We start from the raw sequence: 71,212 nt of genomic DNA on the forward strand, positions 1-71,212 counted from the left end.
TTGGGACTTTCTTATTAATAGTGATATTGACTACACTGTGGGCATATTACCCCATGACCTATACAGTTTTACTGGAGAAACGTGCACTCTGCTAAATATTTGAGCCAAACTGCAAGTCTTCTAATTATTGCCATTGCATGAAAATATGCAGTTACACCAGTGTATTTTGTCAGTGGTGGCAGAATTACTATACCAATTCAAAACACAGAACATAAAGACCCACATTTGCCATGGTACTGCATAAGAGCCATTTAACAACCAAACCCATCCACCGTAAATCTACCTGGGCAATGAGTAAAAGGCAGGCTGCATTCCTGGCCTACTGCAAAAAAATGTAAGAGCTGGTAAAATGCCTTATGAACGAGTTCTGTTCAACACTGAGCTGTTATGGCCTGTAGTGTGTTTTGTGCTTTTGGTTACAAGATTTGCTTCCTGATTGGATCTTATCAACATGGTCCTGTTGGCCTCCCTGTGGTCTTCTGACCACAAAAAAATCCATAAAATCCCAGGAACACAATTAAATGGCATTCCAGGACTTAGACCATTGAAAAGGGGTTAGATCAGGTATTTAGACCCTCTTGGAAGCAGTCAATCAATACCAAGCGCCTCTCTTTCTCTAAGATTATGACAACTAAACTCCTGGTATAGGTAATCGAGAAGTATGATACAAGTCAAAACGGATTCATCTGTTTTGGTAAGAAGCTGTCCAATATAAAATTCCTTATTGTGCTCAATAACTGAACCACTGCATTTCTCTCCTTTGGAATGAATCACAACCTATGTGTCTCTCAACAGCATTTTTATACAGTTTGCCCACTTGAGCAATTCCCTCAGAGAACTTAAGAGAACTATTGTTCTACATCTAAATTGGGGCTGCAGTAATTACTCTCACAATCTGAATAAAGCAACTAAAAAAAAATTCTACATCAGAAATAAAAAAATTCTGTGTTCATCTCAAGAGTGAGGCACCACGTTTCAGAAGTGTGCTGGCATTATATCCTACCATATGATTAGAAGGCAAAGCTAACTGAAGGTATTAGCATAACTACCAGTATCAGTCGTCCACTACACATATTACAACTGCTCGAAATTCATGCTCACTCTCAAATTATCAATGGTATTTTATCAATGGTAATTATCAATGGTATTTTCAAGGTGGTCATACTGGATCATTAATAAGAATAATGATAAACTAAGCACTGATCATGTTTTGGGGATGGGTGATGACGGAGCTGAATAAGAAAGCATTGCCTTAATTTCAATTTTCCTCACAAATCCCCCCAAATCATTTTAGGGAGATTTTTTTGGGGGAGTGCTGTGTGATGAATGATGAGATTTGAGATTTAAAAAAAGCAGTCAAAATGTCTCTCTGAGTGTTCACTTTTCACACTGATCTTAAAAGCCTGACAAGCTAAATAGCAAACTCTATGACCTTGTGCCTGACAAAGTGGAGCTACATCCAGAGAGAATTAAGATCTGTCCACTCAAAGCCAACAATTTGATAATGAGAGGGAGTCCAGAAATATCACATTGTTAAAGTTCACAATGTTACCCTTGAAACAGAGACTAATTGCTACCTTGCAGAGCAAAAGAGATGAGGATTGAAAGAAAAAATGACTTATCATAAGTGGGCCGAATTTAAGATTTTCAGGCTTGAGGATTAATTCTATCCTTTGCTGCTGTGCAGAGGGATCATCATTTTGCGAAGGCAATGGTTGGGGTATGTTTTCTGTACAACAGTGCAGTGGACCCTTATGTCTGTCAGTACTACACTGCCACCAAGAGGAAAACTGTGCTCAGTATTTAAGGTTAAATACAGAGACTACAGTGGAGAGGTTTGGTTGCTGTGTTGACTGCAGTGCATGGTTGATGAATATTCTTGTCATTCTTAATGACCCCACAATTGGAAATGTCTGCATCAAGTTCTCATCATCAATCCCAGACATAATTCTTGCCCTTTACAAGAGTCAGGCCTAGTACTGCTAGATATCAGATACGAGACCAAATACAAATTTTAATAATGATGAGCACACCCAGCAGAGTAAATCCAATTTCATATGCAGTTTCTTATTTTAGGAAAATTAACACTAATAGCTATTTATTCTGAAAGTATTTCTCTTACTATATTGACTGTATTGGCTTCACTTTTTCATCTCGTAAGGTGATTATGTTTATGTCATTCAGTATGTGTTTTTTCATTTACAGACAACATCACGTATCTCCTCATACTTCAGTTTTTGGTTAGATTCAGTATTAGCTAAGGAAGATTATCTTGTATATAAATTTTAGATATGGGTTTTGTTTATTAATTTGTAGACTTTATGTCCTGGAAGTCTTTAAAGCTCTGATTATTACTCATATTTCCTCATATCACTGGATCAGCCAGGGGCTGTCACAGAGCCATGTCTATTAAAAATCCAAAAGGAAACACTGCTTACTATATAATTATGACAGCAGATATAACTAGTAAGCCTTTCTCAGTCACTGTATGTAAATGTAGCCAGCTAATTACAATTACAATCAAAGATGTGTTTTTGTAACTGTCCCCAATGGTATTCACTATATCTTTTGGAAAGTCCCAATGCTGATGCTGTGAACACTGACAAGATAAACTATGCTCAATGCAATCCTCTGCCTCCTTCTACATGGATATCACAGTCTATTACCAGAGTTGTCGCATTGACAAAATCTTAAAAGCAGGCCAGAATATAATGGAGACAGGTAGACACCCAAACCCAGCCAGTTAAGGAAAAGACAGCTCCTTCAAACGCTGGCAAGGCGTCAGGTTGGAACTTGTCTGGAACTGTGTTGCAAAGCCAATATAGGACATAGAATGCCCTCGAGACAGAATCTCTGTTACTGCAGGTCCAGGACCTGCGTAATGCTACATAAAAGCCACACCAAGAAGCAAAGGGCAAGCACTGTTTGACAATCTTTATACAAACCACCAAACTTGTATAACTGTTACACAACAAATATCAGACAGTACACTCACCAAGAGGCTATGGTGGTATATCAGGCCAACTGATAATAGCACACAAAGGCAATTTAAGTAATCAATATCTGAAAGTCAGTGGACATGTTCCTTTTTCATGACACTGATGGGTGTGACTAGTACCCCAGGAGTTGTTAAGCTGCAGTGGACTAAAACAATTTGTTTTAATATAGGTGCAAATATATATGCAAATATTCATTAAAATGAATGTGAAACTGTCATATTCTAGAACATTGTACTGACTTTTGCAGTTTACTTTTTACTGACTTGTCTTTTTGTTCCAGGAATTTTGACTCAGCAGTGCTGAAAAATCACTATAAGCAGTTACCAAAGATAGGCTAAAATAAAGAACAAATGAAGGCCAAAGCTCATTTCACTTTCCTTACCTTTACTGCACATCAGCAGACAGACCAAAACAGGGGGGTGCTGATATGGCGTGATAAAAAATTATTTAAATAATTCAATGAATTACTAATGAAGCAAGTGTGAAAGCATACTCCATCCAAAGCTGTGTCACTGTAGCACCCCATTATGTTCTCACCAAAACCAAGTTATAAAGGACAGGAGAGCTAATCTGATTCTCCCGATACAATTTATACATTGCAAAATCCTGACTGCAAAAGTCAGGTCAATGTTCTAGAATATGACAGTTTCACATTCATTTTAATGAATATTTTCAGTGGAGAAAGGCTATGGTCAACATCACGGGTGGATTACTGTTACAATATGACCTAGGGGAAGACTTTAGAGCACTGAAACCTACAGCTCTGAACTCTATAGCAAAAATCTACTAATCCCGCTCCTTGTCCATTGGGATCTGTAAGCTACTGATAGTTTTACAGAAATCTGATGTAATGTCAAATATGATCTATAATTCATATTTTTCACAGTGCAAACCAAAGCAGGGGGTTCCATTTTCATATTCTTTGATATCAAGTACATGTCAATCAGTCCATTCTGGCAGCACCACTGATTCCCACATTTGACAACTTTATCTTTCCTTCTCTTCTAAGAAATCACAGACACCCATTTTGTGATAAGATTACATGGTCTCTAGAAAAAAATGTAGCCTTTACAAGGTCTTCAGATTAGCAATGTGCAGCAATCAAACACTTCCAAGAAGGGTGGGTTGTAAAGACAGAAAGGAAAGGAAATCAGAGAGACAGAGGAGGATATGGCAGACAGCAATGGAATCTTTTATACACAACCAGCACATATTATTAGTACAATATCAACTCACCAACTGAAAACAAGCCATGATACTCTTTAGCTGATGCTGTAATTACTTTACAGAGGAGCTGAAGGAAAGACATTGCAGAGTCTAGTATGTTTCCTTTTTGGCAGAGAAATCAATGCTCTATTATACCTTTGGCAAAACACATGTGTGGGACCTTGTGGCATCTCGCAATACCCAGAGCCAAAACCCAAAAACAATTCCTGCCGCTGGCAAGACAGGACCCACAGCTAAAGCATAAAAACATTAGGATCTTTCATTAGCTAGATCTTGGCCTTCCTATACTCTTTGGTGAGCAGTCACAGACATGCTGGTACAAACACACAATTAAAAAATGGCTGAAAAAATTAGATGACCCTTGGCTGCTCCCTGTTTTGGTAAATGCAACAGCAGACAACAAATTGGTACTTTAAGCCAGGATAGTGGAACTTCAATTCTTTCATTGCTTTCATCCTCCTGTTGAACAGTATTTATTATGGTCAAGTGCTGGTCAACCCAAACAAACCTTAGTTCTGTTAAAATTTCATACATCAATGCAACATTTCAGGATATTAGTGTTGGCCATCAAGTGGCTTTAGGATGTTAAGCCTAGGTATGTCTTCATTTTCTCTCATTCTGCTGTGACCTTAGTCTGTTTGAGATGATTTTACTTCTCGCTGTCATGATCTGATCTCAGAAATTGTATCTGCTCTGTATTGACTTTTATTTTTGTACTTTTCGGCTCCTGTTCATGTACAGATGAACAGAGATTGTATTTTAGATGTGTGATTGTGAGTGTTGTCCCTTTCAGTGGAGCTGAAGTGAGCGCTTTTATTTGATCAGAGTTGGTGGTAATGTGGCAATTGCTGTGGGAGGCTGAGGTAAAGGAGAAACATTCATACATGACACAAAGATCACTGTTCTTGGAGGGGCTATTAGTACATGTGGGAGAGAAAAGATCTTGATAACATTTATTAGCAAGAGTCAAGAGAATCAAGTCAAGAGAGATTTTATTGTCAGCCCATCGATATACAAGTATACAGTAGGGTTGAAATAATGTTTCCCTGGCACCCATGGTGCTACATTCAGTCACTGGATAAATACACATGACAATAAATAGACAAATAACGAGACAATAAATAGACAAAATAACAAAACAATAAATAGACAAAATAACAAAACAATAAATAGACAAAATAACAAGACATTAAATGGCAAAGTGGCATGCAGAAGAGTGCAATTAAATTTGTAAACAGATTAAACCTTTTAAAGTGGCTATGTGCATTTTATATTTTTGGGTGCTCAGTCCAGGGGAGCGGGCAGGGATATGCTGTGCTCCGGGATGTGGGTCCGTTCTTGTGCAGGTGCAGGATGGGAGGAGGGGGCAGCATGGAGCTGAGGAGCCTGACTGCCTAAGGAAAAAAGCTGTTGCATTGTCTCGCAGTGACGGTACAGATGCTCTGGTACCTTCTGCCAGATGCAAGGGGGGCGAACAGTCCATGGGGTCTGTGGCAATGCAGGTTGCACGCCAGATGCAGTGTTTGCAATGCGGTGTACTGCACTGAAATTATCATGGCATAAAGTGGGAAAACATCGTAATTATTTATGTACTGAATGCCTTGTCCCTGAAAAGTGTAATTTATCTTGTCTGAGTGTATTACATACAGATCAGAACGAACAGTCAATGCTTACCACTTCAGAAATAGTAGACGATTGATTGCAGAAAGTCCTGTCTCTTCATTTGGACTTTTGGGACATTTAAAAAATAGGGTTGAAATGTATGCATTTTACGAGTTTAGGAGCATTGATTTTAATTATTTTTAAATTTATTTTTCTTGCCTTATCTTTTGTTGACCATTCCACTACAGTAGGTGGCGGTATACATCTATAACAGATCCACGCGAAGCAAGCGGAACCACAGAGTAAGAAAAATAGCGTCTTCTTAACAAATGACGTATAAATTTCTTCGGACGTCATTGGGATCAACTGACCTGAAGCTGGCCGGTTTACAATCTTCCGGCTTGATGTTGCGATGGCGATACCGGTAATGGTTCGTTGTCAGCCGCAGAGAATCCCGTTGGTTTTTTTACTATCGTTTATCGTATGTGTCACTTCAGACGAAGTTGCCGGGGACAGGAGGCTCAAATTCGTCACTGTGGTGAGGAACTTTGGTATGCTAGCAAGCATTATCCTGTTGCTAAGATGTGTGGTGACAGAAGTTGAGTGGGGTTCTGGCTGAAAGAGGTGTACAGTCTGCGTGTCGTATTAAAGGAGCCGCGTTTTACCGTCAAACTAGTAAACGACAGCCAGAACTCTTGGCTTGCTAGATAACGTTAACTTAGTTACTGTGTGGTTAAAGGTAGGGATGCTAATGCTTTGATTGCTGACTAACAGGCTTGTTATGCTAATGTTTGTGCAACAGTTGGCTGTTTTTAAATATAATTTGTGTTCTGTCCCTTTAGCCCTCTCCTCTCAAGCAGCGTGATTTGCCGCTTGCTTTTTCTCCATGTTGTCATTCTTGATGTGTAATGTTGGTAATATAGACTAGTGATCTTCATAGTGTAGTTAAATATATAAATATCTACACTCCAAAACTTAGTCTCATATTTAGTCAGTGCTTTTGTTTAAAAGAAAAAAAAAAGTTTTCCCTCACGTGTTCAAGAGTTGCGCTTGTGTGGAAATAGTTCGAAGTTGGTTAACTGGTTTACTATAAGTATTTCAGGAACGCACTGTGCCAGAACCACCTGTACTTGCGAGGATAACGTTAGTTGTCTGTTGCTTTCATGGGTGTACGTATTCCGACACACGGTCAAATGACCGGTTTGCAAGCTAGCTAGCTTCCTGATTCTGTATTGCGTTGCGTTTTTCTCAGTCTCGTAATAGTTGCTTAATGCCTGCGTGTAAAGGGGCCAATGTTCCTCAAGTACTGAAGAAACTAAACTCTTGGCAAGAAAATTAGATGGTTGTCACTCCTCAGTTTCCCTGCCACGAACATGAGGGCGTAATGAGTACAGAGTTTAAAGTAGTGTGTACGGCCTGTACAGTATGGCCTTGTTGTACACAGCTCAGTAGCCCTGACATCTTTCCAATCATGTTTTCTGTCAGAAGTGTACACTGCTTTTATTGCCTTTTCCACTTGAAAAGAACTGTAGCAGTTGTATTTGACTGGATTATTGATCAAAAGAATAAGCCTATGTCAAAAGCCATTGGATGCAAGTTATTACAAAGTTTCATGACAGCCATTGATTTTTGAATTGAGAAGACTTTGTTCAGAGCTTCATGACAGACACACAATGAATCAGCAGAGATTTCACATGAGAAGTTTGAAGGTTGTCCTGCATCAAATTCCCCTTATAGATCTTCAGTAAATGCGGGCCAGTTTGTTCAGAATGTGTACAATGGACAATCTTTGAAAAATTTACTGTATCCAAAGTAAATGGCTGTTTTTGCTTTATTCATGGATCCAGGACACCTGTATGAACTGTGCCAGAAGTATGGTCTGACCCTTACCCTACAACTAAAAATCCAATTTTGCTTCTCTGTAGAGATGGAATGTGATAGAATTTGTGTTGTAAACATCTCATGATCTGTTTGAATCTAGGTTATATAATTAGCCATCTATCATTCTTACTGCACTACAGCTCACACATGCAAGCAGTAAACAAACCTTGCCCTCAATTAAAATGTTCACAGAGCAATGGTGCCTATGCCTTAGTTTAGACCATGTAAATGTTTTATGGAGTACTGTGGATAGTGTTAAGCTGATAAACCTGAGGCACATATATCGCTCTGCTATTTTGATTTGGGTTTTTTGTTTTTTGGGTTTTTTTTTGCTCATAGTTCTGTCCTCATATTCTTTGAACACTTTGACAGAGTTAGATGGCATTTAGAGCATGATGTTTCTTAAATATTTATGTAAACATTGTAATGAATGTAATCACTTACCTAGTAAAATGTTTTTCTTACTTAAAGTCAGTTGTTGACTTACAGCATTTAGTGCTACAATGTCATAAATCTGTGAGTTTATCAGTGTATGTCTTCTGATACTATTAAAGACCCTGACACTTTTTGCATCTAGCTATATCGCCATGGGGACCGATCTCCAATCAAAGCATACCCCAATGATCCTTACCATGAGAGCATGTGGCCTCAGGGCTTTGGGCAACTCTCACAGGTACTGCCTGCACACCCCACTCTACACAGCTGAATCTTTTCTGAAGGGCTTCATTAAGGGTTTAGAGTTTAACACAGCATTTCTTATGTGTGCATATTGTACAGCAGTGTGTTTTTAAGAGGGGTGAATTAGATATGTGTGAAGACAACAAGATTGCCATGTCATTTAGGCCATGTACCTCAGCTGCCTACCTCGTATGTACAGAATTGCATCAGTCGTATCACTTGCCTGCAGTAGACTTGATTTTAGATTATAGATTACTTGTCATTATTCTTCTAATGAGCAGATGCACACATAACTGAATTTATATGCACATCAGGGCCAAGGCAGTATTGTACTGAAGTGAGTGCCATAAATCCAGACAGAGTCTAAGTGGAAACCAATGGTGCACTTGGCCTTGCACTGTGAAAGTTATTACCATATGATAAGGAAATAGGCCCACATAACAAGCCTTGTCACCACCTGGTCTAGAACCTCAATCCACTGTAGTGTATTGGGGAATGTCTTCTCCTATGTCATGTTTCAAGAGTAATTTTAAACTTCTTTATGAATGACAAATGCTCAGAACACTATTTGTGATTGAACCAAACTGTTAAGCAATTGGAGAGCTAATTCTAGGTTAGTTCTGATATTGTTTACACAGGATTTAGGTTAAACAGGTTTGGTGTAAGTCCTACCCCTTATGTTTCCAGGAAGGGATGAGACAGCATTTTGAGCTGGGGCAGATGCTGCGGCAGCGCTACAGAGGCTTTATCAATGGCTCCTACAACAGACACGAGGTGATTTCTGACTCTCTACTTCCCTCTCTTCATTACAAGAAAAGAGACTTACATTTTGTTGACACTAAAATGATATACAGTTTTTTTCATATGGTAGTATTTATTGTTAGAAGACTATAGAAAAGTTAAGAAAACAATAAAAACATTTTTGGCTGCAGCTTGATATGCTTTCCTATCATTGGGTATTTGCATTTTAGTTTCGGATTTCAACTTTTTTTGTATGGTGGGCCTTTTTTCAACTTTTAGTAAGTGTAGCAAAGGGCGAGAGCAGTCACCCCACCCAGCCTCGAACCCGGGTCTACAGGGTACCAACCATGGCTCGTTGGTATGGCAGTCAGAGTGCATACTCAACGGTAGTGACGGCACTCCGTCACACTGCCCTCCCCTTCGGGAAGCGCGCCCATGCGCTTCACACACCATGGCGTCCCTCACGCATTCTCTTGCTGTACTTCTCCCATCCCAGGGTGCCCCACTCACCAGTGCTTCACCCATCTCTGGGGTCCCTCACACTGTTCTTCACCCATCTCTGGGGTCCCTCACACTGTTCTTCACCCATCTCTGGGGGCCCTCACACACCGGGGTCAACTGAACGTGGGGGTCCCTCACACAGCTCACACACCGGGCACGCCACCGATGGCCTCGCAGCAAGCCATCCCACTTCTAACACCATTTGTAGCGAAGGGCGAGAGCAGTCACCCCACCCGGCCTCAAACCCGGGTAGTGACGGCACTCCGTCACAGTAAGTTTGTCATGAAGAACCTTTACTCACATCACTCACCTCGATGTGACAGTTTTGCAAACAGGTAGTAATATGTAAGTATTAAAAGGAGGATTTCTATCGACTACGGTATATCTTTGTGAAGTAATTCAGCCATTGAAAGGAATGTGATGTTCTCTTACCTGGTCTTCAGATTTTTGTGCGTAGTACAGACTATGACCGGACCCTGATGAGCGCCGAAGCAAACCTGGCTGGAATGTACCCTCCTAATGGTTCACAGGTGTTTAACCCCAACCTCAGCTGGCAACCCATTCCTGTGCACACAGTACCCATGGCTGAGGAGAGGGTAAGCACTGCATTGTGTTGGAGTGATTTTATTTCTGGGCTTATGAACAATGTTACAGATCCCAAATGGGGCAGGTGATATTGCCAGTATCACTCTACCTCTGTCAATGTGTTTTTGAATATGTAATGGCACAGTTTTTTAAATGAAAAAAAAATGAATGGATACATAGATAGCTGACTATGTAAAGGTCTGATGTTATCCAGGAATTTTCCTTGAAGGCATGCATACAGCATACATAGGCACCATTTCATAATATTGCCCCTTTGAAAAGAAGCTTGTTCAATTTTATTTCCATTTCCTTTTTGCAGCTTTTGTCATTCCCTCGATCCAAGTGTCCTCGTTACGAGAATCTCATCAAGGAAACTAAGCAGACAGAGGTGTTCCTCAATGTGACCAGAGCCTACAAAGTATGTTTCCTACTTATATGAGCTCTTATATGACTCTTTTCACTGAACATCTGGTTCTTAGGTAGCTCTGCTTTCCCTCACAGGATTTTGTGGATATGGTGAGCAAGAATGCAGGCCTGAAGGACAACAACATCGAATCAGTATGGAGCATCCACGACACCTTGTTCTGTGAGGTGAGCAGCACCATCATATTCAGTAACAGACAGTTGATGACACAGGGCCTCATTGGCTCATGGTTTTATTTGGAGGCACACTGCTTAAGTGCTGCTTAAGTATGGCTCTCCAAATTCCAGCTTTTTGACCTAAAGTGCAGCACTATCCTTTGTCTCTCTAAATCCTAGCAACATCAACCAAGTGCCAGATGGCTGCCATGTCTGCAGATTGTTTTTGTTCAGTTCAAACAGCACCAGAATCAATCTTGATGGAGTCAGTTTAATGGAGGCCCTAATGCTGTGATCATTAGTCATTGGAAAGAGTGGGAAAACCTGTTTTTTTTGCCTGTAGGTGGTTATAGACCCTGGCCGAGTATCACCTTTTGGACAAATTGTTGTGAACTCTGTCTACAGCAGACTGTAGCAGTGAAAGCAGAACTGTGATTGGGAAAGCGTATACTGCCTGTGTTTATAGTTCCCGATTTGTGTAATGCTGCATGTGACTCGTTTTCCACCTCAATGCTTAATGATTCAGCTCTGATATTGAAACAGATACAAACATCTTTAAAGGTACAAATGTTAATATGTCAAAGAATGTCAAAGAAAAACAAAGGCAACTAATGAGTGAAGAAACTCTACCCCTACATTCTTTCATTATTTAGATGATAGAACTGAAAATTCATGTTTGTTTTTGATGGAGTTTTGATGTTTTTGAGGGCTCTCATTTCATGCTAAACTTGTTTTACTCCATATATTTCCATCCTCCAGCAGCAAAAGGCTTGTATAGCCTCAGTTTCAAGCCACTTGTTCAAGAATTATCACATTGCAGTACCTTAGTCAGCTCAGTTAATAATTTAATTCCCACAAATTAAGTGCATGAGCATGAATTTGACAGCTCCTCAAGTTATTATGGGTTTTCTGGAGTCTGACATTATTTAAACATTTAATGATACCATCTGCCAATTTATATCAACCAGGAAAACTCTTAACTCACTTGTAATTTATTATCATTAATTAGCAAAAATCATTAAATAATAAAACAAAATATGATTGATACATACTGATTGATTGTTATGGAAAACAGAAACAGTGTCAGATGTTTTGATCAGTTATTCAGTTGTGATTCCATGCAAGTCAGCAGTCCACAGCAATTCCAGAGTTGACGGTGTTGCCCCGCCATTTATTATGTGCTTGTTAGAAATGCATAAAATGCTGGCTGATTGACCTTTTGCACAGGTGAGCATATCTATCAAATCACAAATGACATCCGTCTTTTTCCTCTGTTTTTGACAGAAGATTCCCCTCCACTCACATCAGGCTCAGACTTGTTTTTTGTGTTTTTTGACTTTAAATGCCAGTCTGTTGTTACCTCGTGTGCGTGGTTGAATGATATTATGCAAGTTATGCAAAACACATCCATCATTATACTGTACACCCGGTGGATATAGATCTGCGTGCATCCATGCATTTTTGTTCCTCCCTGACCACTTAATTTTTTTTTTTTTGTTCTCCTGGTGATTCTAATTACGTTACAATATTGTCATTTAACAGATGTTCTTATCCAGAATGCCTTACATAGGTTACCATTTATACATGTTACTCAGTTATACACATGGATGTTTACTGAGCCAGTTATGGGTTTTGTACCTTCCCCAAGAGTACAGCATTTGTGCCCCAGTGAGGAATCAAACCTGCAGCCTTTTGGTTACAAGCCCTGATCCTTACCACTGTGCTACACTACCATAATTATCCAATTGAGGATTTTATAATGATTCACATGCCAGTGCTATTGTCTGACATTAGAGTGCCGATAAGGACACCCAGAGGGTAAAGATACAGGTTGAAAGTTCAGCAGGTCGTGTGATGAGCAAAACTCCAGGTCCTAGGAATAAGTTATTGGATGTTTATGTAATGTTTTAGGGAGCTGTTGTGAGGTCTGGATCTCTATGCCTTCTCTTCCTGAGTCATGGGTTTTGGTCTGTCACTCTGTCTCTTCAGGCAATGCATAACCTGTCGCTTCCAGCCTGGGTGACCCCTGAGGTTATGAAGAAGCTGAAGAATCTGAAAGACTTCAGTTTCCAGGTCATGTTTGAGGTCTACAAACGGGAGGAGAAATGCCGACTACAAGGAGGTGATGTTGTACAAAGAAACTTTTACCCAGTCCACATTTCCAAATGGCATATTATACAGTTAACTGTGAAATACAAGATAGGCATACTGTAAGTGTCAACTCCAGAATGGCTCAGTCAGTCAAGGCACTTGTTTCAGAGGCAGGGTGAGTCCTCTGGCAAATAAATTGACTTTGTTTATGCTGGGGTAGTGTTGTGCAAGGCTGCAGATGCAACCTCTGCTCTCTCCCTTCTTGGTGTGACTGTTTTCTGTTATTGTTTTTTAGGTATCCTTCTCAATCAAATTGTGAAAAACATCTCTGAGGCTGCAGACTCTAAATCAAATTGGCCTCTGAAGATGATGATGTACTCAGCGGTAAGGCAACACCAGGGTTCATTTACCCAAAAGTACTACATAATGATAATGTGAGATAATGTCCAATCAAAAATGTGAGGAATGTTTCTTTTTTGCCTCTTTTGAAACAGACATAAAGTTGTATGTAATGTAGCAGACATTTTTTTTTACAAATATGGAAGATGTAGTTAATGACGTGTTATTAAGTTGTTCGAGATTCACAGAGAGGGATACGTGAGTGGTAATAATTGATACATCTTTATTTATTTATCTTGATCTGTTTTTAAGATTATGTTCACCATTTCATTGTTTGACAACTATTAGCATGCTCAGTATTACTCTTTAAAAGAATTGGTAGCCCCTTGATTTGCTTAGGAGTTTTCATTACTCATGTCATTACTAAGTTTGCAGCCACTGTTTCCATTGCATTGTTTACATTTTATGTTTTACAAGGTTTGTGAGTCATGAAATTGTAGATTTCAACCACACATATACTGGATGCTACGAATATTTTAATATAGCACTTTGATTTGAGGTGTGGCACGGAGATTATCAATGAATCAGAAACAAATCATTGTGTGTTTTCCAGCATGACACTACGTTAGTGGCACTGCAGTCGGCGCTGAATGTGTTCAATGGGAAACAGCCCCCATACGCCTCTTGCCACATTTTTGAATTGTTCCAGGAAGACAATGGGTACGCTTGATTAATTGGCACACCTCTATTACTGTTTATTGTAATCAGATTTGATCTGTGTACTACTTTGGGTGAAGTATTTAGACTAAATCAGAGATTATCATTGACCATCATTGAAGGCTTGGTTGATTGATTGATGATTAAATTTATTTGAGAAATTTAAAAATACAATATTACCACAGGATAATGTAAAAATTGGAAAACAAACCAGGGATAACATAATAAAGTCACAAGACTTATTTCCATTCTGGTCCTCAGGTACCCATGTACACATGAAAGGAATTACAAATATACAAAAAAGTTATATATAATCCTGTATTACTTTGGCCATTAACCATTTCTTTAATTTTAGCCTTGAAACTCAAGGCTATACACACACACACATACACATATACAGTTTTAAGAAACATTCTGCATTTGTTTGCACCACTTTTAAGTCAGCCACATGCCAATGCAGTTCTTAGAATTGACTAAGATTTACTCAACAATGAATAATCAACACACAGTAAAAAATAATCTTTGGCCAGAATTCAGTTTTTTTTTTTTTTTAATTCACTGCAGGAGGATAATTCTAATAAGGCACACATTCAACATTTAAATTATCCTTAAAAGTAACTTCCAAAAACATTTTAATTGAACAAGATATGGCATGGTAGAGTTTCAACAGAGCTTATATTGAGAGAAGATGCGGTTGTGATCAAATTTGTCTTTGTTTTGAAATTGCACCATCTTTCAGAAGGTGAGGATGTGCCGTTGATCAGTCCAGCTAAGTAGAATACAATCCAGGAAACTCATAGGCCCTGACATGGCTCAGATGGTTCGGAGCTTGGGGCCTTCAAAATAAAAGCTGTTTGACCACTCTGGCCAGTCTGAGATAACTCAAGCCACATCTGCTGCTTCTGTCCTTAGGTCATTCTCAGTGGCCATGCATTACCGTAATGACAGCACAAAGGAGCCCTACCCTCTAAGACTGCCAGGCTGTGCCCAGTACTGCCCCCTGCAGGACTTCATCCACATTACTAAGCCTGTCATTCCTGAGAACTGGGAGAAGGAGTGCCAGGAAGCACCGGACAGGAAGGATACAGGTATGTCAGATCTAAGTAATAATCTTTTTGTTATTTTCATTTAGTGGCCTCTCCTGGTTTAAAGAGACAGATGGTGCAACTGTTATATCTGTTGTAGTTCCATTACATAAATAAAATTGTATTTATATATATTTTCAATTTCACAAGTAAGTCATTTGCAAGTTTCTTAGTGAATACCCTTTTCCAGGGTGTCCTTACATAGCAAAGATTTTAAAACATATTGCTTGATTGAGCATAAATGGTTGATTTGTCTGTTTTTTGGATCACTTTGTACCCCAGAGGTGATCATCGGGCTGACACTGTTCAGCTGCCTGCTGCTCTTTCTCATCATTCTCCTCTTCACGGTCCTGTGCCGGAAGCGGGACAGGGAGGACAACTACAGCCACCTAGTAGACCAGGGTGAAGAGCACTCATGATCATTGTTATAGCTCTTCAGGAACCATGAGCTATGGCACAGCAGGGAGGACCTGTGAACCCCCCACCTCCTGGAGCACAGGTGCTTGGGCTCTTGAACAGGGGAAAGGGTGAAGACTATTTTTATAGGGGAACCAGTACCAGTACCCCCAGTACCCTAGACACAGATATAGACATACAGTGAAACAGGTGAGGGGTCTAAGCCCCATTCTTTGTGTATTGACTTGAAGGGCATGTTTTGTGATGGTTGGTACATGAGAGAGCTCAACTCAGAAACTCTGAAAATTCTTTTTTATTTTTATTGTAGGATTTTTTTTTTGCTACAAAAAAGAACATTTTATAGATGATTGATTCAAGTGTGACATAATGAACTTTTAAGTCTATATGAAGGGATTTTATCACTGTTTTAATATGCATGGAAGTGTGCTCGAATCATGGTGTGGTTGGTTGGACTTTTCTGTTGCTTTGAAGGACATATCACATGATGTGTAGGTCATGGGATGAGTGATGGGTTCACATGAATCATGACCCAATGTTGCTGTAGTAGTCCTGGGGAGTGCTGCGTGTACTGATATTTGCAGGAGTCTTTTCCATAGATGGGAAGAAGTCTGGGGTTATTGATTAGAAATCATTTGTTAATATTTATAGTTTGGGCTGAGGTTGTTTGGTATGCAGCCCACTTTTCAAAACCGTTTTATTTTTGTTTTAGGCATGAAAGGGAATTGCACACAATGCTTGGGGCTTTTTAAGTTTGCGCTTGTCAGCTTTTATTAATCACTCTGGGTTTACATACAAATTCATTCAAAACTTGTTTCGCTATTTGGATGAAGGACATGAAATGCTGAAAATTGAACTATTTTTCCTTGTGTCTCAGATAATTAGCTTTGTCTGGTAAACACACTGCACCTTTTAAATGGCATCAGCAGAAATCATGAAAGTATGACTACTGAATGCTGAAAGAGGGTGTTATCATGATGAATAAAATGATTGGATTCACTATCACAATATAAAATACCTCTACCAAAGGTTATTACCATATGATACACAAGGGAAGACAAAATGTGTGTGTAAAGGAGTGGGTTTTTTGTCATTGAAGTACATTTTTAATTTGTTTTAAGGGCAATGCAACCAGCATTAAAAACAGGCTATTGTTTCCCTCTAACAATGTACACTGAGTTAGTATTGTTGGCCTTAATTCTTAAATGATGCCTTAATTATGTTCTGCTTTTCAGTGTAGCACTCATTTTCATGTAGAATGGGGTAATTCTTACAGGAGACTTACTTATTTTTGTAAACTTCATGTGCTGTGCATTGTTGTCAAATATTCTGTCTTTGTTTTGATGTAAAATTTAGACAGGTACCATCAGGCAAATGTGAATTACTCAAGAGCCATAACTGGAACTCACACCAGACTTCCATATCTAGTCTAGATTTCTGCTGCAGCAACAAGGCTATTCAAAGTGGCCTATTGCTGTCAGCCTTACCATTTAAATGTATCACCCCTTTGTGAGTGTAAAGTGGTAAAATGTGTTTTTGTCAAACAGACAGTGAGACCTTTTAAATTATATGTGAATTATGGCACTTAAATTGTCTACACTGCTAAAAATGGATTGTATCCACATTATTTGTTGCCAAACAGTTTTATTTCTGGATATTATTTTTGAGGTTTTATTCCTTAAAGTATGGTATTTAATTGTTTTAATACCTGGATTGAGCATTTTAAATGACTAACTCATATATAAAACAACTGTAATGTTACTTTGTGTACGAGCCCTTTTATTTGTAAATGAATGTACATTTTGAAATATTGTGATGTGATATTGTGAAAGACCTGCTGTGCACATACTGGAATGATTCATGTAAAACCAGTGTTATAAACCATGAACCACAGAAGATGCCACTTGACTGTGGTAATCCACAGTTTCTTTGTAAAAGGCCTCTTTGTGGTTTTCAGGAAAGTGTTGAGAAAAAAAAAATGTTTGTGCCTTAAGGCCAAAATGTCAGGTCATTTTGACCAAAGCAAAAGAGCAGTCACTTCTGTCCTCTGCCCTCTGAGTAGATAAGGAGTATCATATATTCTGTGACAGATATAACAGTCTATCTAAGCCTTGAGCCAAAGCAGTGTCCAGACGACTTGGCACCTTCGTAAGTCCACCAGGAAAGGCTTATTTCTCAGGATGGCAACCATTTAGAAGGGATCATACATGGGGTGCCAAGGTGCTCAAAATGAATGCAACATCTTTCATAGCGGAAATCATGACCAGCATGTACCTGTGCAGAAATATGTATGTTAGCAAAGATCAGACAAATAGTATTATCATTTTCTGGAAAATTTCTGCTTCTATCGATTATTTTTGCTGCTGATTTGCAGTGGCCTTTCAGCCTAAATGGAAGGACACACAAATCTAAAGATGAATTCACATTCATTTTTATTCAGTTTTACTCATTGCCATCAGTTCAACCTTTACACAGCCCTGTGTAGATCATGATAGAGATAGAGTTATCTGACAATAACTAGTGCGGAGCAGAAACAATGTATCCTAAGTCTCCTTCCATCCCAGCAACTTAAAAACAGAAGAGGACATCATGTAATAAGACTATTTTATCATGTTGTAAGGCTAGAAGAGCCTCCTTAAACACATGCATCACTTCAATATAAAGCTTAAAGGAGAGCAGTATCCATTTCAGTGGGAGGGGCAGATTGAAGCGAAAACCAAAGCAGAGGCTCTGTGTTTAATTATTCATCATTCAGGCAAGGACACCCAGCAAACAGGGCCTTAGTGGCTCTCTAGATCAAACTATGTGACATTATTCCTGTCACTGATCATATAACTCTCATTTATTGGTCAGAAGAGCAGCAAATTGTTAAGTCTGATACAATAACTTGCGGAGGGTGTTTTTGTGCTGACCCATTCTGTGCCCAGTTTAAGGTAAATGCTGTGCCAGCAGTGGCCAGGATGGTTGAGCTCCTTCCAGGAAATATCATTTTTCCGGGTCATGAATATTTAAAAGCTCACACATCATATCTGCTTTCATTGCATGACTTCACCTTATAGTCTGGCGGCTGTGAGAATGTGGAGATGAAGTGACTGCTGGCTGAGCAGCAGTGCATGACATGTGAACGGTGAGAAATGTTTTACAGTGCATGCATATTATAAGGATTACACAAAACACATGCTTTATAGATGAATGGTTTTGGGGGACTTATTCATCTTTGAAATTCACATAATTCACAGTGTGTCCTCCAATCAGTTCAATTAGTCCATCAGTCAGTCATTCAATCAAACACACTTATACTTGATACAAGAACCCTTTACAAAAAGAACTCACAGAGTGCATTATAAAAAGACAATACTTGATTAAAACATTGCTTATTTAAGAATTTACCTATTCATTTGCAAGTGAAAAATGGCAAATATTCTTCATATTTTTTGGTCTTAAGATGGATGGCAATGTTAAATTCCCATCATAAATGTCTCTTTTACCTACATTGTGGGAAATACAATTGGAAAGTAGTATATGCATAATTTTCATATATTCAGAGGCATCATTTTACAGCACCTGTACAGAGTCATTGGTTGAGGTTAAAGTAAAATCATTGTATTAATTCAGGTGCCTTCCAGGTACTTATGTGACATTGCTTGTCTTTAAAGACATCCATCTCTTTGTTATGTAACTTCTCTATTACAGGCAAAGCACAACAGATGGCGGTGTTGTATGACAGCAGACTGAAAAAGGGGACACTGCAACAGCTTGTCTTGTGTATTCCATTCTTTTCTTATTAGACTCTATTCCAAATGACTAACAAAACATTCATTTCTCATTGTTTGCACTTATGCAGTATTATGGATGCTATTTAGGTTGAGTGTCCTATACTTCCAAGTGTACAACACCTGAGATTCAAACCTGCAACCATCTGGTTATGAGCACTTCACTGAACACCACTTCACACTGCCAAGTATTTAGTACCATAAGCAGTATTAGACGTGATAAGCTGACACATGAACAACGACAATCAGAAGACAAAAAGTCCCCTCCTCTCCATGTGTTAACCTCATCTCTTCCAGAGGAATTTTTGCTTCTAACCTGCAGTACATTGTTTTAAATTTAATCAAATTGGGTTAACTAAAGTGATCCGAAATAACTTTCTTGCACTTCTGAACACGGCAGGGGGGTTAAGTTTGAGTTATTTTAAATTAGATGTAGCCTAGATGTCCTTATGATGTGATTTTATCATTTTGCAATAGTTCAAACGTTTCGCTTTCTGTGGAGTCAACAATTAAGTAAAATGTGATTAAATATATTCATTTAACTAGACTATGTCGAGCCAGTTGAGAACATTTACGGTATAAACGGGGCTTGCAGCGAGGCTGTAGGTGGTAAAGAGTTAACGTCAGTAATTGGATCAATGGATATTGTGCTGAGCCCCAGCATCTAATTACAACGATGAAGACCTCTCCAGACGAGGGAAGGGTTGTCTATTTACGTGCCTGTGGGGAAGTGATACAGGTTACAACAATATATTGTTTTTTAACTTCCTAAATTCAACATATGTGTGCGTTTCCAAACGAGCCTGCCCCTTTACCAATTTTAAGAAGCTGGAATTCTTGCAGTTTGGTTGCGATGACATACAGTTCTCTTTGCTCTGTCCGGCCGCCAGCAACCCACGCTACTACGTGAACTGGAAGTCAGACGTTTCGTTGCAGAAGTTTAGACTGCGTCCAACTGAAGTAGGCGGGGGAAACATCAATTCATTTATTGATAACTGCTGTTATTTATATCATTCGAGATTTACCCGGTGGAGGAGCTAATTGTTTGACAGTACTGCTGAGTGTGGAGCACCAAGGCTGCAACAGGTAAGTAGTGGAGATAAGGTAGGCTAGTAGCAATAGTGTAGCTTTTTATACGCCAGGAAACGAACTCAATTTCTGCGTTATTTTTTAGAATAGCCGAATATCTGGAAAACTGAAATCCTGCATATGCACGACACTCCATTGGAAATTATTGCTTCTTAATACCAAAATAGACAATGGCTAGCACTACACGTACAACACTCGGAGCAAATTTTTTGATCAACTTTTGAGTGCAATTATTACGTAATATTTAGTAATGGATATGGATTTGGATTTGGAATCAGGATGTGTATTTTCTTCTTTTGGCCAGTTGCTAATACGATTTAATGTGTTGTTGCCTCAAATTAGGATTTCCGCAGCCAGATCCTTGGTCTTGGAAGTGATCGAATAACAGAACTTAAGTGCAGAACAACTGTTTGTGTATCGTCAAATGTAAATTCCAGTCTTTACGAAATGGAACGACTTCTCGCCACCGAAAGCATATTTCACGAGCTCTGTTACTTGCATAAGTTGCATAAAATACATCTAGCCTAAGGTCGGAATGAACTACAGCTATCTAAACTGGAAATTTAGCGAACGCGCATCATCACAGGAAAGCATGAGAAAATTTTACTATGAAACGTTTGCAGAAGATTGGCTGTTTTCAACTCAGCTTCATTAATGCCGATTTATGATAGGATATGATATGAAGGCCCAGTCCGTGGTAAACATGTCATGTTTATTTAGTATAATTCAGGAAACGCGGTTTCATATGCTTATGAAAGTTCATGTTTCATATTAACGTTACATTTGTGTTAAACCTTAATATGTAACCTTATTCAAGATCCGGTTCATCCAACAATTTACCTATTTTGTCCTTTCAGCTAAGAAAGGGTCAGCTTTATTCATTGTCCGTAGATATTGACATTTTAGACTGTATTCATGTATCGGTCTACAGTAGGCCGAACTGTTTTAATTGTATTTGTAGCAAATTAATTGTGTTGTATCAAAAGCATGCAGTTTCATTGCGTTTGATCGTTGATAAGGGTTTGTGTGTTGAGGTGGCATTCTTTAAATTAATTTGAAAGGGTAAAATTTGTTCCCGTTGTTTGTGTCACATCCACTCCTATATCGATAGATTATGGTGACTGTAGTGATCGCTCATTCATATGCAGCTTGTATCGTTGTACCTAAATCGTTAACAGCTAAGCTTTCTGTTATGGAGATGCTTTGAAAATTACAAGACTGGTGCATTGACCTTAAATGTCGCGCTCTGTAGGGAAAATAAAGACAAACGACAGAGCCTTGCGAAATGATACTCGTTGTGTAGGCAACATGCTTCAACTGCAGCAGTGTTTTCTGATGGCTCGAAGAAGTGTAGCCCACTACAGGAAAAAGGACCTGTGTTGTTAAATGCTTGCCAGAGCAGACCAGATATGGTTTGGGGAATATACTGTTCTGTCAAAAATACATTTCCTTAAAGAAATGTTTTATCTACTTAAGTCTGCGTTGCACTAGTTGAATTGCAACCATCCTTGAGTCTTTTGCCTGGCCTTGTTTCCTCAAATCCCTTTGCATTCATTTTCTTGGCATTAGAACACTGCTCATTAGAGAACTATATCCTGGAGGTGGTTGTGAATTCAGTTTGAACAGGATATAGTAACTGAGGTGTACCACAGTGTTCTCCAAGCCACAGCATGTGATAGTGGTGTTTCTTTAGACTGCGTTGTTTGCAGTCAAAATGAAATGTCCCAATTTTTATCTGAATATATATTTATGGCCATATGGAAAAACTTGTCAGTATGGACATGGAGAACACAATCTCACTTTTGTATTGTTTTAACCCTCTTTGATCATTGCAGCATCACATATAAACATTTTAATTTTTTCAAATAAAAAAACTCATTCAGGGTAATGCAGACATTAAACAGAACTCAGAATTTAAAAAGTTTTTAAAAGAGTAAGGAAGTTATGTAATTAATGTAGAATCCAGCCTTATTTGTTCTGCCCAGAGTAAAAATCTGACAATTTATATTGTAGGCCTATTTACCTGTTTTTCAACTAACATTGTCATCTTTATCAACAAATTGTGTATGCTTTTTTGAGTAAAGCCTCTTTGAATACAGCAGTGGCTGAAAAACAGAACTCTCAATTTTATGTGTAAAACCGTATGTTTAAAAAATCCTCTTAATTGGTTATTGTGTTATTGTGTTACAGATTATAGGTAAAATCTGCGAACAGCACATTTATCCCATTATTAAATTTCTAAATGAAGTGTATTTAGAAATAGGCTAATTTGAGTTCGAGAATTAAAATCTACCTCCTCTCCTGCATTTCCCAAAATCAAAGATGTTATGCCATGTTATTATACTATGCTACTATGTACAATACCACTGTATAAGATGATATAGGCATGTCATGCCATGCCATATTAAGTCATGTGACCCAACATGTCAGTATGCATTTCATCTGATGGAGCTATACTGCTCATATGCATCAGACCTCATAATATCTAAAGTTGTACTCTCTGATATTGCAGATACCCACCCATATCATAATTGTTTGTAAACAAGCAAGATTGTTCAACAGGTGTGTTTATGTGCTAGCTAGTCTTTGAGTGAGGAAGAAGGCCTAATTACAGTTTAATCCAATTTACGAAGACTATAAGACAAATTACATCCAATAGCAAGGTTTTGTCATCCTTTCCTTTGAGGAATATAAAGATAAATCAGCTGTCATTTCCTCAGACTCTGCAGCTGGCTGTCCTGGGCACAGCCAGTCTTTTCAGCAGCATGTGAAGTGCCTTTGCCACCTTAAAAGGTAGTTTGGTCACAGTCTGTAATTATATGTGCTGTGTGTATATAAATTCACAGAGAATGATGCTTCCAAACTGTTACTGACCTGCTGTGTCTGCTGGAATGCTTGACGATACTGAAAAGGTTTTAGTTGTAATTCATACTGTACACGTGTACGTTATGAATGGTGGATGTGTCATTTCTAAATATTACTTTAAACTGATAACTTCCTGTGCTAGTGCTGACTTCTGGAAGAAAAAAAACCCTCAAGATTGTTAAAATCAGATACAGTTTTTTTTCCCTTTGTTTATCTTTTACTGTAACGCTTGTTTAAGACTGAACACTGGTCTGATAATCGGGACTTGTTTGTCAAATTTTATGCAAGTGTGTTAACATCTTCCTGAACTGCTGTAGGAATTGGTGCATACATAATCAGAATTTTGGAGCATTTTCGCACAAGCACTTGAGCTGGAAAATTAGATCTTTGCAGGAGCTGAAAAAATTTTGCTTTTTTGCCATACTGAGAGGAGGCGGGTGTGGAACAAGCATCCATTTGTTCCCAGGCCTGCCTGCAGTTTGAGAGATACAGAGCTTTAGGGAGCTGAGAAGGCCTACTGTATATTGAGCTGTACATATGCCAAACTGATGACTCCTTTAAATGAGAGATTTGCAGCATAGACAGTCTACTCCAGAATAGGGGGTTCTTCAAAGCTAAATGACTCATTGAGAACCTTGGCTCATGTGCAGATGGTAGTTATTTTTTGTTTGTTTACAGTTTTGAATTGATCAGCTTTGACATTTTTACCTCATGAGAAGCCTTTACTTCTTTAAAATTCCCTGCAGTCCTTTTTTGCCTGTAGAGAATGTGTCATTTGAACAGGTACCAAGTGGAATTGTGCTGAGATATTGAAAGATCCTCTTGGTGTGGAATCTTGTTGATTTTATTTATAGTTAGGGAAAAGAATTCATTTTATCAATGTGTCCTTTTTTGAAAACTATTCACAGTACTATTGCAGAATTTCCTTTGATTGTTTCCCATGTAAAAGATGGATTTGTGAGTCATTGCTTATGTTTATGTTGAGGCTGTCACCCCCTCGAATCAGCTGCTTTCTCAAGCAGGGGTTCTGATTTGGATAAAAGGTTCTGTCAAATTAACAAGTGAGTGAAATAATGTGTGTAAATAATGCTGTTCGTGACAAAGTCCCAGTCGGTGTGGCTGTAATACAGCCGCACCATTTGTTATACCAGTACCTTCCAGACTTTGGGAGAGGCCATATTAGCAGTGTGGCGGATGTAAGCCACATGTTTGAACCTGATGGGCTGCTGGAATGTGGGGTACACTGAAGATGACGTCACTTGCCTTGGGCAAGTAGTGTGGAGAAAACTCATGTTCAGAATAATCCCCTAATGTATGTGTCCCTCCCCAGTATAAGCATTTGCTGGACACATTCTGATCAATGTATTTTTTTCTATGAGAGAACTAGGAAAAATATATCAGAAGACAGATTGGTTGATGTACTCTTTTTCTAACACTGAGGCATTACAAAACTGGGTTGTGGAAGAAATGCCATGGCTAATGTGTGTCCTTAAATATATTTAAATGTAGCTAAGTAATTTCTGAGCAGGAATATACTTGTATTATTTACTTGATTTATATTTATAATTTGCTTTTATTTTTGGTTGTGTGAATTCCCTAAACATCTACAGCAAATCTTCACTGTGGTGGCAGGCTGCATAGTTTTCCAGCTCCCTCATGTTTTCCAGAACCCCGATCATGGGCTTTCCATGGCTTTTGTGTGTGTGGCATTTCACTTTCCAATTTGGAATCTGCCACCTTTGGGCTCCTGCAGTTATATTAACATCTTACCTCTATCAGTTAGTGTGCTTTTTAGTGGAACTGAACGTCTGCTGTGGTGTATCTTCTCTTCATCCCAATTCAGTCTCTCTATTTTTCCTTCCTCCCAGGAAATCAGGCCAAGTGAGGTTTTCCCAGAGCAACAACCCTAATTTCTTCACCTGTCACTGAAGCTAAGGTAAGACAGATCATTTCAATATTGCTACACAGAAAAGAGGGAAAGAGACACATTCTAGAGCCTTGCTAAAACATACAAATAATCTCTACTTTGAGAAAATAATGTGTCTAGGTATGATTATGCTATATATTTGTGTATACAGATATTTTTATTTGGATTTTTATTTTTATATAAAATATTTTTATTTTATTTTTATTGGACCAACTTTAAATAAAATTTTTTAAAAAGCACATTTTTACAATTGAATTGTTACAAAGCGGTGAATAGAAAAAAGCGCTCAATAGATTGTTGACCACCATGAAATAATGTGACTTTGAATGTATCTTGATTTTATCAGGCATGTTTAGTTGAGATTACTTCACCATCTATACGTATGTGATAGGCAATGGGACTCAACCTGACCACAGTCATAGATGATCAATTAAACAGATTTAGGCCCAGAAAAAATAATAAATGTACATAAAACTTTTGATGTAGTTACCAGTGTTTGGTAATTGTTGAGCTTTAGGTACATCCAAAAGACAGAACAGCTCACCATAAGCATATCAAAATTGCCTCAACTGAGCATATCATAATTGCCTCAACTGCAGCCTTAATTTATTGGTGCAAGAGCGGAAACATTTTAACTCTTTCTTATGTTCACTTTGCATGACCCATTCACTTGACCCAAGTTTATTCAAATTGTTGTTTTTTTGACATTGTTTTTTTTTGTCAAAATGTGCCATAATTGCATGGTTTCAAGCAAGAGTTGTAAAGCCATTTGAACTTAGCCTTGTATTTTTCAGGCGATAGACTGTCTCCTTGTTTTTCCATTCTTGAAGGTCATAATGAATGGATTGCTTCAGTTGTAGCTGTTGCTTTCAAATATTCTGTTGGAAGACGTTTTTGTTTAAATAAACTCATTTGCCCATGACAAGGACCTGTATAAATGTAGCTGTGGGAAAACCATACAGTCAGTGAAAATAATCACCACTGAGTTCAACAGCTTTGTGTACATCAGTCAGATTAATGCTATGGATTTCCACTGTGCCATATATAAACTCCTCCTCTTAAGGAGCAGGGTTAGAGGAAAAGGGAATGAATTCTCAGCTTGTTTTTTACTATTAATGCTGTCTGAGAAATCCAAGGTTTTCTGACACTGTTGATCACACATGGACCTGCGTAACTTCCATTAGACTCCTTGCTGGTTTGTAGTCCTGGACTTTGATTTGTCCCTCTGGAAAAGGCTGCAGGGAAGATTTTTTATTTTGTGTATGGAAGCCTTGTAAACTGATTCCACATTCCAGAGGTTTTGTTCAAGAAGCCACATAATACAGAGCCTAATACACCCCTAACAGCTTTCGTATGTGCTGCTGTTTGGTATACAGTTCCTGATGAATTGCTGCATAGTCATTCACATTAGGCTATGAGCAGGAATTTCCAATGCCTGATTAGTTGTTTCAGCTCATGTTGTGTCATCAGGGACTATAGATTTGGAAGTCCTGTCCCTATAGTTGACCCATTACAGAGGGCCCCAGTTCATATGAGCTGACCCTGTCCCAGAAGGTATTTTACTTTCAAGTGGGTTAGTTTGCAACATCTGAGGTCTGGGTGTCCAAGAAATGGTGGTTAAGAGACATAAGACGAAATATTGTAACATACAGAATAATCGTGATACGGAATACAGTTTTTTGATAAACTCCATTTCGTGAAGGGTATCATATTATTTGCAGATTCGCTTTCATTTTATGCCTAGTGGATAAATAGTCAAAGATGTCTCACTTTTTTACAAATGCACCATGTGTCTGCTTCAATGACACCAACACTTGCTTTGTTATTGATTTCTTTCAGATTAATTCAATTTATTTATCAGCAGTTCCTTATATACAGTGAAGCAGCAAAACGTGCTTTTCAGTCACAATAAAAAGAAATAAGAGAAATAGAATAGAACATTGAACAAAGATAAGTCATAAAGTGAAAATAAGCAAGATTTACATAAAATAACAGAAACTAGAGTGATGTCCAGAAATGGTAATAAATAAATAAACCAATGTTGTCCCATAAAATGTGAAGGACAATAATAAATAAGTAAAAAAAAAAATCAATGAACAATAAAATAAGTAAGGGAAGTGAAAATTAAAAATGGCTCACTGAAATTCCAACAAGTGCATTATGACTGAAGTGTAGTTGAGGGGGACTCTTAAGTGTGCTTTCTGATTTATATGGTAAAAGCATGTCCTTTAATTCTAAAACTAATGAGCCAACACAAGGATTTAAGCAGAGGGATAATATTCTCCCACCTTTATGCCTAACTGGCTGCTGCATTCTGGATAATATGACCTACCAATAAAATTAGTGTAGTTGTCCAGTCTAGATAAAATAAAGGCATGTCTAATCTCAGCATCAGGGAGGGATAAAAATGACTGCACATTAGCAACATTTCTGTGATGATATAAGCTCATTTTAGTAATATTCTTAATGTGGGATTTCATAATAAGATCTGAATCTAAGATTTCTAACCTCAGACTTCAAGTTTAGCATTATAGAGATAGGATCCTTGTAAAACAGTGCTCTCTGTCTCTAGGACTATCTAAAAGAACTTTTTTTTTGTTTTTTTATTTAATTGCAGGACGTTTTGTGAAATAATGAGTAAAATGGGAGTCTGGATCTGATCAGTGTAGCTGTTATATCTATCTCAAACTGTTTGAGCATTGTGATGCCACATAAGCTATGTCTTCTGCTGCAGTGCCTCCTCGTATATTTTCTTTTTTTTATCCTGTGTGGAATATTGAAGATTTTGCACGTTTGAAATAGCGTTGCATAATTGCCAGTTCAGAAACTATTACTGCACTAGAGATCAATTATGGTGGTGTTTAGAAGGGATTCCCCTCCGCTGTAGGCAAATTATCTGATGAGGAAATCCACACTCCTCATTTTTTTTCTGTTTTCTTGAATCCTTGTGAAACAGGGTGTGAAATTGGCAGCTGTATCTGAACTGGCACTACAGTGTGAAATGGTTGGCGGTGTAGCATTGTTTGCAGTGTCAGACTGGCCAGAGGGCTGCAGAGGCTGCTGGAAACGATCTGGCCGCTGCAGTCGCCATGGCCACTAGTCATTTCTATTAGCTGTCCAGCCAAACATTGAATTCTGTGAGCAAAAGTGAGCTCTAAATGTAGCAGCTGCAGAGCCCTGTTTGTCTGTTTGCCTGCAGCCATACCAATGCCGGTGAAGTGCGGTGCACCTATGGTGGTATTTCATTTCTGCTCATGTCTTGGCAGCTTAATCTTGTTGGAATCGCATGTGCTCTTTCAGCCCCAGGACTTTCACGCTTCCTCATTTTCATCGTCTGCTCATCATCAGAGATTTTTGCAGCTAAAGTGAAGACAGAAACACACAGAATCCATCTTCATGCCACTATGCTCTTCTATTTTTCCTGCCAGAGGTAGTACAGAGCTCATGTTACTTTGCACTGAGCTTTAATCGCTTTTTCCTCCCATCCCACTGTTGGGTATTCACTTTTCAATTAGCAGCCTGCATTCAAGTGAGCCTCTCGTAGATTCCTCTATTGTGTCACAGTTGTGGTAAATGCCTCTATCACTGGCATACTTCCCAGCAACCCTCGTGCAGGGAACGTAATGTTCGTGAAAGTGTGCCTGTGCTGTCAGCAAAATGTATGGATGATATGCCCTCCTCTCTCTCTGTCTTGGTCTGTTTTTTTTTTTTTTTTTACTCAAAATGGAAGGAGCTCAGCTTCTCAAAAACATTTCCCCAGTTCCCCACATTTTTTTGCACCAAAGCTGCTTGGTAGAGGAAGCTATATGATCTTGCAACTGTGAAAATGCAGATGGGAAGGAGGGCCAAGATTGGAGCAAGCTAAAGAGAGATGAATGAGAGAAATGACAAATGAGAAAGGAAAGACTACATGAAATGTCCATTGCCTTAAATAGGGATTCCATTTCAGCCATGGATTTATTGTATGAAAAATAATTTTGCACCATAGACAAGACTGAGTTAAAGAGTTTGTATATTGTGCATTTAGATATCTACAAGCACACTTGACAACAACAATGGGGGGGTTCACTGAAACACAAGACAGTCAAATAGGCAAGCTGTTAATGTTGCTGTACGCTCTAAGCATGCTGTGTGCGCCAAATTCCTGATAGAACATAATTATCTTTACTGCCCAGTCATATTGCCCCTCCCAAGCAAAATAAAACTCCTCTCACCTTCTGAATCTCCTCACAGACAGGCAGAGACACGGAGGTGAGACTAACTGTACTCTTCCTGGATTACTGTGCTCTTACTCATTCAGGGCAGCAGAATGAAACTTCTTTAGAAACCTGTTCAACTTTAAGTGAAAACTGAAAAAGAAGCTTAGCTGCTCATCCGCATAGTTAAATGTTTGTAATAGCTGCAAACTAAGTTCATAGAGGTCAATCTTTCACATGGTGTTTTATATTCACTACTGTATGAATTATTATTTCTTGTTAAGTACCTAATTGAATGGTGTCTTTTGTGTCTATTAAAGAAAAAATTGTGATATCGTAGGTGTTTACTCAGAATGTGTTGCTGTCTAACAACCCCTAGTTATACGGTTGACTTACGGTCAAGAAACTTTGAGTAATAAAAGTATTTTTAATATGTTGTACAGCAGTTAAGTACTATGACCTTACATGGAGGACATTTAAAGTCTTGTTTTTGTTTCTCTTTTGACAGAAATCTGCCAACATTCTGTGCTGCAAGGGTGACCCCACCATGTCTTCCAATGGGGACCTGCGAGACATAGGGACCGGTGATAGTTTTTGGGAGGTAAATATTCTTCCACAGAGAGCTCCTGTTCTGTGTGAGACAGGAACAGCAACCAAATGTAGTAGAGCAATCACAGAGTAGAAGGGCCAGGGTAACAGGGTTATATGGTCTTTAGACCCATGATGTAGCAGACAAAGCAGGGCTTATATGCAACTGCGACTTCCTGCTGATCCGAAATTTCCTTAATTTAGCTTGAATGGTATCTGTACCTGGTCCTGTTGCAGTTCAGCCTCTACACCTCTTTGAGCCTACCCTGTCTGATAGACATTCCTGTAAAGGGCTGATCATCTGGGCTAATCATTTTTACTTGAGATGTATTCTTAACCTGAGCCAAAAGTGATGATGTTGCATGATTTTATGTAGTTTGGCTTAGTTTTGGTTTAAAGCTTTGTATTAGCCATTTACCTTTCTGTTTTGGAGTCCTTTCTGATCGTCTTTCACGTATCTCAAACCAAAATTCTTCCAACTTTTCTCAGCCGGGGAACTACAAGAGAACGGTAAAGCGCATTGACGATGGCTACAAGCTGTGTAATGAGCTAGTCAGCTGCTTCCAGGAGCGAGCCAAGATTGAGAAGAGCTATTCCTTGCAGCTGGCTGACTGGGCCAAGAAATGGAGGGGTATTGTGGAGAAAGGTAAGCCCAAATGAACCAAAAACAGAATAAAGCACCCAGATCTCTTTGGCTTTTCTCAATAGTATCAGTCATGCTTTAAAACAACCAACCTGTTCCCAGAGGTGTAGGTGGTGCTCTGAATTCTCCAAATTCTGCGCAAATTTGGTTCAAATTTGGTACCCATTGAATATAAGAGACTGGAAGTTCATAGCTGAATAGATAGAAAGATTCTGTAACGTCAGTTTAACAGGTTTGTATTCTAGCATTGTGTATTTCAAGTTGTGTCATATGCCATGTGCTAGTTTTCTTCACTGATATAGTATCAGGGGACAGAGATGGATTACATGTAAAGGCTCTTTGCATGTGCATGCAGACTAAGTCTCATGACAGGCATGTGACTGCTTAAAGCTGTACAGAAAATGAGCAGCCAACAGTTTGACTGATTGCCCAGCACCATCATTGCCCAGCAAAGACCCAGGGAAATCAGGCAGTGTATTTCTGGTTTTTAAATGTCACCCTCTCTGCCTGCTATTGTGGTCACTGAGGCATTTGTTCACTACAGTCAGCCTGTTTCAGCTGTAAACGTGTAACAACATGCACTTGTTTTGCAGTTACGTTGCAATAATGAGTTTTGCTATGAATGAGAGACATTGAATGATATCTGCACAGTCAGATTGGTTTCAGTAACTTTGAAGACTTGAACACTGGTGTCTTGCAGAAATACCTTCCGTGTGCTGCCTGTTCCTATGATCTGATGTTAGAGGATCTCCCAGCAGGCAGTGGAATATAATGTGTTTGTTGAGGAACATCTTATCAGATTGGGGGTAGAGGAGGGTACTTACATGAAGGAATGTAAGATGCAGCTGATGTTCATGGATGTCCCCCAGGAGCACAGTACGGCACACTGGAGAAGGCGTGGCATGCCTTCATGAATGCGGCTGACAGGCTGAGTGAGATCCACATGGAGCTGAGGGAGCAACTGGCTGGGGAGGACAGTGAGAAGATCAAGAGCTGGCAGAAGGATGCCTTCCACAAACAGATCATCGGTGGCTTCAGGGAGACCAAGGAGGCAGAGGAAGGCTTCCGCAAGGCACAGAAATCCTGGGCCAGGAAACTGAAGGATGTGAGTCTCCCTACAGTAGAAGGTGGAGAATGTCAGGATCAAATGTGAACCTCATTTTCCATGAGCATGTAGCTAAACTGTACTGCATATGCCTACAATTTTAAATATGTACTCTGCTTAACGGTGCAACAGCAATATCCCAGCTGGGATCCAAGCTGATGACCTCCCTGCTTTGTGTACATTTATTTATATTTGCTTATTTGATATAAACAAGTGCACTTAAATTTAACAATTCAACATATTGTGTGCAATGCAGTTATGGGGTTATCAAAAATATTTTATCCATGTCTAGTTTCCAGCCCAAGGTAAAATGGATAGTTTAAACTTACCACCCATCTGTTACTGTTAACCTCTCATGAGGACTCAGTATTGTTATCCACCAAAGTAGATTATGGGGTGAGCATACAAGGGGCGCAGTGCAGGGGGTCTCAAAGCATTGGGCTTCTGGGGCTTTCACCCCAAATCTTTTTTTGAAGAGTTCTTCAAAATTTTGTCGATTTTTAAAATTTTTAATTTTGTCGATCTCTACACAATGTTTCACACCTTACCTGGTAGAACATTAGTAATATGGTTTTTAAAGTTCTATTTCCCTTTTATCTCACTGCAGGTATACTTGTCAATTTTTCTGTTTATCATGTTGTTCAGTATGCAATATATTGGGTGGTACATTTTTCTAAAAAAAAAATAAATAAAAAAACAGTAAATGTTCCAGACATTTTGGTGGTGTTTGCATTTGCTGTGACTAATGTAACTTAACAGATGAGTGTCAGTGCTTTTTTAACTGCTGCTGACTATCCAACTGTTATGATTAATACTATGAATATAACCTTGCAACTCTATGTAGCTTGCTAGTGGACAATCAATGTTTTTAGAAAAATTAAAATTTCAACCTGCAAAGAGCTCCCTCCTGAACCTCAAAGGAGCAGACAATGTACAGAAAGTGGCACAGATAGCCTCCTCCATCATTCTCTGACTGTCTGATTCATGTGACCAAGGTGGAATCCTCCAAGAAAAGCTACCACCAGGCACGGAAGGAAGAGCATGTTGCTGTGGCCCGCCAGGCCCAGGCCGAGGCCGATCCAACCAAGTCTCAGGATGAAGTCCGCAAGCTACAGAACCGTGTGGAGAAGTGCAACAAGCAGGCAGAGAAGGTACAGAGCACTGCACAGCAACATATTCAAATGTCTTGTCCAGGATTGACAGATACCTAAGCTGCTTAAGTGGTGCGAAGTCTGTTGTTGATATACATGAGAGCCAAAAAAGGTGAGAGAAGGATACACAGGTATGTTTCTGTGGTTTCCAAAAGAATGGATCGGCATATACAGAAGTTGGGAAACCGGTCCCTTTATATACTACGCATTATGGTATTTCCTGAAACGATTCCAAAGAAAGACATCACAATGCGGCAACAAGGTGCCAAGCCCCCAAGCACTATTACCAGTTTCCATTCAGTTTAAAAACAAAATTAAAAAAAAAACTTTGTTTTAAGTATTTGACCAATTTAAAGAAAATAAAAATAAATTAATTGAAACTTGATTTTTCAGATCATGAATCAATGGGGAAACCGCCTTAATGAAATTGGTCCACACTGACTTACTAAGATCTGACAGGACTGCTCCTGTCCTTTTCATTCTTCTGCATACTTGACACATTTGACTTCTCCCATAATGGAAGTGTTCATACTCTAACTTTGTCATTCAGCTGTTCAATCCTGAATGCATCTTAACTGAAAGGGTTGTTTAAATTATGTGGAGGAGGCTAATTTCTCAGTATGTAGTTACACACCCCCTGCTGGTTTAGAGTCTCCTGTGTGTAGTTGTTTGTTACCAGGTGGAGAGGGTGGGTGTCACATACCTGAGTTCACCAGAACAGGGCAGAGGCAGGATGAAGCTTGTCAGGTTTCAACATTCCAGCCTCTTAAAGGTTGTGTGCTGTTGTTTTTAAACTCTTTCAGAAAGGCACCGGCATCAGAGAGCCTGGTGAACGTGTAGGATCTGATGTGATGACGTGCATGCTAAGGAATCTGAATATCTGAATAGAACCTCTACTTAGCATAGGTGATTTTCAAGCTGCTGAAAGGTGTAGACATGTACGAGCTTTGGACTTTTGTCAATGGAAGGATAACAAGGACACTCCAGTTAATGTATACTTCCAATCTTGTATTTTAAGCATTACAGCCATTTTATCACAAGCCAATTGCATAATTGTCAAGTTGATTAAGTTATTAATTCCATGTTGTGACTAAAATGCTCTACATATACCTCGGTGTTAAGCAGTGGTCTGAGTGTGTCATGCTAAGTTGATTGGCGCGTCTGTTTTACTCAGGCTAAGGGACGCTATGAAAAGGCCCTGGAGGACCTGAACCGCTGCAACCCACGCTACATGGAGGACATGGAGCAGGTGTTCGAGATCACACAGGATGCAGAAAAAAAGAGACTGCGCTTCTTTAAGGAAGTCCTTCTAGACATCCACAATCACATGGACCTCTCCAGCAGTGACCGGTACTGCCCTCACCACACCTATGAAGACACGGGAATGTATCAGTTATGCTCCTGGCTTTCATTCCAGAACTGAATTGTAGGGCTGTTTTGCTTCCAGAAATTCAATAGCAATTGTACCTCCCCTGAAGCTAGTATTTCCTAGATAAATGATATTGTAGGGCTTGTTTTTCTCCGTTCTGTCTCCGTTTCTGTGTTGTTCTAAATAACAGATAAAACAATGAAACATTGGGTTTACCTAGAGAATCAAACAAGTGAATCTAATGCTTCATAAACTGAAGCCAACTCTAAATGAAGAGGGCTAACTGCCGCAGCATACACCAAGCTAATTATTGACAGTTTATCTGGTTATTGGAAAGCCACTATCTCTTTAAATTCCTGTAGGTCATGTTGACTGTCATGAATTTTTGGCCTGGAGAAACAATCTTGTATAGATGTGTTTTTTCTCTTTCTTTTTTGAGATATTCTTGGCTTGTTTGAAATGTGCTCTTTGTATTGTGTTCCAACAATTTAGTCCCGAGGCTGTCTTGACTTTTTCCTGTACTCAGCAAGCTGTTACAGTTAGTTAAAATATGTGAAATGTTGCTCCAGAGTCACTCTGTCAGCTTAAGATACTTGTCTTCAGTGCATGCTAAGCTCTGTAGTCTGAATCCAAAATGGCTGTAATAATTTCTGACAATGATCAGGACCCTACATCAGCAGAACTTCTTGATAGGGGTGGGTTTCCTTGTCTCAATGCTCTCAGGCACTCTGTGAGTTGTCTGATGCCTGCATGTTTGTCAGATGGCATCAGTGGAATAATCCTCAGATTGGTGCCCACCTCACTGTGGTGCACTGTGGGGCTTTCAGTATTGCGAAAAATGGCCTTATCTTTGTCTCATCTTTGAGTGTATTGGAGGATCACATTTGTTGCAGTCCTACATGACTGGAGATGTTGTTGTGGTGAATTACCCCTAATGATCACCTGGTTATTGCAAAAAGTGCTTGCACTCCAGACATCCCCTACCAGTGTTTTATCTTGGTTTAGGTTTAGCAGACTGTGTGTACTTAAGAAGTAAATGTTTAACTCCTGCTGTTTTTTCACTTTAATAAGAGGCAATGTAAATAGAGGGGGTCAGGTGACAGGTGAAGCGAGTTCTTCTGTGGAGCTCTGCTCTCCAATATGAGTAATCCCAGATACTTTGTCAGGCACTTTTATTGGTCAGACTATAGTGTTTGAGTGGACCCTAAAGCTTGTTTTATATGCACAGGCCTTTGCCTGGGATTACCTCTTTTAGAACATACCCCTTCTAGATATTCTACTCTAACTAAACTGTGTTTTCCTCTGTCTTCCATGTGCATTTAGGATGTGCACTCCAAAATCAGTGTATTCATAGCTAGATACTCATCTGAATTTTATGCAAGGTGACCTAAACCACTGTAAAGAATTAGACCCCAGGCCCAATTTAATACTGTAGTACCATACTGGGAGTATGGCTAGTCTGACTATGGTGTTAACCAATAATTAAATTATCTTCCAGTTTCAAAGCCCTTTTCCGAGACCTGAGCCAGACCATAGCAGCAGCTAGTGACACAGAAGACCTGCGATGGTGGAGGAATGCGCATGGACCAGGCATGCACATGAACTGGCCTCAGTTTGAGGTGAGGAGTAAACATGTTCACAGCAAGTGTAAAGCAGTATATGAAACTAAGGATTCATAAGATACCAGTGTGGACCTTTCAGGTTTAGTCCAAAAATTGATAGCACAATTTCACATGAAAATTTCCTGTGAAATTCTGTGTTATGAATTCAAGGAGTAAGAGTGTATAATTTGTATGAATAGTTGTGTTTGTATGAATAATTTGTATGTTAATAATAATGTTTATTATGAATACAAATACACACTATGCAGTGTGTATACACTATGTGTATTGCCACATTTAGAGTATGTTTACAGTATTTCACCTGTACTCTGCATATGAATATACCTATGAATAAAACATAAATTCTGCTTTTTCAATGGGCCAGTTCAGAGTAGTTGGCTTCAGTGTGAGTGCATTCCAGGTGCTAAGGACTGAATGGCCCCTTGTCCTGCAATGGGGCAAAGTATGTTCTGAGATTGCAGACTGCTCCTGGCAGTGCCCTGTAAGGGATGCCTCTATTCTGGCCCTGAAAGTCGCCCATAGCCAGCAGCATTAGCAGCCCCACATGGCTTGAGGTTTGGCATTTTTGACTGTCAGTGTGTCATTTAGGCCTTCTCAAGACAACAGCAAGTTGTTGTTTCTTTTTTGCTGTTGTAATGGCCATTTTTTGTGAATACATGCATCTGTCTGTTTCATGTAGGAGTGGTCTGCAGAATCCAACCCCTCCATAAGTCAGAAGGAGAGGAACAGTCAAGAGGACATGTCTGTTTCAGCAGGAGATGAGATGCCTCAAACTCCCCAGGAGTCCACAAGGTAATGGCACACCCACAGGCCCGAAAATTATCGCCATTGAGAAAACTAGCAATTGTTTGGTTCATTTCTTGGCAGATAGATTAGAAGTATGTATACAGCATGGTCCATAACATTGGTATCATTTCATCATGTTCTTTATCTTGGAGGACCCATATTATCTTAATATTATGAGTAACATGAGCGTTACAGTGTACTTTCTTTCAATGTATGAGCATCTTAAAACAGCTTCCCACCTCAGTTTTGCCTCACGAAAGTCCAAAAAGTTTACACATGGTACATTAGCACTGTAGGCAAGAATATCTTGGGATTGTTTATGATTATGCTTTCCAATTCCTTTTGTTTTTCCACTGCCAACTGTTATGTGTTTTCATTCCCTGGGTAACTGTGGTTCCCACAGGAACTGACTTTCTGTGTCCCGTGAGCAGTAGGCCTTAATTAATCCTGAGTCACAGCTGGGTCCCAGCATGTGCTGGAATGGTATGGCAATGAGGGTCAAACTGGCCTCTCTGAACCATTCCATCACAGTTTCTTTTTTTAATATATGTACCAGATGGTCATATATTGTTGAAGTAAGTAGTCTTAAGATTTTCTGTCTCATTATGAGCATTCTTGAAGGGGCATGGTCTAACACAGAACCTCCACATAAGAACCTCCACACCAGTCTTAAGAAATGGCACCACAACCTCCTGTTACCAACTGGAGAGCCTTAGATGGAAGGTGCAAGGAACACAGCAGCTGGTCATAGTAAAATGTCTGTGGTGCTTTTATTTGGAAAGATCTGTAGAAACCAATAAATTCATATGTCAGACAGATAAGATGCTCAAAGGGGGCATTTTAGATGGTACAACAAAAACAGTCGATCTATAAGGCTGTTTGGTCTAAACTTTCAGTAATGAATTTTATCAGCTTTTTATTTGTTATTATTGCAATAAAAATCTTTGAATGCCCTTAATTCGATATTGAGGCCAAGCCACTTTGTATGTAGATTGAATTGTATTATTTGGTCTGAGGAATAAACCCTGTATAAACATGTCACAGAATGGTCTGTGTTGGGTCTGCTGGCCCAGAATGCAAGTCTCTCAGTTGACCAGTGCATCTGTTTCATCAGTCCCTCATATTCAGTAGTTGTACTGTAACAGTAAAGGTCACAGTTTCCTCTGATGGAGCAGATTCTCAGTTGTTTTTTTCTGTTCAACTATGAGATTAACTAGAGATAAGGGGAAGGACAGTCCTCCTCACCAAGGCACAGTGTCTTCCTACTTTCTTGATATGTGAAATATACAGTATGTGGAAGAGCTGAATGCAGAGATACTGTATGTCAATCTCGTCAGACACTTAAAATCCTCAACAGAGCCTTCTTGTAATGGTACATAATAGGGGTGTAACGGTACTTGTATTCATACCAAACCGTCATGGTACGGACGTTACGGTTTGGTGCCTGCAGTCGTACGGAGAATACGTGGTATATATGTGCGAAGATTGATGAATGTAATGCGGAACCAAATTTTACAAGTGCGAGTTCCACCCGGAAACCTTAAGCTGTAAGCCTTTAGCAAATTTAGCTCAAGCTGATTGGCATCTGACTGAGTCAGTCACACTATGATGAGTGTAAACGACACACAGGAGCTAGAAAACCCGCCTGCTTCTTTTAAATCAGCTATGTGGGAAAATTTTAGGTTCTCAGTGAACTACGACAGCAGTGGAGAGTGAGTGGTGCATCAGATGGGGATGCTGTGTCGGTGTTGTTCGACAGTTGTAGGGTATGTGTGCGGAAACGCATTGAACATGCTAACACATATTCGACGGCATCACCCAGATGTGCCAGTTACCGGAGCTGCGAATGCAGACAGGGTCAAAAAATTACAGGAGCAACTGGCATTTACATTTCATCGGCTATGCGCCCATATGCAGCGGTAGAGGACCCCGGCTTCAAGTATTTATTAAAAGTGCTCGAGCCTTGTTACAGCGTTCCATCCCGTGCACACGGGCACAGGTTTTATTACTTTGTGTTTATTTTGTATTTTCACACCAGGAAAATTTTATTCAGTTCTGTATTGCCTTTTATTTTGCATCAGCCTTAGGCCGAAGTATTTGAAACACTCCTTATTATTTATTTTGTAGTATTTTCATAGCATAAGAGATGCTTTTCAGTTTTGGAGCCTATTGTGACCTTTTTGTTTGACATTAGCCAACATAAAATATGGCCTATGGGAGAGTGTATGTTCGCTGTTTACATTAAACTGCGTAATACAGTACAATATGAAAATGTTTGAGTTCCTTATTTTTATAATGAAGTTATAATGTACAGCCAAGTAGCAAATGCTACCTGGCTGTACCTGCTATCTCAGTCCCTCCCTACTAACAAGGGTGTTTTCCTTTGTCTTTTTTTTTTGGAAGGGGTTGGGCTTAAGTTTTGAATGTTTAAATATAGCCTAGGAACAAATTGAAACACTCCTCCTAATGCACAAGTTTTTTTTTTTTTTTATTATTCTGTTTATTTTGTACTTTTATATCACAACAGATGCTTTTCAGTTGTAGCCGATTGTGACTTATTGCCTTTTGTTTTTTATCAGCCCTACATAAAATATGACTTTTACTGCTTAATACACTACAGGCTGTACCGGCTACCTCGGGGGGGGGGGGGGGGGGGGGGGCTACAAAACACTAGGTGGAACAGATTGTAACTTGCACTACTGTCTGTTCAAAATTGATGAAAAGAAAACTAGCCTTATGCATTTGGGGTTTTTTGTTTGCTTTTTTCCTGTTGTACCGAACTCGTACCAAACCGTGATGTCCAAACCGTGGTGTGAACCAAACCGTGACTTCTGTGTACCGTTACATCCCTAGTACCTAATCATTTTTATTATGGCTGCATGTATGCAGTCTTACAATGTAAATGTACTCTTATGTTGATCACCGGGGCACAAGTCACACAGAACAGCAGCTTTTAAACAATTACTGTAAAGAAAAGCCAAAAAGAAAGAAAGAGAACTTTTTACCTTGTCAGAATGCTTCATTATGAATTAGCCTACTTGCAGTAAAATGTACAGCATTGTGTGTTTATATAGCATGATCATGCTTCACTAATTCTTTCTCTCTCCAACAGAGGTGGCAAAGACAATTCCTCAGACTGGTCTGATGAAGAGAACGGCAAAAAGTACATTGCCACCAATGGGGTGGATGAGGACGAGAAGGTAGTGGGAGTGCGAGTTAAAGCATTGTATGATTACGTCGGACAAGAGGCCGATGAGCTCAGCTTTAAAGCAGGTATTAATCCTTACTAATGCTTATTACTGCCCCTCAGACACAACTCTGCTCTGTAGCCACAGTATGACCTGGTCACACATCAGCCTCCACAGTGCCACCTTCAGGCCATTGTATGTATATGTGGGCATAGCACCTACAAAACAAAAGTCCTTTAGAAAGGCTGTAAAAAGCACCTATATTCACTCTGAAGTCAGCGGGAATCTTCTCGCTATTATAATTTAACATTGCCTTTGCCTAATTAATGCTTGACATTTATGACAGGATCATTGAAACACCCTTTGCTAAAAATGGCGAAGTGTGTACTTTGTGTTGCCCAAAATAGAAGCACAAATGCAAAATAATGTTTGTGTTGGGTAGTTCAATGTGTGAATGTTTTCCTGTCCTGAATGTTATTGGAAAATGTAGGCAAGCTTTTCAAAGCTAAGATGAACTAATTGGACATATTAAGCTCATGGATATCTTTTCCAGGGTTAGTGAACAACTTTAGATGACTTTAAGCATACGCTTTGTGATTTTTTTTGTGCTGTGGATGTCGATGATGCAAGTTAAAGATGATTGATTAATGAATTGGTATTTTTGAACTACATTCATTTTATCTGAAAATTGGCATCATTTGTTTCCCTGCCCTAAAGCATCCTCATTTTACATTTATTTGCTACATATTACATGTGATTTTTCACCATCGTTTCAGTGACTATATATAAAATTATGAGGATCAGTAAAGATGATTTGTAGCCAATAGCACAGCATATGTAGCTTGCACTATTGATATTGGTTATATTGGATAATGATTATGTGTGATATATTAGCCAAATGTTTTATAAATATAGAAATAAAAGTAAGATTTGAAATGTTCAGAATAGTTGTGCAATAACCTCTGTTAGCAATAATGGTGTTTAATGCTCTCTAAAGAATAGTGTGCTGTTTTTCTCAGCTAACTGCTGCCATAGCCTCTGTTGTAACTTATGATAAATCATACAATATTGAAAAAAATATTTGTGACATAAAGACCCCTTAACAAATTTGCTATTAATGACACTTGTGCTAAATCTACTGGCAATTGTTCTAAGGGGCCTAATATTAATTAGGGTGCTTTTTAATAAGACCTCATTTCAGGGGTCATTTAGAAAGTTTGGATGCAATGGATTTTTTAGATGAAAATCTATTGCCACTGTTTTACTGCAAATGTGTCCAAAGATTCTGAATAATCATCTTTCTCAGACATACATTTTTTGTCATTATAACATTTACATTTACATTTATTCATTTGGCAGACGCTTTTATCCAAAGCGATTTACAAGTGAGACAAAGTACAACACAAATAGTAATAATTATAAGAAACTACCTTTAGTGCCAAAAGTACCTGGAAATGTAGAAGTTGCTGGACATTCAAATCTTTTCAGATTGCCCACACCATCAAACAATGATATGATTTCCATGTGGTTTGCAGTATGGTACGCAACTCTAGCATCTAGATTTGCTGCTGATGAAAACGCTTCTGTTGAATTATAGTGTTTGCTGCTCCTGTAGGTGAATGGTTTACAAAGTTGAGCTAAATCATCTCAAACTCTAGAAGTGCTAAATCTATTTTACAGGGTGGTTTTAGGCAGTGTTATCTGCATTAAGGGAAAAAAAGCTTTGTCTGGTCTCTGATCAAGATTAGGAGATATTTTCACAGCAGGAAAGTGAAAATCTTAGTACAGGAATTCAGATATAATTGAGAGATATGGATACTGCTGATAACTAGTAGCTGGGAGAAGGACTGATATGGAATTGCCTCAGATAAAGGGAAACAGATTTGTTGTTTCTTACCTTTTCAGTAGAATCAGTATTCTTTGAGTCTCAATTGAATTTTGTAATCTGGAATAGAAGCATGCCCTCTGCCACCCAGAGAAAAAGCCTGTCCGGCCCCTGCACTAATGCACTCATCAGTGTATTACCTGGATAGGCTGAGAGGCAATTAGAACTATGGGCCTTTCAGATGGTTTTAAGATGACTGTAATCTTGACAGCATTGCCTCCTTTCTTCTTCTTTATGAAAATAGTTCAGAATTACCCTGGCTGTGCTATAGATCAACATGCTGCACACAGAGTTTTGCTTAGTCACTCATCTTTATATGCAGTGGATTGGCTAAGGTGGGCATGATTAATGGGATGTGGCAGATAGATTATTTTGAGATTAGTGGTTCTGCATGCAGTTCATCTTGGCATGAGTACTGAGAAAAGCACAGCTCCTGGATGTGTGAAATCTTGACAGTGTTGCCCTCTCTGCCCCCAGGTGAAGAGCTGATGAAGCTGGGTGAAGAGGATGAACAGGGCTGGTGCAAAGGGAGGCTAGACGATGGACAGATTGGACTATATCCCGCTAATTATGTTCAGGTCATTGGATCCTGATGACCCATCCACTGAACATTTGCAGCCAATGAAACTGAGGCTCTGCCAAGTATGGCTGATGCAGTCAGTTGTGCCGACTCAGATGCTGGTATTCCCCTGGTTGTGAACAGACAGACAACCTCTTTCTGCACAGATAAAGGAGTAAATCGTTTCCAAACACAGTGGAGGATGAATGAGACTGTTTTAAAGGTACTCCTACTCAGAGCTTGAGCCTCAGTCACTATGAGGGACATTACCAGTATGCTGCTTTTTAGAACACAAATGAAAAAACGCTGTTCTCACAGCACACCTGGAGGTGACAGCTGATGACAACAGGTTGTGGAGACTTCAGAACTATCTGACAGACACTACAGTGCAGGTCTGTAATCTTCCAGGAATGTCACTATTAACACAGAGGGGCTTCCCTTCACTTAAACTCCTGATACAGTAGTACTGTTCAATCTCCTCAATACCGATGTTACTGTTATCCAACCAGTCATTTATTTAAACAAGTATTTATTTTAAAAAGAGTGGTCAAATATAAATTGCTGCTTTTATTGATTTATTCATCACTCATTAACAAGAGTCCATATAACTATATACTGTATTCCTAGAGAGACATGTCAGGAAATGTTTTTGTTTGTTTGTTTGTATGTTTTCCCCAAATCAGAGCTGTCTCTCAGAGAGGGGGAACGAGAAATTGCTTTTGAAATTACAAATTGGTTTGAGTAACTCTGTTAGGTCCTCTGAATCCAAACATATCTACACAAAGAATAAAACAATCTGAATATACAGTAAGCTTACTCTGTGATTTTTGTTATTAGATGTTGGGAAGTTTTACCCAGACTTAAATTTTAGGTGAAATTCAGTGATTGCATGGCTCAGTTTCCTATGTCTTCTCAGTGTCAGGAGTTACTGCAGTTGGGTACTGGTTTGAGAAGTTGGGTGCATGGCTTTTATTTGGGAGAGCACTGATCGGGAGGCAGTTGATTTACTTTCTTTTCATTACTACAGTCCTATTATAGTTATTCACACAGGACTGCAGTCTCTAATATGTCTTTGTATTTTAATAAGGTTGTCAGTGTCAACAAACTGCAGATTTTTTTTTTTTTGCCTAGATGAGGTTATAGTTTTTGGATATCATATGTATAGTTACGTTTATAGTTATGTATTTGAAACGGTGCGAGTCTTCAGTGCTTTCTGGCATATTATGTCTCAGTCCGTTGCAAACGTGATTACACAGCAGTTATTCTGAGAAGAAATGCCCCACTGAATAGTTGGATCTCTGCAAATGCAAATTTGAAGCATTCAGACAAATGCTGAGGATTTGCAGTGCAAACACTTGCAACAAATTCTCATGTTGTAAATGGTCCCATTATAAATGCCATTTGCCATGTGTAGATTGGATATTTCATGATACAGAGATTGATTCGCATGGGACTCGTATCGGCTGAGGGCCTCTGAAATCCATGAAAAACATTTAGATTATTCCCAAGGTTCTCAATCAGCTCAGACACTTGGAGTTCACAAACTGCATGGGCAACAGGAAAGCTTTGGGGAGAGTCGGGACCTTTGGGAAACCTGCAACACTAATTGACACTGTTTTGTTGGGGGTAGTTGTATGGGTCCAGGAAGTCAGACAGGACAACATGCATGTCAGTGGAGGGGGCATCAGTGCATACATGGAATGACAGTATGAGGGAGTTAGGGTTCAACACCTCTGAGACTCATGTATGCCCTTTTTACTGAAGGTAAATAAAGGTTGTTTTTGACATGCATCACAGGCTATTTTAATGAACATTTAACTGCAGTGTGTTTACATGGCATTATTTTGGATTTTAGATTATTCATTAATAGACATACTTTTTTTTTTTTTTTTTTACTTAATATTATGGTGAGGTAAATTCCCTGATGGTCCAACCAATGTAGTGCCACCCAAGGTATCAAACCATTCTCTTTTAAGTCCAATTCCTCATCTACTATATCATTCTTGCCCTGAACTTCAGTGCAGCATATTCTTTGGTGTGTAAACGTCATTATTATCACTGGAAACAAGCTGTAGCTGTTGCCAAAACTTAAAAAAAAAAAAACAGCACAAAAAATTCTGTTCGGATATTGCTATAACTATACCTATAGCCATACATATTTTTTTTAGTGAACACATAGAATGTAACTTGCTGTTAGGTTCCTATTTATTGATGTACAATCATGAAATGTGATGATAATGAAGGGATTGATGGGAGATTGCTGACAGTCAGCAGAAATGTAGACTTATGGAAAGGGTACAGTTGAACACTCGTGTATTTACATACTAAGAAATAATGGGAATGCCCAAAACTATGGAAAGTATACGTGGGAGACCAAATGGTCAGGGCAGAAGTATGTAGTTAATCAGTAGGCCATTGTCTATGGCTCTGTCTCTATTTGTATTTGCCTGCCCCCTAGTGGATAAAATAAGAGTAGCAAAGTCTAGAGCCTATCATGTTGCCTTACTGTTCATTGATGTCATGTTGTAGAAAAACCTGCTATTTTGCAGACCCTTATACTAACTGTTAGAAGGTAAGCTTTAAGAAGACTGAATGTGACACACAATCTGACTTTTTGCCATTGTTCATAATAGAAACGCATCCACAGACAGATACACAGACCACCTCACAAAAACACACACACAGAAAGACCAAAACAAGACAGCCATAGGCATAACCCAAACAGAGTGGCAGAAATACAGACACAAACCCAAACGAATAGAAAGTGCACACAATAAGGAAATTCAGAGAAATGTCTTGCACTTCTGATTTTGCTATCTCTGGTGTAGTGAATTTAGCTCCACACAGTCAAAGTGATGGAGAATGTGGGGAAATAATGAAGAGCTTAATATAAAAATGAACTGAAAGTGAAAACATAAAGTAATTGTAAATGACAGCAAATCAGGTTTCCATTCCCATGAACTGATGAAAGCTATTGTTAACTACAGAGGTGTAATATAGTCTGCAAGCAACCATGAACTTTCCTAGTACATCTCATATTACATGCATTTTACCTATGCCACCTATGAGGAAATTCAGTGTCTTTGCTGTCAGTCAGTCCTGGGTCTGGAACATTCCATGCTATGTGAATATAATAGATGAGTGGTTTTGTTGATTACAGAGCTCAGTGGATTAACAGTCTATTGTATCTGTGTTGATGGTTTTGTAGGTTTATAGGTTTTTGTGCAGTTAAATGAAAATTTTGTGGGGTACTGTTGGGATGTAATATTATTATGCTAAAACAGTAGTGACTCTCAGCCTTAGCACTTGCTGACAACTAAAAGGAATACTTTCTAATTGTCATTTGAAGAGATGTATGTGAAATATTCATATCAATCGTAACATCTCTGGTAAGTAGCATCAAGAAAGGTAAAACGCCCATTTCCAACGGGGGTGTATATTTAAGGAAATCCTTTAAGGTGATTGGTTAGGTAGACCTGCAGGCAGAAATGCTCTGATACAGTTAAGAATAGGTACAAAGAACCTGTGAGGGAAGTGGTGTCTGTCCAAATGACCCACATGGTTTTTAGACAACCCTGTCAAACAGATTAGTTAAAGCACTGGTCTGGTAGCCATGTATATGGAGGCCTAGCTTCTGAAGGCTTAGTGAAGAATATTAGATATCTAAGGTGTGTTTACCACTTAGTGATAGCTAAAGAGGAAGCATTGCATGTAGTGTGAAAGTAGAGAAGTAATTCAGTAAAAACAAAGATATGGATTTGGCTGATACACCAATCTGTTATCCTGCTTTGTAGTTGCTTTATTGTTGTACAGGTAAGAGTTACACTGAAAGCACAGGTGAAGCACGATTGACTTCCTGTTCTGTGTCAATGTCTAGAGACGGAGTGAAATCAGAGGTAAAAATAATTTTAAACAGGCCCAGTTGACAGAAAAGTATTTGAATTTAGGTATAATGGAGACAATATCTTTCCTGATATTCTTCATTATAGCTTTTCTATCTCTAGCTCAAAATAATAAAACCAGTAAAACCAGAAATACCTGAAAACTGTCCCCTTATAATAGTGCACACAGTCAGCAGTGACATGTATTTATTCTGTCACATCCCTGTTAAAATGAAGAAAGAAGATGGCTGTGGTTGATTAATCTGCTCTTCTTTATGTTGTAAGCCATCACTCCAAACAGTAGCAGGATGGATATGACAAATAGCGCAGCAAAGACTGGGGTGCTCACATTCGAGCTCTGGGAATTGGAAAGGCCTTCATCTGAAGGAACAAGAGAACAAAACAGAGCCAGGTTATGCACCTATAGCTGAAGGTTAATTGTGCCCTGCCACTCACATTTGCACTCTGACAAACCTGAAGTGCGCAGACTCCGCCTCTCCAGGCGCAGTGGGCCCTGGGTGATGAAGTGGCCATGCGTCTCCATGAACAGCTGCCTTTTGCGTCGCCGTGCCTCATTCTGCACACAGCCCTCAGCACACCTGGAGCTGGGGCTGCCTGCCTCACACAAGATCACCCTGCAGCTTATGTACACCTGTGGCAGGGTTCACATGACATGAGTCAGGTAATGAGGAGAGATGTGGCAATTAAGATGCAGTAATGAACATTTTTGATTTGTTTGCTTCACATCACCTGCTCAAAATCCCCGGTGAACTTGAAAGCCTGAAGTTCAAAGTTGAACTTGGTGGAATTGCTTGGAAAAGTGACAAGGGTTTCATCCATGGAACACCTTTAGAGAGGAAAAAGATACAAAATGACATCATCAGATGAGATGAATTTCTTTGTATATTTGAATATATAAATGTGCCCATTATGGTCTGTATTTGTTTTATTTGCAGGCTGGGGTTGAAAGTAAGAGTCTGCAGCTCTATTTTGAGGATGTCCACAGCAGAGATAATGCCTGGTTTTTATAGTGATTAATGTTAGAGAGGTTTTGTCTAATGTATTTATGCATAGTTATGTATATGTAAATAAGTGAAATATTTTACAGCGCTCACCCGTTTTTGATGATGTCATAATACAGAGGGTTATTGGGGTCATCATCTGGGGTTGCCTTGCAGGACTCCACAAAGAGTTGGACCTCGGGGAGGGTGGAGTGGGCTTGGATGCCTATGTAAATCATGTCTAGCAGCTTAACATCCACTGGATATGAACTGGGGTCGATCATGCTGTTGTAAGTACTGTCAGTGTAGAACTCAAAGGAGTAGCTGAAGCTGCCAAAGCCAGTCTCAGTGAAGACGTAATCTGACTTGTGATTCTTAAAGCTGGTGGAAACATGAGCCAGTTTTGGATAACTGCATGAGAAGGGGATCCTGACAAAATTCCTCCTTGTTATGACTGAACCGGCCTCTCCAACAGAATCAATCTCATTTTTGAAGACCATGTATTCCCCAGTATCCTAGGTTTATGGAAAATAAAGAAAAAGAAGAACAAGTAAGGTCTGTTGTCACAGAGAGTTTAGTAGTCATTTACCAAAAAAGAAAAAAAAAATTCCATTACCTCCATCCTTGTTCCACAGGAGTTTAGGGACACAGTTCCCATTATGTGGGATCCATTTGATGTCAGGGAGCAGGAGGGATCCTTCAGACGCAGCTGGTTCTCCTCAACTCCCTTCATCGAAGATTTAGTCAGAGTGATGGTTATTGTATTTTCAGTGCAGGTGATGTTAGCTTGGCCTGACAGGGGTATTCATTGATAACAATTGATCATTGTTAAACATGCACTATCCATCACAATCCATATTCTTCTCTTTTTATATTGATATAACTGGAAGAAAAGAATCTTACTAACCTGACAGCACAGCTGTCCTTTCAACAATCACAACTATGCATCTCATCTCAGACTGACTACATTGTGACAAAGAGAGGAGAAAATATGAAAGACAGAAGTTAAAACAGAAGCAAACCAATTCAGAAATTGGGGAAGATGATCTACCTTTCCCTTGTCTCTGCAGTGAAACACACAGGAACACGTCTGTAAACATCAGTCTCCTGTGGGGTCCAGCTGACCTGCACCTGGGCAGTTCCAGTGTTGGACTGAAAAGTCTTACTCATGTTGTGAGGTCCACTGATCTGAAAGTCATATATCCTGAGAGGAACAAGGACAAGCAGTCAAGAACCTTAGAGGAGGATGAAGAAAAGTGCTTTTCATGTGCACAATTCTAAATTAAAGTGACTACAAATAACCATGCTATGTAAATGATAGACTGTCTTCCATGTAAATGATGAATGGGGCATTGGGCATATCGTATTTTTCACATCAAATATGTCCATCCCCAATCTAAAGAGGAAGCCATCCCTTACAGAACATTAGTCAATCACCCAGATGAAATGTCAATTTAAGCTTTTGTGATTGGTTTATCTCAAGCTGTGAGATAGGTCAGATAGGTTCTACTTATTTCTGATGTGCTCTTTGGTGCTGTACCAATGTCAACATTTGGAGAATTTTTGTATTTTTATGGCAGGTATGTGAAAGTTTGGTATAGATACATTTCCTTTTATCAGCTCAGGAATGAATTAACCATTGCTTTAACTCTTGCATGATGGGGAAGCAACATAAGCTTTCTCATATAACAGTTCCAGTATAACAGACACAGCAGTGTCAGCAATGAGTGTGTTCCTCGGTTATAAAGGAGTGAGACCTACATGGACTGGGTTGCCTTCGCTCGCAGTGTGAGCTCAAATGGAAACCCTACAGTCGTGTAGAAGACATCTCCATGTGATGGGGTTGGTGACAGGAATTGCGGTCTCACAACTCCTGGGACACAGGTCGTCAGTGGAGACTGAACTGAAATGACAGAAGTTTGTTCTTCAGTTTCCCACTGACCGCAATGAGCAAGTTACCATTATGAATGCACCATTTTGTAACTTTGATTTTTAAGGCACTGTCAGCACAAACAGCCTCCTTTTTAAAGATACCCAGTTTCCCACCCAGCCATACTACAGGACTAAAGCATACATCAATAGAGCATTAGTACAATTGACAGAACATTCAGTTGTGTAATTTAGAGAAAGTACATACTCTCAACAGCAAATTGAAAAGGCAGCTGGCTCAGTGGAGCGAGGCCATCGCTCACAGACAGATTCAGTGCATTCCTGACAGAAGAGGTCCCATCACTGTATGACAATGTGATGTCTTCGGTTGGGTAATCTTCCACCACCATTTCAAACACGTGCATACCCACACTTGGGGTATTGTTTGCATGTAGAGAACAGAAACTCTAAAAACAAGAAAAAATGAGTGTCAAATGCATAGAAGTAGTAATGGGAGAGTGAGACTTTACAAACCCCATACTGGCTGGAGTTGCTATTCGCTATCAGTCACTCAGGTGAACCAATCACAAGAGTTTGCTCTCCAAAGAAAAACACTATAATAAGTTCAGTGGGTCATTTATAGCATGCTATAGCTTCACCAGTTTGGGTTTCATGAAGCAGCACTTTCTCATCACCACATATGAAAATGATAATTGTCACAGATGTGAAATGTATAATTCTATACTGCTTGACCTCATTGAGAATGAAGTTTGGGTGTTGATGGCATGACTGGCAGTCGCCCTTGGTAGGTTGTCCAAACCTGCATCTCACTTGATCCCCATCTGGGTCATGGACCAGAAGGTGAAATTTCGAGAAGCAATTTTGGGGTATTCTTCGTATCCAACCATAAAGAGGAACAAAGAAACAAATACAAAAAATTCCTTGAGTGACAACAAAGTCATTTCCCATATGAGTAGGTGCACTGAAAATCTTCAAAATGTAATTACGGTCAATAGGAAGCAAACTGGAGATTGGTAACTGTGAAATGTGCAATCCTTTTTAAAGACTCACCTGATAGTTGGTATGATTGTCATGACGGGAGATTTGTTGAGGGTGTGGGTATCAGAGCGAGTACCAATGTCAACCTTGGTAAGTAGTGTCCAATTTCTCGCATTATTGAGATTAGAAACCCAGCAACAACCTGTGTCTCTGTTGAAAAATCAAGTCATGTTTTATGTTATTTATTAAAAATATTTACATAGTGTCTTCCATATATACCCATACAAATGAATAAATAAGAACAAAAACATAACTGAAAAATTATAAAAATATATATTTTTAATGCTGTACTTTAATCTCAATAGTATTTCACAGAGAAAAGTCACATTATTTACAAATAATGGCATTTATTCCAAAATGCAATCTGTAGCTCTTGCTCAATAAACTCAACAAGGACATTCTTAGGATAGCCAGACTCAAACCACCACATTAGGGTAAGCCCTCGGTCTTTGCATATTCTTAGGTACACTCTATATTATTATTACCAATATGTCATAAAAGAGGACATGGATACGGTGCTGGAACCACTCACAAGGTTTCAGATATGTTTTACATTATGTCTTACCGCAGGGTGAATGGCTTATCACTTGACATGTTTCTCAGAATGTGTCCCTCTGATTGACACCAGAGATGAAGGTCAGAGTTGTCTTCATCTGTGTCTGTGATCTCAGAGAATTCAACCTGTCCACAGTCTCCACTGTTACAGTTCCAGGTGAGTTGATGTGCACATTGCCCTCTGGTAGATTCTTTGTAGAGGAAGCTCACCTGTTATTTGGCCAAGTCAAAATGAGCAGTTAGTAGGTATATGGGTATGGAGATCTCACAAGATTTGTACAAATTCAGTTGTGAACTGAATATATCACTGTCAACTGACACATTGCTTTTGTAATTTTTTTCAGTTACACCAAAGTGCTTATCCATGCAGACTGTTCATCAGAGCAATAATGTATTTGGGGATGTTTGACACAATGTTAAACTAATGTTACACTAATGTATACAGATTATTCATGCACAATGGTCAGTGTATAAATGGAAATGCACAATGGAAGTTGGTCTACAAAGTGTTAATCTCTGTTCAGTAGATATGCAGGAAAGTTCCAGCTCATCCCTAAAATTGTGTACTTTGATTGGGCATCATGGAGGTATCATGATCAAAGGTGGAACTCAGATTTAACCAGACAAAATCATAACATCCAGCAAAGTAATTTCATTTTTATATGAAATTACAACAATTTTATTATTTTTTTTATTCTGTCTCCTCCTTTTGCAACCTTTTTTGGAATTACCAACTGTGCATTAAGCTCTCTTCACGAAGACAACACTAATGCAGGAGCATTCATGCATGAAACGGAACAATTGCAACCCTCCAATACACTTGCATGCAACCATCAGCTATTTCACACTGGAAGTTTCACAGTGCTCTACAGTGAACTGAACGCTAATTAGAGAATAAGTGCTATTCTACTGACATGTTGCATGAGTTGAGTGATGAGGTAACCATGGCTAACCTATGTACTCCTACCTCCTGCTCCTGATTATTTCAGGCAGCTGAAGAGTTAGTTTCGAACTCTGGTCATAAGGCTCAGCCTGCACCTAAGACAAACCCCTTGCCCGCTGAACCACTTTAAAGGCCGAGCAGCCTAATTTTAACAGTGGTATAGACCTTGAAGTAAACACAATCCAGAACACACAGATTGCTCCAAAAAGATCTCAAGCAAGGGGTTATGGTGCCATCCATGCAAGACTAAGTTCATCTCCCATTCAAGTGACACAGATAGGGAAGGTTTAGCCAAATGCTTAGCAAAATACACTCCAGAATTGTGCACCATTCTCTCTAATGTCAAAACTCTTTTTGTCAAAACGAGGAAATTCATATCAAGTTTCTCACTGTGCAGTAAGAGAAATGTGATATGTTCAGACGTTTATCCCTCTCCTGGCTTGAAAGATATTTACATTTCAGGATACAGATGCTCTGTAAACTCTACACAATTTAGCTGACTACATTAGAATATCAATAGATGGTCAGTGAGAAAATCCTTAGAGTCTTCCCTTGATTCAGTCCTTGAAAGTAATCCTCACATTCAGGAACCCTGTATGCAGTTTTCATCCAACAATTCCAATATAAACAAATAAAATGTAACAGTAATTGTTTATGTATTACTTTAATTTATTTAAAGTAAAAAAAAATCAACAATTGACATTGCCGCAGAGCCTGCAAAGACTGAGTGATTGCTTGTTACAGGCTATAATTTTATTTAATCTTTCTTACATTTCCATTGTGTGACTCTCAACATACTTGATTTAAAGTGTACATACTGTATTTGTTCCATCTTGATGTCTCTCCATGGGCCTAAAGGTCATCAACCCTCCTTGAATGTCAAAGCCAAGAGTCTGAGCAATGGCAGTGCTCAGCAGCAGTACCACGAACAAGGCCATGGCCCCTGTAGATCTCTGTTTGAGATATCTCCTCTTCGTCTGGACAGCTGCACAAGAGCACCTGCATGGCAGTGCAGGGTGTTTATAATCACCTCAAACCTGTTTTTGATCATGTGACTCCCAAGGCATTTAAAGCATTTAGTCAATTATTGTTTCTTTGTTGAGTCTCACCCCCACACAGATTGTTAATCTGTACTCATTCTTTGTTTCAAAACAAACCAGTAGGCTTCACTTTCTTTTCCCAATATGTGAATCTCATTGGAATAATTGAAATTTTTAATGATTTTTTTTTATTTGGGACAGGAGAATAAATCATCAGAACCTTAAAATTTAAGTGCATGCAACTTGGAATTGAATACATCAAACAATAGTAAACAACAGACAACAGATGATGTGTATTACATTGATTATATAAATCAATGCAGATTCCTTTTGGAAATTTTCTTTTGTACATTTTGCCTTCAATTGTTCCACCCTTTTTGTCCTGTCAACTTTTGTTGTAAGAATACTACTTTAACATTGTTTTAACTGTGATTTTGTTTCATGTCTGATTTGTTAATGAGACTTAAAATGAATAATAGACATGCAATATATTAAAGGTTATATATTAAAGCTTAATTTTATTGTCATAATGCAATGTTTTGCAGCTGATATATATGATTTAGAATCTGGATAATTTACTTAAGTATAATTTACTAAAGATTTATTAAATGATCAACCGTTGATCTGAGAAACAGATTTTGGTTTGTGCAACTGATTGTCAAGTGCTCGTTTTTTTTTTTTTCTTTCTTTCTTAATTGAGAATGTGGTCTGGTCTGTTCTCGGTTCTGGCAGATTGTCAGATTTGCATGATAGCCTGCTTGTCATGAACATATCAGCAGAACAAATTCCTCAATATTTTAAAATGTGAATACATATACTCTTCCAAATACATTGTTATTTTCTGCACAAATTACTTGGTTCTGATATACATATAAATATATGATTTTGTACAAATGTGATTGTTGTAACTGGTCCAGCTTTAATGAGTAACAAGCCCTTGAAGTAACTTTTGTGAAATTTGTGAGCGACACTTTAAATGTGTTGACAGAAGATGAAGAAGTCTGGATTCAAGGTTCACATTTAGGGTTTGACCATACACATATAAAATGATTTCCTGGAATGCTCATTCCTCGTGAAATTGATTCCACCCTGGGGAAATTGAGAGATGTATCATGCTTCTCTGTACCAAACAACTTGTTTTTAATAATTTCCACCAAACTCTGCAAACCCCCAAGTATGTTCCCATTCAGCTGTCACTCTTACATGTAAAGGAGACAATAATTTGAAAATAATTTGTCCAACATATGTTTAGCTGTGGATTACCACTAATGCGAGCCTGTTATGGTTACTCTTCTTATTATTAGCAGTAGAATGCTAGATAGACTGTGTTACTACCTACAGAATACTAGAGAGAGTATGTTACTAGCTACACAATCTTTATTTATTCAAGCACAAATGAAGAAATTCAGACCATCTCACATATATTATTTATCAAACATTCTAAATAACCACCACAAAGTTAGTTCTATCGGAAAATTGCTGAAGCACCACTCTATTAAAGATTCTTAGACTTTCAATTGACCTGTTGGCCTGAGTATAAACTGTTTGAAAGTCTCATCAACCCTTTGCTAGGCAGGGGTTTTGTACCAATAAACCTGGAAAATGTATTTTATCGTATATGGAGAAACTGGTGTACTTTTGTCAGTGACTTGTGTCAGCATATGAATGGTTGTGCTGAATCAGAGATGTCATGTGGATTCAAGAAATGCCACCCATTTAACATCCTCCAATAGCTGACAGAGGTATTTGAGACAGATACATTGGAATGTGTCATATGCAAACTGGTTGTTCAACAGAAGGTACAGTTTCCCGAAATCCACATCTATTACAGAATGTAAGTAGGTTGAATAAGTAGGTAAGTATTGCTTGCAGACCTCACATTACTTGTCATGTTTCACAAACTGAATGATTTCTGAGAATACTTGGGAATACATTTCATTGAAATCACTTATTGTTTAGTTGAAATGTACTTGCCTAGATATTGACTTTAGGTTAAGCAGAACAAGACACATGTGATCCAAAGAAAAAATATTTTGCAAATAAATTTAATTGAAAAACAACCCCCTAAGAGTTTTTAATTAATAAAAGTACCTGAATATTGCTGCCACTAAACGGTAGTTTTACCTTTAAATGGTATCCATGATTAACCTGACCTTCACACTTTGGGTGTAGATTCATACTCACAAGAGAAACATAATAAGGGACACAATATGATTTATTTCTTCCGGGTGTTTATTTATTTATTCATTTACTTTAGAATTCCTGACACTGGAACTTACTACCCACTCCCCTTGGTATTGAACAGGTGTTCAGAATGAGGCTGCTTAATGTGGACAGTACATGGTGGGGAAAGGTGCTTGGTTGACTTACTTGGTTGTTTTTGGGTTAGTAGGAGAACCTTTTAAAGAAGAATTAAAGTGAATAAATGAATTGATGAATGAAATTAAGTGTGTCAAACTTAGTTACTTTCAGCCTTTAGGGATGGCTGCTTTGCAAACGCCTTATGCAGCAGAAGTGGTTAATTGTTACAGGCCTACAAGCTGCTGACTGCATGGTTTAAACGTTAGCACTGAGCAATTCAACAGTGGCTGGAGGCTTCACATTCTAGACCTCAGGCCTTCCCAGTCCAAAATGCTAATGAATTCTCTGGTAATTGCAAATCGTACAGAGCAAGAAAAATAATAAAAACGTGATACTAAACCACTGGCAAAATTAATAAGAACATAAGTATCATTGAAAAGCCTTGGAGATCACTGACACCGCTCTTCTTTGGTTTAAATCCTACCTCTCTGGATGCTCTTTCAGAGTGTCCTGGAATGGTGGTTTGTCTGTAGGTCACATCCTGCTTATGGGTGTTCCTCAAGGCTCTGTACTCGGCCCCCTCCTCTTCTCTCTTGACATTGAATTCTCTTGGCTGTGTCATCTCCTCCCATGGCTTTTCATACCACTTCTATGCTGATGACACCGCCATCTGACACACAGGTCTCTGCGTGCATGTCAGCTTGCCTGAATGACATTTCAAAGAGGATGGTGGACTGACTGAGACAGAGATTCTTTACATCCCCTCCATGTCCTCCCCATTTCAAGACCTCTCCATCAACATAGGCTCTACAAGCCTTTTCACCAATAGCACTGCTACTGTCAAAAGCCTTGGGGTAACTCCTCAAAGGTACAATGCCTGTCTGTATTGGTCCCTCAGTGGTGGAATGAACTTCCCACGGGGTACAGGATAGCAGAATTACTGGCCATCTTCCAATGCAGTGAAGGCCCAACTCTTCAGACTGCATCTCAGTTCCACCTCAGCCCCAACCCCCTAAAACCTGATACTTGTTTTACTTGCTGTTTTTTTTTTTTTTATACATGTAGTATAGCAATTCGTTATGGTTTCTGTGATCTAGGGACTGTAGTGTATGGTAGTGCGTGTACTTGGCTTCCCTTAGTTTCTAGGGTGTCTAGTCAGGTTAGCCCAAGTTAACTTGTGCTAGGGCTTGAATAGTGTTTTGCTCACGCTCACTGGTCTGGGAGTGTGTTAGCCTGGTCTGGCACTGCGCCTTTTTCAACTTGAATGGATACACTACTGTTCTCCTGTTCTGGAGGTCGCTGTGGATGACAGCATCTACGAAATTAATGTCATTTAATGTAATTCCGCCAAATGACTGCAGGGCTCTATTCTGGTAAAAATGGATGAATCCTTCATTAAATAAACATTTCATGTAGTAAAAATATTAAAATAAAACTGATCAAAATGCATTCATAACTGAATCATCCATTTCAACAAACACGTCAGGGAGTAGCTGATGTAAGAAGAATATGTTTAATCTAAAGAATAATGTTTAGCCACACGACTGTGCGCCGTTGGTCTGCCTGACGTCGGAACATGACACGTCAGGTAGACCAGCCTCTGGGTAAAGAATGAGGAGGTGATGTTATATGCCTTTTGACCAATAGAGCTGTCCGTCGCCCGTTGTGTAGCCGTGAAAATGGCGTTGGAGCCGAATAAGACAGATATCCTGACCATTTTTAAACGATTGAGATCTATTCCAACAAACAAGGTAGGGCGAATATAATTTACAGTCGGTCTATCCAAGTGTCTGGCCTCATACCTGTGAATAAAACGTTACTGTCTCGTACAGTGGCTGTGCTAATTTTCTAAGCCGGTAAGCTAACTGCCAGAACTAAGAACTAGATTGTTAGCTAGCAATAGCCTGCGGTGGGAATATATTTCCATGCCGGCGTTACGTCAGGTAGCTAATAGGCTGGCCACGTCTGCTTTCCTATCTAATGTTAGCTAACTTTCATATGGCCAGCAATTTAATTTGCTTAGCTTTTAGTAGCGCACTTTTCTAACCTGAGAATGCGTGTAACATGCCAGCTGACTAAGAATAATGAATATGAATACATGATGAATAAACTTTGCTAGTGAGAACGTGTCACAAGTGTTAGAACTTAAATGGCTAACTTTAGCAACAATGATTTTGTGAGACAGACACCTTTAAATTAGTACGAAAGCTGTCGTTAAGTTGGATGTCTGTTTGATCCTGTGTGCTTGCTAGCTGTCGGGCTAGGCCGTCAAGATGCTCAGTTTGTAAGCGCACAAGATACGCTATAAACATATACGTGTAACATAGCTAGCCAGCTAACTTTTACCGTGTAATTTGAAGTACAAGATAGCTCAATTGGTACAGTGGTTAGCCAGCCAACTAATATGTGAAATCCACCCCAAATTGCCTACTTAAAATCTCTAGCTGTCTAGTTATCTAGTCAGCGATACCAGTGCGTTAACTTAGCTGGCCACCTTGATCGGAATAACTTTAAAAAATGGAAAAGCTTTTTCTGTGAAAGTAGTCTAATGAATGTCAAAGTTTCGAATTACTGAAGGACTGGCTATGTGATGTGAATTCAGTGCACATTAAGATGATGTTTCTGTTTTCAAGACATTTACATTAGCTACATCAGTTTTATTGGCGATCCAAATAAAGCCAATCGATGACTTTTGTGCACATATTTTTTTCTATCATTAACATGAAATTGAGAACCCTCTCCATAAAAGTCACATGTTAACAAGCCCTGTTAGTTTTTCTTGTGCCCCGATTGCCTCATACTGGAAACTCCTCGTGGAAGGGCATTTGAGATGCAGCCTTGTTTCTTGGGATTCCCCATATTGCAGTATTCTACATTGCTCATATTCTGGTCCATTAGACCTTGTAGGGCAATTGTAAATCCATATATATATATATATATATATTTTTTTTTTTTTTTTGCACAATATATATGACGCAAAAGCTGTTTCAGGCTCCAGACAAATAAAATAATATCTTAATAAATATGCCCGAAAATTCGCTCAGACACACGTTTGAAAAAATCCCTGAAACAAAATTTGACAAATGGGTGTAAACAACTCAGTCATGATTTTCAAGCTTTGTGTCTGCTCAGTCTTTGACTACTGTATGTACTTTGTTACCATAGATATCACTTCCAAAATTAACGTTTTTACAGAATAAATGAAGAGTGCATGGAATAGTAATAAAAAAAGATTTTTAGTTGTCAGTGAGAATCATTTTGTAAATGTAGTGTTACCTTTAAGAGTTTAAGAAGCTGCACATTTATCTTAATTATAATCCATATTTGCTGTGTATTCCAGGCCTGCTTTGACTGTGCTGCTAAGAACCCCAGCTGGGCCAGTATACCTTATGGAGTGTTCCTGTGTATTGACTGCTCTGGGATCCACCGCTCTCTGGGAGTGCACCTTAGTTTCATTAGGTATGTGCTGATCTGTTTATCTCTGTAGGTTGGTCACTTTATGCCTGCATATTTGCTGTCCACTTCTCCTCAGCCTGTACCTAAGAAGAAATCTGAAAGAGCTGAAGTTGATTGCCCACTTGGATTGACTTTCTAAAGAAGCAATGGCATTCTTTTCTGCAGATCGACAGAACTTGATTCCAACTGGAGCTGGTTCCAGCTGAGATGTATGCAAGTTGGCGGCAATGCCAATGCGGTAAATGGAAGAGATCTCCCTTTGTAGTTTCACTCACTAAAAGCTCACTGATTCCTCCATACACTATAACAGGAAACACTTACAGAGGCACTTACATCTGTTTAGAGTTCAGACGGTGTGTTTCACTGCACTGTCATAGCATGATTGTAAGTTTGGGGTGCTTTTACCAGATCCTAAACAATCTTTTTCTTGCCTTCTGGGTGAAGACTGCATTTTTCCGCCAGCATGGCCGTACGACCAGTGACACCAATGCCAAGTACAACAGCCGAGCTGCACAGATGTATCGTGAGAAGATTCAGCAGCTAGCAAATGCCACGCTGTCAAAGTATGGTACCAATGTGAGTATGCCGTGCAGTCAATGTGTACACACACTATTTGTGCCAAGTGCTGCTCATTTGCTGCCACATGTTATTTTGCTCATACAATACCATCAGCAAGAGAGAAGATGCTCTAGTGGCTTTATGGTTCATCATATTCTGTGTCATTTGAATGTTGTTTTCCATTTTGTGTTCAGGTAAATATTCTAGGATGCAAGCTGTTTGTTCAGACTATATTACATTGAATGTTAGAGATCATGTTTTAAACTATACTAACACAAAAGTATATTTGCCACAGTGTATCCAATGTAGTATTAACCTTTAGCTTCCTGTATTGCTCTGTGGAAAAACTAGATGCTTCATCATTTAACATGGTGTTTAAGCTGAAGTTCAGATGAACCCCGTGTGTAGTGAAGGCTGATTATTCAGAGCACTGTTTATGGGATCTCATATCCTTTTTAAATTGTGTTGTGTAGACATTTTATGTCAATGCAGTATTTTTTCATGTTCAGCTTTGGATTGAGGCATCAGGAAATACACAACCAGCCACTCCTGAAAAGAAAGAAGCAGACTTCTTTGCTGAGCATACTGAGGTATGTGACACCCTTTCTTTTTCTTTTATTTCTATTACTTAGATGAAAGGATAACAATACTGTGTTTACAGAAGGGAATTGCTTCATTTGTATGACACATTGTTCTGGGAAAATGAGAGTTCAGTGGGTGGAACTAAAGCATGCTGTCTGTGACCAGTAAGTGCCAAATTTGAATGACATCACTGTTAAAATTCAGCCAAAATTTTTTTTATGGATAAAAAGGAAACAAAGGGAAAAAGGACAGGTTCAGAAACTGCACATATGCTCATTGAACAATAAAGCAAATGTGTGTCATGGTCAGTGAGAGGGACTACTGATGCAAGTATTCAATTAACTATTCTGGTCAAATATTCAAATGATCGAATGTCCTCACCTGTATGATATATCTAAAATTCTATTTCATGTCATGACTAACCTTAACCACTGTCATCACCCAGAGTGATCCACACTGTGGGGGAGTGCTGATGAAACAGAGCATGGCTGTGTGTGTGTTTATGGATTTTTTCCTCATTGTTCTCAACTTTCTTCTTGTGCTCTGCATTACAGCCCATGAGCAGCTGGGACATGACCACTCCCACCCTGTCAAAACAGAATGGAGCAATCACCTTGCAGTTTGAGGAGGAGTCTCCCAGAGTGTCTGACAATGTTAGCCCACGTAAGAATTCTTCTTTATAGGGGGACATAACAGTAATGCCTTATAATAAGTGTGCATAACTTTCTTTGAGGGGACATCATAAATTCTGATGTGATCATTCATAAATTCCTGATGTTATTCATGAATATTTCTTAACTACTGTTGTTGAATAGTATGTATTTAACTTTTTGTTCATTCTCGTAAGCAGAATAAAACGTTTATGAATGCTTCTGAATTGTGTATAGGTGACATTTAGGATTCTGAATCAGTGTTTTATAGTGAATATACTTATCAGTGAATATATTTGTTAACCATTGTAGCAAGCATAATTTTGCCCTCACACACATGATTCTTTGTACAACTAGAAGATGGACCAAGCATTGAGGGACTGAGCATATCCCCCAAAGCTGCTATTGGTGAGTCTGTCAGTGCAACAGCAGTGTGTGACACAATGTGTAGTTTACCATGCTGATATTCTTATATTAGACTCTGTCCCCACCCTGCGTGATGTCTGCACTGCCACTTCCCAACAGTTCCACTGCTCACAAAAAGTCCTTTGGGACCTTTATTCAGCAACATGCAGTCCAGTTGTTTTGCTATCTGAAATTGATCAGAAGCTCAATTTCAGAGACTCACATTTGAGACAAGTGTACACACATTAGCACAGAACACCAGCATTGAGTGCATGCCTTTATATACATTATTTCTGCTTGTGGAAGGGGTCTCGGAATACTATTGCATTGGAGTCTCCTTTTAAATGGCAAAGAATAGTTAAGGTATTGTGTTTTATGGTTGTTGACTTCCTTTGAGTCTCTTTTGTTCCCTCTGTGGTGAATGACACCTTATAACAGCTGTTTATTCTGTTACATAGAAGACTCAATGCGTTCGTCATCTGATGAACTGCACCCTTCTAAAGGTGACTGAAAGTTTGAAGCTCCTAATAGTGCTGTGGCTGATTGGTATTGGGCAGGGTTCTGTGATTGAGTGGCTCTTTGCTTTGTGGAGGGTAAGCTTGAGCCCTGTTCTCCTGACCTGATACATCACCCCTGTAAGACATCTGGACTGAGCAGAGACATTAAGCTCTTAACATTGTGCCAGCCATTTGGTTGCAGCTGAGCGGTTATGCAGTGGCAGCTGTGTGGATGTGATTGACTATATGGTTGTGCTGGAACACTGCTAATGATTATGCTGTGGCTTCTCTGCAGCAGCCATTACAGCTTGGAGCCTTACTGTTGGCTATAAAGCATGGCAAAATACAGTCATCATTATGGTGTGTTGATGTATTTCATTTAGTGTAGTGCTTATGTGGCATCACTGACTATTGAGCTGTTGAAAATGGAAGTAAAGAACACTGCTTTTATTGGTGCATTTGCAGTGACTATGCATTGACATGAACTAGATTTTATTTGATGTTAAAACAACTTATACTAAAATAAAGAATAACTAATAGTAACTAACCAGTGATACACAGCAATTTTATCTGAGTACAGAAGTACTGCATGAGCACTTGGTGGAAATGAAGGCACTCTTTTCTTTTCAAGCTGCATCTTAAATATGTAGATTCCTGAGATACTTTGAAGAATGGGCATGTTTCATGTGAGCTTAAAGACTTCGGTATTAAGGTTGTAAGCAGTGGGAACTGTGGTGTAAAGAGGTGTGCAATCATGGTGAGAAATTTACAGCAGTCAGTAGTGTGTGTTTGAATATGTCCACCTTGTATGCGTTGCTTTTTAGATGTGAAGCCCTCTATCATTGGGAAGAAGAAACCCACAGCTGCCAAGAAAGGGGTAGGTTATGACATAATAAGTCTTCATTTACAATTACAGAAACTCTACTGTTATTGCACCACACCTCTTATAGCAGGTTTATTCTTAAAAGTCGAATTGAGCTTTGTTTTGCAGGTTGAGGATGGGTCAAAACTGATTGTTATAAATTGTTTGCTTCATTTTGACAAGCATATTTAAGCAGTGTCTGTACAGGACATATTCTGTTCAGGTGTCACTGAAAGTATTAATCCTTATAACAGTAATCCATTTGAATCAGGTGTGCTTTTAAACTCTGAGTTACTTTACTCATCCCATGGAGAATGATCTCTTATTTCTGTGTGCCTGTATCACTGCTGTTTGCTGTTTGGACACTAGGTGGCTGTATTTCCACAAAGAGTGACTTCTCGCTCGGTTGTATACGTGTTGATTGATGGCTTCTGTGTCATGTAAACTGCCATTACCATTTAAGAGCTCTGCAGGAGTCAGATTAAAAACCTGCAGTGCTCAAAGAACAGAAAGGATAAGTTACGTTTGAAGCTGAGTGGAGGTGCTGGGGTTAATGCCATTGGTGAGCATTGAGACAGCCCAAGTTTGAGCTGTCTGTGAGTATGTGTACCCTTTTCCCATTTAGCTTGGTGCTAAGAAAGGCCTGGGAGCCCAGAGGGTTAGCAGCAGCAGCTTCAGTGAGGTGGAGAAGCAGGCCCAGGTGGCTGAGAAACTGAGGGAAGAGCAGGCTGCTGAGGTCAAGAAGCAGGAGGAAGAGTCCATGTGAGTGGGCCTGAGAGAACTGCATACACAGTGCTCTTATAAACAAAGAAGTAGTTACACTGTTCCTGGTTACAATCGATGCATCTAATAACTACAGAAAAAACAATCCAAAAGAAATTACACATCTAGAAGGTAAAAATGTACCGTATACATTTTAGTTTGTTTATTACCTAAATTGTAATATAAATGATGTTAGGAGTTTAAAATGGAGGATTTAAGTGCAGAGTGTTTATGTTTATAAAGTAGGTTATAAAGGCCATTTATTTGGCCACAACAACACTTTTTCAGGGGGTAATTTTAGAAAATGGATTTGGAACTCTATTAAGATGTGCATATTAAATTATCATTGTTAAAAACCAGAGATAAAAAAACAGCCCTAGATATCCTTTAACAGTGTTGATATGGGTAAAGTGCATTCATTAAAACAGTAATGAAACTAAAGCATGTTCTGAGGTATTGTTTAGGTTAAAATCAAGTAAGTCTTTCCTGATTGGGCTAATATATTAATCAGTGAAACTCTGGTTCATGGTTGAACAATATTTTTGTTCAGTTTGAATATTGTCATGGAGTTGGTCACGATTGCTTCAATATTCCCTCTCGGCACAGTGTGGTCTCCATGCGCTTAGCCTACAAGGAGCTAGAGCTGGACAGGAAGAAGGAGGACAAAAAGATTCAGAACCTTGAGGGGAAGAAGAAGGAACAGGCTGAGAGGTTGGGAATGGGCTTGGGAAACAGAAGGTAAAAAGGCACAGTGGTTGCTGGAAAAATTCCACTTGATCAATGATCTCTTGAATGAGTCAGATCTGAGTGCTGTGTGTGCATTGCAGTGCGGTGTCCCACTCGGTGATGTCCCAGATGCATGTGATTGAGCAAGAGAACCCTATTGTAGCCAGGGTGCCTCCCTGCACCACGCTGGACTTGTTCGATGAGCCTGGATTCACATCCGGGCCCCCAAAGTAAGTCTTTGGCTTTTCTTGTAAACAAGCCTGTAGCTGCTTTTTTATTGCACAGCTTTCGTTTAAGAAAAATTTAAGCAGTTGAAGAATAAATTAATAATCATCATTTTTTACGCTACCAGTTTTAATTTGTTTTTATTAAGTATATCCATTTCTGTGAAGATGCCATCTTTTAAAGCTTCAGTTGTCAGCCAGTAGCAGTTCTTCTCTATCTTCATTATTGCTGCCAAGATTTAAACCAGATGCATTTATCCCTTTTTTGAGGCACAAAGTTTCAAATGTCATTTTTAACCATGTAAATGTTGTATTCTTACAACATTAAGTCACAGAGCCCATGCAAATTTGGAGGTTTTAAAGTTTGGAAACGCAGTCCTCATGACCAGTTTTGTTGATGATAACAGGTATAAGGACAACCCCTTCATGTCAAGTAATGGCTTTGGCTCCCATTGGGACTCAGACAGCAACTCCTCCTTCTCCTCCTGGGCCCTGGAGAAGGAGGAGCCTAAGGCTAGCGAGGATACCATCTCCAGCATCCAGCCCATAGGGAAGAGGTTAGTCTGTGGGTGGATTATGTCTCTCTGTTTAACTTTCCGGGACTGTTTCTAAGGTTAGAGCACCACAAGGGACTAGCATATACACTAGTACTGGTCTTGGCTTTTCATTTTTTGCTAAAGGTGGTTATTTCCTGTTCACCACACACACTCATGTATTGAAGTTCATCCCTATCCCTACCTTTCCCTACCCAGGGATGGTGCCTTTCTCAGGCACTGTAATGACTCAGTTTGATTCAGAGTCTCTTCAGTTCACATCAGTGCTACATAATCACATTCTGCTCTACTCTTCCCCAAGCCTGCATCCCCCTCCCAGATTTAAAATAATCAATGCCATAGTTCTGCCAAGGACTTATTGTATGACATTCGATTCCTTACTCTGTAATGCAAATGAAATAGGAATTCAGAGAGGTGCTGAGCAGGAGCTGTTGGACATGCATGCAGTCAGTGCTAACTTTCTCATTAAGAAGTTGCTTGGAGTTCCGATCATTTTACTGTCTTGATGATCACTGGAGCTGTTCCTTCTCTGCAGGTTACCCAGTCGAAGGAAACTGGATCAAGTGTCAAATGAGGCTCAGCAGAAGTTTGCTAACGCCAAGGCCATTTCGTCCGACATGTTCTTTGGGGGAGAGAGCAATGCTGAGGTGAATATAATTATCCTAATCTCTTCAAGACTCTCACTAAAAGGTGCCTTATTAGACTTACGGTTTTCAGATTTCAAAGATGTTTCATCTTTTAATTCTGCACTTTTAACAGATCATTAGAATGTCAGCTGGATCTGTGTTCAGCTAGTAGAAGAGGAAAGGTATTAGCTTAGGAAATTTAGCACTCATTTTAGGGGTGAGACAGTGTTGTTTTCAGGGTTCTCTTCAGGAGGGTACTTAACATGCTTGACTAAAAGTCATCTCTAAAAACCAAGGCTGAAATGTATGTTGCTCCTGAGTTGGGCATGTGATTTAGTATGTGCATAGGATGTCATTGGAAATAATCACACTGAGGTGATGTTGCAGCATGAAGTCAAGACCCGCCTTGAGACCCTGTCGGGCAGTACGTCCATCAGTTCAGCTGACCTCTTTGGTGATGGCAGTGATCACGCCACAGGTCAGCACAGCCCACACTTCTCATCTTATCCTGTGTATGTATGTATATATGTTGTGGCCACTTTCCTGTGGTATAACTGTATTGGTTTTAAAACATTGATTTAATGTGTTTTCAGGGGCATCCAGCTTTGACAGTATGCTACCCTCAGCCCCAGACATGGCCCAATTCAAACACGGGGTGAAGACAGTAGCAGGGAAAATGGCAGTGCTGGCTAACGGGGTGATGAACACAATACAGGTGCCTGCAACACTCATACTGTGATTCATGCCAGTTCGCAGTCCACCTAGTTAGCACGTAACTGTCTCATCACATTGCTATGATGTTGTAGCAAAGTGACAGCTTCCTGTGAGATAAGGGAAATGTTGAGGGAATGTTGTGTGTTAGATTGGTATACACCACATCTTTGATCCATGCATGGAGGTGGGAAAGCACCTTTAATGCTAAAAGTTCCTCATCAAAATGACCCATGAAGTTAGACACTTCATGCCCACATCTACCTTGTCCTTCCCCGCCACATATTTTTAATGTGCCTTTTATTCTCTACCACAGGTCATTCTTGATGTTTCTTTAATTTGATGAAATCGTGAACCATGCCACTATTTTCATGAAAAGAATTGAAGATTGTCCTTATGTCATTACATGCTTTATAATGTTAAACTGTATTAGTTTTTATGCATGCGAGCTTTGATAGAGTGTCACTGTATTACTAAATCATCTCAATGAAAGTTTGTCCCTCTCTTCAAGGGCAGATCTTACTGGTTTCACCTGAACACATTGCACAATTTATATTTGGCTTTCATGTGTAAGGGTAATGTGCGTTTCAGAAATAAACAAGTGAGGCTGGCACGTATATCAGTTAAAATTCTCAAAGCCTAAGAGTGCACAAACACAGGCTCTTCCACATATTTAGGTTGCATAATCAAATTGTAACATAGAGAATATTCAGATTTGTATGACTTTTCTGTGATATGTTGTATTTAGTGTGGTCAGACATGAAAAGACTGAACTGAATTTTTTTTACTGCTGAATATAATATAATGTGAATAACAAGATAACAGATGTTTTACTGCTGAATATAATATTTACAATAACAATTATGGCATGTCATTTCAATACTATCCCTGTTGACATAGTATGTTTGTTACATGTATGTTGTTAATTTAATATACTGTTTAAATGGTTTAATTTTAAGCTATTAATTCCAGTGTTTTATTTTGCTCTTAGGATCGATATGGTGCATACTGAAAATGGAAGAATACAAGTACTGTAAAACACCAAGCAAAAAAGCAAACCTGAAGCAAACCCCACAATTGGTGTTGGTCTGTTTTCTTTCTGGTATCTGCATTCAGGTGGAAGAAAAAACAGAAGGAGAATCCCATGACTGTGATCTGGGAGGCATCGGTCTGCCTACCCAGACTTTTTCAGAAGCAGTATTTTTTTCTTTCTTCAGGAAACATTTCAACTTGATTTTCATTTAAAAAAAAAAAAAAACACTTTTTTGTGTAGAAAGTTGTTTCTAAAAACCTTGGTGCATTCTTTTCTTTTCTAATAGTTTTTTCTACTCAGTTTGGTCACATTTGAAAAAGCTGAATCTTTTAAGTTTATTTATATTTGCATGCTTAGTTTAATTATTATTTCTATGCATATTTTTGTTGTTTTTGTTCATCCAAATATGTAGTATCGTGGTCAATACCTACAAGCATTAATGCCAGGAAAGGGAATCTATTTTTGCTTGACAGTGTTTTTATATTTTTCATGAGTATATTTTCATATTTAATACCCCTAGTATAATTTCATGAGAGACTTAACTGTGCATTGCCCCTAATATATTTATAATATGTATAAAATAGTAAACATTTTGGAATTAATGATTGGACTAATTAATTAATTTTCCTGCTGTTTGATCTGGAAACTTTCTTAAAATGTATGAAAAAGGATTTTGTAGTGAGATTTTAAACTTTTATTGATCGTGGTGCATGTTAAGGCTTTTCAAATACTCACATTGCTGAATAATTTTACCACAGCCTATCTGATCAAAAATGTTTAAGTGGTGCAAAAAGTAACCGTATTACAGAGGCGTTTTGGCTTGGTGCCATTGAAATTTTAACATTAGGAGTTTTAATGTTGTGCAGTGCTAGTTACTGTTGTTAAAGAGAAGACTACTGCAGTGGTGAACTGTGGAAGTGCCTATTGGCAGTAGCCCATAATTCCTGATTTAAAGCATTTGTAGCAGTGCATAACCTGCAGAAACCAGAAACTTGATATTTCCATAGTACTGTAAGTTTTATATTTATTGCTGAAGATGGGGTTAAGACCCTAGGTTTTTGGATAAGCAAACATTTTCCTGTTGTAAGCTGACATAGACCACACTTTATTTGACTTATTCACATTTGTTTCATTGATAAGGGCTGAAGGACAATTGTACTCACTTGTCCTGAATGAACTGAAAATCCATAAATGATATTGCCTTTTCAAATGTTGAGAGTCCATTCTGTAAAACCTACACAGGGGTGGGGGAGGGCTACATCCTCCAAGAAAAGCACCTGCACTGTAGTTATTTCCTGCCAGTGTTGCTTCTTTTGGAGCACTGTTACACCATGATATTACTTATGAATTATGCAGGTTTTGTATGTCATTCACATTGGAGCCTATTCTGTGCATACAATGTACTGTTAACTGTCCTGAGATTTTTTTTTTCAGGGTTATAGCATTATAGAATATTCATAAAATAAAGATCAGGGCTTAGGCATGCCTTGTGCCTGATATAGCTTGGTAGGGGTTGTAAATGTGTCAAGTTCAGTGTGATTTTTCCCTTTATGAAATAACACAAAGCGCACAATGGAATAGTCATTTTAAACAAGATATGGTTCTTGTAAACAAAGGGGTCCAAAATATAATTAATAATTTATGCCCTCAACAGATGTAGAATTTCACATTTTGGACTCTAGCATACACCACCAAGGATATTCTCTTTTTTCCTGCTGCTGTAATTCCCTGATAATCATGATAGGTATTGTTGAAGCCACTCACTATTTGTCTGCTGCCTGTATGTTTGTGCCCCAGTGGGAAAAAAAAACTCTTTCCAAAATATATTTATTATATGCATTGAAAAACTAATTTTGTGTCAATAAAGACTTGAAATCTTGTCGCATTTTCAGTATGTTTCATATTACAGGAGTGATGCAGGTGTAAAGCACTTAGAGCATTGGTTGAATGGTTTTAAGTTTATTTCCTGAGTGAAGAACCTCAAATACATTGAAGACAGTTTAAAAAATACAAAAAAGCAACAAAAAAGTTTATATTATAGTGCAGCCATATTGTCGTGAAGCCATATGTAAACAGTGTAGAAAATATTTGCAGATGTGTTAACAGAAGAGGTAGCTTAATGTTAACTAATTCATCCTTTAGTTGTGTTCCTTTCCAAATAAGTCTGCTCCATATAAATTGAACAATGGCATTCCTCCACTTCATAATATATAAAAGGATGGCACAGACTTCCTTGCAAATTGAATAGCAATGATTAAGTGTATTACGACAAGTAAAGCAATGTAGCAGTTACTGAGCATAGCCTATGTCATTATAGTGGTTTAAGAGCCTCACATTCTGTTAGAAAACACAAAAGGGGATTTTTACAACCTAAAAACTCAATTCTAAATTTGCCAAGTAACCCATCTTTCCTCATTTACTGTCAATGATAAAAAAAATTCCTTCAAGTACTTTTCCTTTTAACTCATTCAAACTGCATATAGATTTTTTCAATCAACACATCTCTTCACATTCTAATTATGTACTTTTCCCCCATATACATCACATATGTTAAAAAAAAAAAAAACAGTAAAAGCTGTAAATTCATTGCGCTGGTCTTCATAGACTCAGTTTATCCATGCATAGGGATAGAAGCCATTTTGTTCCCACAGTGTGCACCTCATGGCACTGTAGTTTTGGGCCACAGTGATATTACTGGAGAGCAGTGCTGTGTATGGCGGGTACTGTGGCCACTCACCAGGCATCTCACCTATGAGGTAGCAAGACATTATGGAAAGTTTAGCTGGCAATATAATACACTACACAAATGTTTCAACATTGATGGGCCATGGTTCTGTGGGTTTCAGTTTTAAAGAGAGCCAGGTCGGCTTAACATGCAAACATCATAAGACAATACAGTTGTGTTTCATTGTTGTCAATGGTATTTCTTTCATAAATTGTCACACAACTTTCTCCCTTTGCATGATTGCCCATCTTGGTGTGATTTCAATCTTGTTGCCTAGCAATCTGTACACCATGGTGCAGGATTATCCTGACAGAACAACCCATGATCATGCCACATAATGACATGCAGAACAAGATTTTAATATGGAAACAACATACTATGGCTATTTTACAGGATTTACAGAATTGCCATAGCAAACTTATGGGGAACCTTGTAAAGCCCTCGACTTTTCTGGTGCTGATATCAGAACTTTACATACTATCAATTCAAGTAAGAAAACACTACTGAAATCACAGTAGGGGTTTTGAGAAATCTATGAACCAGTACTGTCTCTGATAGTTCATGATGTCTCTGTGTTAGAACAATTCAGGCTGTTCTAAGTGAAAAATCCTAGCCCACTCACCTGTTTTAGCAAAATGGATAAAGTACTTTGTCATGGTGTCTTGGAAACTGTCATCCTGCAGGCTTGTCTCTCCCAACACCGCTTTCAGACCCCTGAAGAAGGCCAGGCTATCCAGCAAGTGGAATGAGAAGCGACTGGGAAACGGCAGCAGTTTGGAGACACTTGCTTGTTTGGAAGGTGTATGAGTCACTACGTAGCGGTACACAGGGCTCTTCAAGGCCTCTGGAAGATGAGAAATAGCATGCATTACAGATGACTACCAAACAACTCTCCCCTCAGCATGGTGATGCCTGGAGAAGGTGCGTCACTATAATGACAAATCCAAGAGTTTGGGCATATATACCTAACATTATTTAATGTTAACCTCTAAACACATTTGTTGATGGACTAATCATTACTTAGATATCAAGGAAAACTCAATGATTCTGTGGTTTGAGTCACTCCACAAGTCATGAAGGTGAGACACTGAAGGCAGGGCTGAATTAAAAAGACCAGAGCGAAGGACAGTTCCTGAAGGACTGAAAAGTAGCGCTCATTACTTGCAGCTCTGCTGGCCAGGTCATTGTTGGGGCAGGTTTCTCGCATGTCTGAAACAATGGTGGTGTAGAGTCGCTCGGGACAACGGTCTTTTGTGGGACATTTTTCAGAGACGGGGTAAAGGTCCAGGACTTGCTTAGATAGATTTCTTCCGAAAGGGGTCAATTTATCTGCAGCAAAGAGCAAAAGTGATGAAACTATGCATAATGCACCAATACTAAAAACGGATGAACCAGCAGAAGCAAAAGTAAGGTACATACCTGTCACAAACCATCGGTAGTCATCCCAAGTCCATACTGAAATGTTCTGATAAGGTGGACTGGAAAAGAATGAAAACAGAGTATGTGAACTAGGAGTAATACAGTAAAACAAAAGAATGTACTATACAGTAGATTTAAATGTTATATATTACTGGAAGTAGACACCCCTTTTCAGGGCTACTTAAAATATATGGAGAAGTTACAGACAAAAATGAAAGAGCAGAGAAATTCAAACGAGGGCTCTCAAAACTTACTAGACCAACATTATGAGAATGCTTTCCTGCATGCCTTGCTAACTGGTACTATACTGTGCATAACTTCAAAATGAAAACAACACATACTGGATTCAAAAAGCTTAAATGTAGAATGTAGAAAGATGTATATGAAATTTAAACCCATCCAATTTACAAACCATAGATAATGACTGCATAGGCTCCAAATTTGTTTCAAACACAGAACTGATGCATTCCTACTACCACAGACTGATAATTTAAGAACATAAAACACATTTTGAAACAAAAACAAATACAAATAACATGCAAGATTCTACACAGATGTAAGTAAGAAATAATTAGATTAAAACCAACA

At 39.0% G+C, this 71,212-nt stretch overlaps 5 protein-coding genes across 8 annotated transcripts in view; 3 read left to right on the forward strand and 2 right to left on the reverse strand.

Moving 5' to 3' along the window:
* The first annotated feature begins 6,150 nt into the window (after window positions 1–6,150).
* On the forward strand, window positions 6,151–15,709 carry LOC118782058 (lysosomal acid phosphatase-like). 2 transcript variants are annotated; one of them, XM_036535296.1, is made up of 11 exons: window positions 6,151–6,366; window positions 8,287–8,382; window positions 9,075–9,161; window positions 10,073–10,225; window positions 10,534–10,632; window positions 10,716–10,805; window positions 12,783–12,915; window positions 13,180–13,268; window positions 13,837–13,943; window positions 14,853–15,028; window positions 15,308–15,709. In XM_036535296.1, the coding sequence occupies exons 1-11, from the start codon at window positions 6,241–6,243 to the stop codon at window positions 15,442–15,444; spliced, it is 1,293 nt and encodes a 430-aa protein (XP_036391189.1). In that variant the 5' UTR covers window positions 6,151–6,240; the 3' UTR covers window positions 15,445–15,709. The 2 variants fall into 2 exon arrangements, with proteins under 2 accessions (XP_036391189.1, XP_036391190.1); XM_036535297.1 differs by having other exon boundaries at window positions 6,309–6,379.
* A 4,385-nt stretch (window positions 15,710–20,094) lies between these two features.
* LOC118781937 (protein kinase C and casein kinase II substrate protein 3-like) lies at window positions 20,095–42,688 on the forward strand. The gene is made up of 11 exons (XM_036535094.1): window positions 20,095–20,298; window positions 25,035–25,102; window positions 29,798–29,890; window positions 30,367–30,523; window positions 31,390–31,625; window positions 32,621–32,776; window positions 33,951–34,126; window positions 35,644–35,764; window positions 36,447–36,559; window positions 39,666–39,826; window positions 42,104–42,688. The coding sequence occupies exons 3-11, from the start codon at window positions 29,837–29,839 to the stop codon at window positions 42,217–42,219; spliced, it is 1,290 nt and encodes a 429-aa protein (XP_036390987.1). The 5' UTR covers window positions 20,095–20,298; window positions 25,035–25,102; window positions 29,798–29,836; the 3' UTR covers window positions 42,220–42,688.
* A 3,293-nt stretch (window positions 42,689–45,981) lies between these two features.
* On the reverse strand, window positions 45,982–47,739 carry LOC118781550 (ZP domain-containing protein-like). The gene is made up of 5 exons (XM_036534504.1): window positions 47,684–47,739; window positions 47,182–47,582; window positions 46,817–46,913; window positions 46,541–46,718; window positions 45,982–46,447 (listed from the first exon to the last, which is right to left on the reverse strand). The coding sequence occupies exons 1-5, from the start codon at window positions 47,723–47,725 to the stop codon at window positions 46,293–46,295; spliced, it is 873 nt and encodes a 290-aa protein (XP_036390397.1). The 5' UTR covers window positions 47,726–47,739; the 3' UTR covers window positions 45,982–46,292.
* An 8,755-nt stretch (window positions 47,740–56,494) lies between these two features.
* On the forward strand, window positions 56,495–66,516 carry LOC118782095 (ADP-ribosylation factor GTPase-activating protein 2-like). Of its 2 annotated transcripts, XM_036535349.1 has the most exons (17): window positions 56,495–56,585; window positions 58,175–58,293; window positions 58,456–58,528; window positions 58,735–58,866; window positions 59,358–59,438; window positions 59,985–60,093; window positions 60,438–60,488; window positions 60,944–60,988; window positions 61,807–61,859; window positions 62,470–62,606; window positions 63,213–63,344; window positions 63,434–63,562; window positions 63,964–64,113; window positions 64,646–64,757; window positions 65,124–65,214; window positions 65,330–65,451; window positions 66,439–66,516. In XM_036535349.1, the coding sequence occupies exons 1-17, from the start codon at window positions 56,514–56,516 to the stop codon at window positions 66,457–66,459; spliced, it is 1,629 nt and encodes a 542-aa protein (XP_036391242.1). In that variant the 5' UTR covers window positions 56,495–56,513; the 3' UTR covers window positions 66,460–66,516. The 2 variants fall into 2 exon arrangements, with proteins under 2 accessions (XP_036391242.1, XP_036391243.1); XM_036535350.1 differs by lacking the exon at window positions 60,944–60,988.
* Window positions 66,517–68,451: 1,935 nt separating this feature from the next.
* Window positions 68,452–71,212, reverse strand: part of si:ch211-71n6.4 (para-nitrobenzyl esterase) — an 8,485-nt gene continuing 5,724 nt past the window's right edge. For both annotated transcript variants that reach the window (XM_036535189.1, XM_036535190.1), the window contains exons 6-9: window positions 70,625–70,683; window positions 70,367–70,534; window positions 69,828–70,049; window positions 68,452–69,229 (exon numbers count right to left, since the gene is read on the reverse strand). In XM_036535189.1, coding sequence (XP_036391082.1) covers window positions 69,087–69,229; window positions 69,828–70,049; window positions 70,367–70,534; window positions 70,625–70,683 — 592 coding nt within the window. In that variant the 3' untranslated portion in view covers window positions 68,452–69,086. The remainder of the gene's footprint in view (window positions 69,230–69,827; window positions 70,050–70,366; window positions 70,535–70,624; window positions 70,684–71,212) is intronic.

Source organism: Megalops cyprinoides, chromosome 8, assembly GCF_013368585.1.
Source record: "Megalops cyprinoides isolate fMegCyp1 chromosome 8, fMegCyp1.pri, whole genome shotgun sequence".
NCBI classification, from domain to species: Eukaryota; Metazoa; Chordata; class Actinopteri; order Elopiformes; family Megalopidae; genus Megalops; species Megalops cyprinoides.

Bases quoted from the DNA above. Each gene is read 5' to 3' on its own strand.
- LOC118782095 (XM_036535349.1), top strand. From the start codon at position 56,514: ATGGCGTTGGAGCCGAATAAGACAGATATCCTGACCATTTTTAAACGA. The intron at 60,489-60,943 runs GTGAGTCTGTCA...TCTGTTACATAG, and splicing joins ATCCCCCAAAGCTGCTATTG to AAGACTCAATGCGTTCGTCA. The intron at 65,452-66,438 runs GTGCCTGCAACA...TTTTGCTCTTAG, and splicing joins GGGTGATGAACACAATACAG to GATCGATATGGTGCATACTG.
- LOC118781937 (XM_036535094.1), top strand. From the start codon at position 29,837: ATGTCTTCCAATGGGGACCTGCGAGACATAGGGACCGGTGATAGTTTT. The intron at 29,891-30,366 runs GTAAATATTCTT...AACTTTTCTCAG, and splicing joins CCGGTGATAGTTTTTGGGAG to CCGGGGAACTACAAGAGAAC. The intron at 34,127-35,643 runs GTACTGCCCTCA...ATTATCTTCCAG, and splicing joins GACCTCTCCAGCAGTGACCG to TTTCAAAGCCCTTTTCCGAG.
- LOC118782058 (XM_036535296.1), top strand. From the start codon at position 6,241: ATGGCGATACCGGTAATGGTTCGTTGTCAGCCGCAGAGAATCCCGTTG. The intron at 6,367-8,286 runs GTGAGGAACTTT...TTTTGCATCTAG, and splicing joins GGCTCAAATTCGTCACTGTG to CTATATCGCCATGGGGACCG. The intron at 15,029-15,307 runs GTATGTCAGATC...TTTGTACCCCAG, and splicing joins ACCGGACAGGAAGGATACAG to AGGTGATCATCGGGCTGACA.
- LOC118781550 (XM_036534504.1), bottom strand. From the start codon at position 47,725: ATGGGAACTGTGTCCCTAAACTCCTGTGGAACAAGGATGGAG. The intron at 46,914-47,181 runs GTGAGCGCTGTA...TCCTCTCTAAAG, and splicing joins TATGACATCATCAAAAACGG to GTGTTCCATGGATGAAACCC. The intron at 46,719-46,816 runs GTGATGTGAAGC...ACCCTGCCACAG, and splicing joins TCACCGGGGATTTTGAGCAG to GTGTACATAAGCTGCAGGGT.